The 58,908-nt window shown below is 35.5% G+C and overlaps 9 protein-coding genes across 9 annotated transcripts; 4 read left to right on the top strand and 5 right to left on the bottom strand.

Annotated features, from left to right (window-relative positions):
- Positions 1-19,734: 19,734 nt before the first annotated feature.
- On the bottom strand, positions 19,735-22,294 carry LOC116111336 (beta-glucosidase 44-like). The gene is made up of 10 exons (XM_031397532.1): positions 22,039-22,294; positions 21,856-21,914; positions 21,516-21,591; positions 21,351-21,422; positions 21,182-21,269; positions 20,835-21,087; positions 20,629-20,744; positions 20,327-20,544; positions 20,210-20,241; positions 19,735-20,109 (listed from the first exon to the last, which is right to left on the bottom strand). The coding sequence occupies exons 1-10, from the start codon at positions 22,292-22,294 to the stop codon at positions 19,735-19,737; spliced, it is 1,545 nt and encodes a 514-aa protein (XP_031253392.1).
- A 1,055-nt stretch (positions 22,295-23,349) lies between these two features.
- Positions 23,350-25,326, top strand: LOC116111360 (pentatricopeptide repeat-containing protein At2g20710, mitochondrial). The gene is made up of 2 exons (XM_031397560.1): positions 23,350-23,699; positions 23,911-25,326. Exons 1-2 carry the CDS (start codon positions 23,427-23,429, stop codon positions 25,144-25,146), a joined length of 1,509 nt encoding a protein of 502 aa, XP_031253420.1. The 5' UTR covers positions 23,350-23,426; the 3' UTR covers positions 25,147-25,326.
- Positions 25,327-26,340: 1,014 nt separating this feature from the next.
- On the bottom strand, positions 26,341-29,578 carry LOC116111349 (E3 ubiquitin-protein ligase RMA1H1). The gene is made up of 2 exons (XM_031397547.1): positions 29,413-29,578; positions 26,341-27,340 (listed from the first exon to the last, which is right to left on the bottom strand). Exon 2 carries the CDS (start codon positions 27,296-27,298, stop codon positions 26,516-26,518), a length of 783 nt encoding a protein of 260 aa, XP_031253407.1. The 5' UTR covers positions 27,299-27,340; positions 29,413-29,578; the 3' UTR covers positions 26,341-26,515.
- An 8,171-nt stretch (positions 29,579-37,749) lies between these two features.
- Positions 37,750-40,170, bottom strand: LOC116111353 (thioredoxin 1-like). The gene is made up of 2 exons (XM_031397552.1): positions 39,739-40,170; positions 37,750-38,430 (listed from the first exon to the last, which is right to left on the bottom strand). The coding sequence occupies exons 1-2, from the start codon at positions 39,992-39,994 to the stop codon at positions 38,117-38,119; spliced, it is 570 nt and encodes a 189-aa protein (XP_031253412.1). The 5' UTR covers positions 39,995-40,170; the 3' UTR covers positions 37,750-38,116.
- A 249-nt stretch (positions 40,171-40,419) lies between these two features.
- LOC116111327 lies at positions 40,420-44,253 on the top strand. Its single transcript, XM_031397524.1, has 8 exons — positions 40,420-40,891; positions 41,645-41,785; positions 41,958-42,050; positions 42,130-42,256; positions 42,699-42,749; positions 43,289-43,401; positions 43,537-43,619; positions 43,737-44,253. Exons 1-8 carry the CDS (start codon positions 40,559-40,561, stop codon positions 43,954-43,956), a joined length of 1,161 nt encoding a protein of 386 aa, XP_031253384.1. The 5' UTR covers positions 40,420-40,558; the 3' UTR covers positions 43,957-44,253.
- A 587-nt stretch (positions 44,254-44,840) lies between these two features.
- LOC116111335 (GPI-anchored protein LLG1-like) lies at positions 44,841-46,009 on the top strand. Its single transcript, XM_031397531.1, has 3 exons — positions 44,841-44,919; positions 45,027-45,083; positions 45,657-46,009. Exons 1-3 carry the CDS (start codon positions 44,841-44,843, stop codon positions 46,007-46,009), a joined length of 489 nt encoding a protein of 162 aa, XP_031253391.1.
- Positions 46,010-47,789: 1,780 nt separating this feature from the next.
- Positions 47,790-48,884, bottom strand: LOC116111357. The gene is made up of 2 exons (XM_031397556.1): positions 48,653-48,884; positions 47,790-48,029 (listed from the first exon to the last, which is right to left on the bottom strand). The coding sequence occupies exons 1-2, from the start codon at positions 48,761-48,763 to the stop codon at positions 47,907-47,909; spliced, it is 234 nt and encodes a 77-aa protein (XP_031253416.1). The 5' UTR covers positions 48,764-48,884; the 3' UTR covers positions 47,790-47,906.
- A 3,974-nt stretch (positions 48,885-52,858) lies between these two features.
- On the bottom strand, positions 52,859-55,021 carry LOC116111356 (riboflavin synthase). The gene is made up of 2 exons (XM_031397555.1): positions 54,069-55,021; positions 52,859-53,738 (listed from the first exon to the last, which is right to left on the bottom strand). The coding sequence occupies exon 1, from the start codon at positions 54,912-54,914 to the stop codon at positions 54,072-54,074; it is 843 nt and encodes a 280-aa protein (XP_031253415.1). The 5' UTR covers positions 54,915-55,021; the 3' UTR covers positions 52,859-53,738; positions 54,069-54,071.
- A 2,764-nt stretch (positions 55,022-57,785) lies between these two features.
- Positions 57,786-58,671, top strand: LOC116111374 (CASP-like protein 1C1). The gene is made up of 3 exons (XM_031397574.1): positions 57,786-58,001; positions 58,103-58,205; positions 58,334-58,671. Exons 1-3 carry the CDS (start codon positions 57,847-57,849, stop codon positions 58,565-58,567), a joined length of 492 nt encoding a protein of 163 aa, XP_031253434.1. The 5' UTR covers positions 57,786-57,846; the 3' UTR covers positions 58,568-58,671.
- Positions 58,672-58,908: the final 237 nt, after the last annotated feature.

The following is a 58,908-nucleotide window of genomic DNA, read 5'->3' as shown; positions in this document are numbered from 1 at the left end:
TTTTTTTCCTTCTACATTGCTACATTTTGTTGGAGAACAGTTTTGAAGATAATGTATTTTGTATGACATACTATACTTATAGCAGAACGTTCTCAATTTTCTAGATTTGAACTGGAAGTAAAAGTTAAACTGTATCTGTATTCTGTTGTTAGGTTTGCCGGATCTATAGGTAATGGGCTTTCATTTTCTTGTTATGCTTGGAACATATTTTATGAAGACAATAGAGATGTACTTGTACGTCGAGCAAACTTTATTTTTTTAATTACCTTCCCCTTCTTTTAATTATTTCAGATGTTCAGATATAAGATTAAAGTGAGTGATGCACATAGAGCTTGGATGAAAAATCCTGAGTGTGTTGCCAAACTGTCAACAGGATTTCATTTCCCTCCTCAATCTGAAGAACGTTTCAGGTTCTAATTTCTAGTTACAGCTTATTTCTTATAATGTTATAATATTCTTTGTTATTGAACCAAAGGGGTCTATTACTAAAAGTTTGCTGAAGTTGATTTTGTTTTCAATTGTTGGTTTAGGAAAAGGTGTTGCCTCTAAATTGCATTTCTCATAGTGCCAATGAACAGTAGTCATGCACAAGTTTACCGAGAGAGAGCTTGAATGACCATAGGTTTAGTAATAGCATGCAGAATGCTTGAAACAAACATTATCATGTAACCTGTTGTACAGGTAATTGTCAGTTTCTCATGAAATTCTTTAATAGCACTTCAGACAAGGGTGGGTGCGTTCAGGAGTTTAACTTTGTGGATAGCTGTTATATGTTGTCTAACAGAGGTCCAACATCAGTGTACATTGCTTGCATGTGTCTGCACTGTAAATGATTGGTAGATTGACTCTTAATTGTTGAATGCTGTACTTCATTTCTATTTTTTTTTCTTTCTTAACTTATTGATTAAACAGTTTAGCCCCGTCACATATTGCAATGATCACTGGTTGAAAAGTGGGATAATATTACCTTGGAAAGTGTTTCATGGTTTTGGAGATGATTTACACAAGTTTATTTCTAAATATATTTCGTACGTAGTTGAAGCTCACCAGCACTAGCTACCAAGTGATGGGATAGTAACATAATGTGAAAAACTAACACAACTAGGATATGTGCGTCTCCCTTCATTGTATGTTAATGTTTGTCAAACTGGGTCCAGGCAGTGATACTAATCGGCGGCTGAACCTGTCAAACAGTGTTTGTGGCTGGCATGACTATCAGATAATCAAAATAGCTAACATAACACAAGTTTCCAGTATACTTTAAATAGAAAGGAATTTACATTGCCAATTAGGATACAAACTCAATGGTGGATCTGCCGCGACACCTGGCCACTGAACCTTTTATCCAATCCAATACCATATTTTATTGCTTGATAAGAAGGAACCGATGCCCCTGCTCGAGTCTAGCTTTTAAACTATGAATCAAAAGGCTCGAGAGTGAGACAGAAAACTAACCTCAGAGCTAAGCAAAACTCAAGTCAATGGAATCTCTCCTAATCAGATGTGACACCTCAAGAGTAAACTGTTATAGAAATACTGCAGTTTTAACCATTGTCAAAGAAATAAGCAGCCGGCCCATTGAGTTTGTGTATAATTAATTATATATAGGTATTGATACTTACCTTGCCGGCAAATTCATCCAACAAGAAGTTACCTGTGCAAAATCCCAGTTGACAAGCCGGCCCACCTTTCATGCACACTATATAAACCGTTTAAACAATCAGATTCATTCAGGTAATTCGAAAATGGGGTACATTATTCAATGTAAGAACTTGACGCACTTGCTTGTGTTATTAGCACTGATTATTTGTTTGGTGGGAGTTTCAGTGTGTGAGGGTCGGCGATTGTCAGCAGAGGTTTCGAAAATCAGAGGTGAGTATTCAATGGAAACAAGGTTTATGAGCCTTGGAACGAAGCTGCCTAAAGGTCAGCCTGTGCCTCCATCTGGACCCAGCCCTGATATTAACTGATTCAAAATTGGAGTTGCTGTTATAGTATGTGGAATAGTAAGCCATGCAAATGCAATTTGTGCCTATGGTTTGAACAGTGGTAGCAATTAAGAAGTTGAGAAAGCTATTGGTGATGTTATTAAGTTATCGATTATGGAGTGATGATGGTAATAGTTCTTCTTATATATTCATTCATGTATGTATGTATATGTATTTCTTGAGTCTTGACAATTTAATTAAGAGTGGAGTGAATTTAATTATATTTTTTATTTTTATAAAATTCGTATTCTACTTGGAAATTACATTAAAGGTATTTTATACATAAAATTTTGAATCTTATGTGAAACAAGAATTAAAATTCGTATTCGTATCCAACGTTTTCTTTATTTGTTATTCAGTTGGTAATTATGCATAATGTTACTTTAGACATTTCTCCTCATTATAAAATCAAGTGCTCGTTAATTAAAAGCTAGAAGTATCTATATATAAAGATTTTTAGGATTCTCAACTTCATCATTATTAATCCATCAAGATTTATCAGCTAAGCTCACATGGACACATGGCGAAGAACCCTTGTAAGAAAGATATCAAATAATTTGATATTAAAACTTAGAACTTACTTCATTGATGCCATCACTTCATTCACCTTCAAAAGTCAAATAAATTAAATAACATTTTCATAATACAAATTCTAGAGATAATTTAATTTTTTCTTAACTGTTTGTTAAATAACTCATTAAAGAAAGAAAAAAAAACTTAAATTCTCTCATACTTATAACCATAATCAATTATTTTACTATCGATAACTGAATAATTCCACGGCTAAATTCAATTTTGAATATTAAAATTAAAAATTTTATAGAGTGCATAACTTAACTATTCCATTTCCATGTCCATATCCAACCACACTTTGTTCAATTTACTTTTGTTAAGTTTTCCATGACAAAAGAGTTTAAACTAATTAAACTACAAAACAAAGTAGTAATCTTAACCAAAGTCTCTTCATTGTCTCTTGAGAGACACAAATCAAACAAAATGAAGTCTAATTTTTCAATCAAATTCCTGCCTCAATTGCAACAAAGCAATCGAAACACCTATATGGGGTTTTACTTTTACCTTCTCTCTTTTCCACTAAAACCCCAAACCCTTCCTCTTCACGTGACTCGATCTACTAACGGGTTCAGATTATTCCAGACCCAAAAAGCTCAGTAGTAGTCTGGTACCAGTACTGGAACAATGGGTTAATGAAGGAACAAGTGTTGAAAAAATTCAGCATTTCAATTTCTAATTACTCTCTACACAAACATTGGAATGATTTTCAGGGTGGCGGAGAAGATTTTTGAGGAGTGGGAGTCCCAGTGCACCATGTATGATTTCAGGGTACTCAATAAGCTTCTCGTCGCTTACTGTCGAAAGGGTCTTCTTGAAAAGGCTGAATCTGCTCTGAAGAAGGCTTTCGGAAGGAAGAAAGCTGTATGCCATTCCATGGAATGTACTAGCTATAGGGTATACAGAACATAATCAAATGCCCAAGGCAGTTGAGATATTGAGGAAGGGCACACATTCGTCCATCATGGTGTGTTCCGGCGAAGCACCGGGTTGTTGGTAAGGAGCGTGAGCGGGCAAAGGACCTCATCCCACCGAAAGGAATATTCTGAGGCGGCCAAGGAAGGAAGAGGCAGGCCAACAACAGAAGAAAGAAAAGGATAGAATAGAGGTCTCGGGTGTCTACGGCGGAGCCGATCAGTCTCGTGATGAAGAGAAGTCATTTCCGATCTTCCACTAAGGACGTCCTTTCCCACGCTCGTTCGGAAAAACAACTCTTTTTATTTTATAAAAAAGAGCACTCGGGAATAAGCCTAATTAGACCGTTGAATGAGAATGCTTGAATGTGAACCCAGAGGAGTTTTCTAATGAAGTTAACCAAGTTGAGACGATGAATGAATGAATATTCTTCTCCCTCTGATCACGATCATGGCTTGCTCTTGGACTTCACACTTCTTTTCTCTTGGATGGTTTTTCTGCTGATGAAGAAACACAAAAGATACTCGAAACTAAGCCAAGTTAGCCTTCTGCAGCTATCTGCATGAGTGAGATTTACAGTTGGCTTCGTTGACATGTCTGGATCTCTCATGTTTTAGGATGGGGTCTGGTTCTCATCTCATGCTTCTCTGTGCGCCTGTGCATGGAAGACGTTACCTTGCCTGTATTTGTTTAGGAAAGCTACGAGGAGCGAGAACATTGATCACTAAGAGCATATCAAATTAATTCAAATAGAAGTTTGATCACAGCCATGACCATGAACACAAGATCCTTTGAAAAAATCTTGGGTGTAATCAGAGAGCTTTTATGTACTTGACATATTGACATGGCGCTGTCAGATTGATTTAATGCATACATCACCATTTTAACTATATTGATGTTATGATGTTCTACTCTGCCTGAAGAATTTTTATCTTTGTTTCGTACGGGGTTTTACGGCTTGACTTGCAGTGACTAATTAGGGTTTTTAGCTATGCTAATCAAATCAATCAATGAGCTAACACAATCTTATCAATCAACAAGCAATCGATTCAGAGATTGAGTAAAGCATGAAAGAGCAGAAGAAGAAATAGACATTAGGGATTTATAGTGGTTCGGCTAAGGTAGCCTACATCCACTCTTCAAGGCACACTATAGGGTATTTCATTAATCAAGAGAACCAAGATTATAGAGAGTAAACAACCAGAGAAAAAACAAGAAAGAACACACCCGATTAAGCCCTCTCACTACTCTGTCTGTCTCTTGTACATAATAGTCTGATTTTATACACATCAGGACTCTGTTGATTATCCTCCAGCTGTCCAGTATGATCTACAATTCGTTGGAGAAGGTAAGCACTAGAATCTTCTGTCATGAACGAAGAACTAGGGTTGAAATGGGACCAGAGACAAAGAGGGGTGAGCTGTGAGTTTGTTGCAACAGAATGGGTTGTGAGTGCTGACAGGCTTTTCGTAAGTATACGAAATCGTGCAAGTAATAAAGCTCGAGTAAACGAGAGTTGAATCCCAAGAGAACTACCTACCAAGTACCAAACTAGTATATCTTATTGCTATTTGATGAAACAGAATTTTAAGAATGAATTTAATGAAAAAGAATATAAATTAAAAACTAAATAAAAGCAGAATTTTATAAATACTTTGGTAGAAAAGTCCATATGACTAAACCTAGGGCACAAATTTCACATCAATTTAATCCTATGCATTGACAATTATTGCTAACCTAATTAAGCTTATTCTAAAGGCCAAACTCTCTAATATTCCACTAACTTTCTCTCGAACAATTAGCGAATTAACCCTTAAGCAACAACCCAAAATATCTCTAATTAAGTTGAATTTAGAAGCTAAGAGATCATTAAGTTCTATGGAATTTACCAGAGCCTCACAGATCGCGGTAACCTATCTCTAGCGTTTGTTCAATCTATGGTTTTATTACCTTAGACTAATCAAGCTTCATCTCTCGATCTCAACCCAACCCATAAAATCATTCAACTCTCGAGCCCTTAAGAATTGAAAGCATTATGCACAACAATAAAACTTAGAATTAAAAGCTCAATAAGAATTAACAACAATTTAAGTCAACACATATTCATAAATTGGGCTACATCTTAGCCCTAGAAAAGAGATTTAGTTCATAAATACAGTAATAAAAACAACCATTATATTGAATAACATGAGTTCAAGAACGGAAAATAGAAACACTTCTCTAATTTGTGAACGAGAATCGCAAGAATTCCGATCTCCAAAGTAGTGGCCGTCCTTTCTCCTTCTTCAATCCCCCTTAAAACTAATTAAAAATCCTTATTTATAGTGCTAGGGTTTAGAGGTTACTTAGGAAAAGAATTAAAATCCTTAACCCACTCAAATTCGGATTAGGAGAATGCAATAACCCAAACAGGCCCGAGACCCATCGCTGTGGCGATCGTTCTTTCTATCCCCAAAGTCTGTGAACTTCAGAATTTGGTAAAGTCATCAACACAAACTTTGTAGCTCTTTGAACAAGATTTCCAAGGCCACCAGAATCGTTGAATTCTGATTACCACAGCTCAAGTTATGATTAAAACATCGAAGCATGCTCATCTTGAAGGATTTCCAAATTTTACGTTGTAGTTTCGACACGTTACAACTTTCTCGTTTCAATTCCGATTCTTGCACTGTTTGTTCCTACTTGTCACGAATTCCATCGACATCATTCTTTTTCCTTCAAATATTGGTTTGAACCTGAAAATACTCAAAATACGCCCGTGATCCCGTAAAAGGTATTTATGAAATAATAAATTCAAATTCCAACAATTAAACACCTTTTTCCCAAATAATCCAATTAAATCACTAATAAAATGTGCACTTTCAAGCTCTTATCAAGTGCCAAATAGGGCACTTAAGTTTGATAGCCAAAATGACGCCGCATTAGCTTAGGTTTGAATCTGATTTCTTTGACTGATGTTGACTCCACCGTGGCAATTTCAGGCCACATCATCATCACAATTCTCCACCTTGGCTTATAAATTGACACCCTAAATGGCCTTGGCAAAACTGAATTATGCTTGAACATGTAATAGGCTTATACAGAACCTATGTTTATCTGCAGTTACTGGTTTAGTGAACATGTCTGTAGGATTGTGTGTACCTCTTATCTTCTCAACCTTGACTTCTCTTTTTTCAATCATTTCTCTAATGAAATGCAGCCTAACATCTATGTGTTTTGTCCTCTCGTGGAAGACTTGGTTCTTGGACAAATGTATTGCACTTTGACTGTCACTTTTGATCCCCACAATTTTCTGTTCTAGCTCCAGTTCATTCACAAAACCCTTGAGCCATACAGCTTCCTTTGATGCTTCTGTCAAGGCTACATACTCAGATTCTGTTGATGAGAGTGTAACCATATGCTGAAGCTTTGATTTCCAGCTAATCACATTTCCTCACAAAGTAAAAACAAAACCTAAAGTGGACTTTCTCTTATCAAAGACCCCTGCATAATCAGTATCAACATACCCTCTAATGCAGTATTTTTCTTCTTTGTTCTTATTGAAAACTATGCCTACTGATTTTGATCTTTGTAAGTATCTTAGAATCCATTTGAGTGTAGACCAATATAGTCTTCCCGGATTGCTCCTGAATCTGCTTACTAAACTCACAAAATATGCCAGATCTGGCCTGATGCAAACCATTAAATACATTAGGCTGCCCATGGCATTTGCATATGGAATGGTGGACATTTCCTTTTGCTCTTCTTCTATTTTCGAGCACTGATCATGAGATAGCTTTATGTGCTGCCCTAGGGGAGTTTGGACAGCCTTAGCATTCTGCATATTGAATTTCTGCAGAATTTTCTCTGCATATTCTGTTGGAGTAGGTGCCCTAGAGCCAATCAATTATTGTAGAATTGACTCTTTGTAATAATATTTATTAATCAATAAACGGCATTTTATTCTATATCGCGTAAATCATTATTATTACAATATGTATTGATATATGTCCTTAGAATGGTAGAACCGTGACGAGAGTATCAAGTGTTTCAAATCTTGATAGTGAGAACCCTATGAGCACATATGGTGGCCATTCTAGAAATGTCCGTAGCCCCAGTATTATTCTGAAGTAAGGGCACAGATAATACAGTAAGGCTATCATAGTGTTGAACGACCCTGTCGAAAGGCAGTGACTGATCTCACTTGTCAAGGTTGTTTGGTGACAACCTGGTGCAACACATGGGTGTTTGTTGTAGGCGATTACACCACAGCAAGTTCACTGGACTGACCCACCAGAGGATTCCATATGGATGGTAACCCCAGTGTCTATGGAACAAATCCTCTAACGAATGGTGGTGCATGTGATCCTTAGACTTGAGATCACCGGAGCGCCTTGTGCACCGATTGGTGTAGTTTGACACTAGCCTAACGCAGTTCTTTTCAGAGCTGTCAATACGGTGGTGATTGGCTGCATCAAGGAGTGTATCAAGACTATGGTGGATTGACAGAGGATTTATCACTCCCGGGTACGGGAGAAAGTTATCTCACGGCGCAATTCAGTATATGGCAATGACACTAAAACTGTGGCCACAGTGGGATTGAGTTGTTGCTCTATCCAGTTTATAATACGGGTCATTGGTCCAGAAACTGAATAAATAATATCGAGAGTAACCGAAGGTTGACACTATTTCTATGCCTTCGTCTCGTCGAGATAACGTATGATGAAAGGATCGAATTGCACGGTAACCATATCGTTGACAGGTAGCTACTTTGCTGAATCCGAATCTATCGGGTGGCCATGATGCCTTGCTAGGGGCCAATCTTGGTCTGTGTATTAGTGAGACGATTAATTGGTGTTAATCGCGATACTATACACTGCCGATATGATGAGGAGCCTATGGGTCACACACATAGAAGACAATTTAAGATCCAAGAAGAAAGAAGGGCGTTTTCGTCTTTTAAGGCGAAAGGGTATTTTGGTAATTTCACAGTGCAATTAAATTTGCTGAGGTCGTAGCCTTTATTTAATTTGTTAGAAAAATTAAATAAGTGAAATTACGTTTAAATGTGTGTTCGCACATATTTAAATATATTATCATTATTGTTAAATGTTAATATATATTTAAATATATATTAATTGATTTTAATTGAGATAATGATGGAAAATAAAATAAATCAAATTGGGAGTGTTTGGCAATATGGGGCGTTTGGGTTGGAGCCCAAGCCTATTCCGTATGGGATTAGGGCAAATTGTTTTTAATATAAAAGGAAAAGTGTGTGTTAATTAAATAGGACGAATTGATTTTTCTTTGAAAAATAACACACACAGCAGCCCTCTCTTTTCACTCCCACGGCAGAAAAAATCTTAGCCCAAAAATCAACTTTAATTGATTTGTTTTTCTTCTTAATCTTGAAGCCAAAAAGGATCTAGTAAATCCCTCTTTGGTTCTTTTGAGATTGTCTTCGTGTGGACTACGTGGGTTCGATCCTACACTTGGATCGGTAGCAAAACATTCAAAGACAATCATGGTGGAGGATCCAAACGTGCGTTTGTTTCTCTTAACTTATGTTGAATATTTCTACAGATTTTATTTAATATAAATTGTAAAATCATACCCTTGATCTTGGCTCATGTAAACGATCTCTACATTAATTTTGTTTTGTTTCCGCTGCGTATACGGGACCGTTTACTAACATATTCTTCTTGAACCAGCTTCAAGCTTCCCTGCATTCTGTCTCTAATAATGGTAATACCAAGAATCTTTTGAGCCTGACCCAGCTCCTTCATTTCAAACTTGGTGTTGAGGATTTTCTTCAATCGAGTAAGCTCAGTTTTGTCGTGGCAAGCAACCAACATGTCATGCACATAAAGCAACAAGTAAGTATGAGTCAAATCATAATTTCTTTTAAAATAAAAACAGCCATCAAACTAACATCTATTAAACCCAATTTCAATTATAAAAGAGTCAAATTTTTTGTACCACTGTCGTGGTGATTGTTTTAAGCCATAAAGTGATTTTCTTAGAAGACAAACTTTACCTGCTGGTCCTGAATATCCCTTTGGCTGTTCCATCAAAATATTCTCTTCCAAGTCACCATGTAAAAAGATTGTTTTTACATCCAGTTGCTCCAGTTCCAAATTGAACTGTACAACCAAAGAAATCAGAATTCTGATTGATGCATGCTTTACAACCGGTGAGAATATTTCATTATAGTCTATGCCTTCCACTTGAGTGAATCCTTTTGCAACTAGTCTAGCCTTGTACCTAGGTGAATCTTTTGAGGTTAGACCTGGTTTCCTTTTGAAGATCCACTTGCACTTAACCACCCTACAGTTTTCTGGTTTATCAACTAGGGTCTAGGTATTGCTTTTCATTAAGGAACTGAATTCTTCCTCGATTGCCCTTTTCCACTCAGTTTTATCAGGTCCTAATATAGCTTCCTGAAATGTTTTAGGCTCATCATTCAGCTCTTCTTCTACCTGAAATGCATAAGCTACCAGGTCTGTATATCCTAGTCTGTTAGGAGGTTTAATGACTCTCCTGGTTCTATCCCTAGCTAGCTGATAGTTTATCAAGTTTGGTTCCTGTTCTCCTTGCTCATCCAACTCATCTGTATTAGGATTTTCAGGATTCTTCTCTGTCTCATCAGCTCCACCTTGATGATTAGTAACTACATCCTAAATTTCCAGTTCTAGAAGATCTGATCCTAAGTCATTATCAACTGATTTTCCAAGTTCACATTCTAGTCCAGGGAGGACCTCTTCCCTAAAAACCACATCCCTACTGATTATACACTTCTTGGTTTCTAGATTCTAGAACTTATAACCTTTTACTCCCTCTGGATATCCAAGAAACAGGCACTTTATAGCTCTAGGTTTCAGCTTATCATCCTTTACATGAACATAAGATAGGCACTCGAAAACTCTTAGGTTGTCCAGTTTTATAGGGTGTCCAATCCATTTTTCTAAGGGCACCTTGAAACCTATGGCAGATGAGGGGGTTCTATTAATCAAATACACCACAGTATGTGCAGCTTCTGCCCAGAATTTTACAGGTAGCTTAGAGTTTGACAGGATGCTCCTAACTTTGTCTAGGATTGTCTTATTCATTCTTTCATAGAGGCCATTCTACTGTGGGGTATTTCTAACAGTTTTGTGCCTAACAATTCCATGGTTTTTACAGAAACTATTGAATTCATCATTCACAAACTCAAGATCATTATCCGTCATAAGCCTTTTAAGTTTCTTCCCAGATTGAGTTTCAACCATTATTTTCCATTCCTTAAACCTAAGAAATGCCTCATCCTTAGTCTTCAGAAAATATATCCAGACATGCCTAGAATAATCATCTACAAAGCTAATGAAATACCTACAGCCCCTTAGTGAGTAGTGTGGTCCCCATACATCTGAGTGAACATACTCAAGTGGTGAGCTTGAGTAATGTTTAACAGATTCAAATTTCACCCTGCACATTTTGCCAAAAATACAGTGTTCACAAAAGGTTAAGTTTCCAGTTTTATCCCCTCTTAACTGTTTACTCAACTCATCTAACCCCCTTTCACTAACATGTGCCAACCTTTGATGTCACAATAAGGTTTTGTCCTATGTTACTAGAGACTCTACAGCAGCTATGCCATAATCTACTCTACCTTTAACTAGGGGTGTATACGAGCCGAGCCGAGGCCGATAAAATCTCGTACTCGAGCTCGCTCGTGATGAATAGTACCGAGCTCGGACTCAACCGAGCTTCAGAACTCGAGCTCGAGCTCAACCGAGCTTCAGAACTCGAGCTCGAGAGTGGGAATGAGTACTCGAGCTCAAGCTCGAGCTCGATCGAGCTCCACAAATCGAGCTCGGCCTTATCGAGCTCAAACGCTCGAGACAGACTGCTGCTGTAATTTTAAATCTTGAGACAGCTGCAATTGTAATTTGAAATCTTCCTGCAGTTCCACTTCCAACTTCCACTTCCACCTATCTACATACAATTCTACATACAATTGTACATACAATACAATATCCCACCTATAAATCTGTCTAAAACCTAATTCAAGCAAATTTGTCAACATTGTACTTAGATAAATGCAAATTTCGCCCATAATTTAACACAATCTTCAATTTCCAACACCAACAATCTTCCAAAACTAAAAATGAAATGACAAGTTTAAAGTAGTTGGATGAATATGCATTCAAATTTACAATTTACAATTGTACGAACACATGAAGCTATCTATATACAAATCAAAAGTACATAATTTGCAAAATCCGAGTAGACCAGGAGAAAAAAACCCAACCACCCAAAGCAAAAGAAAGGCACAAAAGCCACCCAAAGCTAGCCTCCCATGCTCCCACCTGCAAAGTGTAATACAGGAAGCAATATTTTTGCATGTTTGCAATTCACCATCACCAAATCAAAATCAACCAGCAATCACCATTCCCCACAAAATCACACAACAATACTAAATAATCTCAATACTATATTGAATACCAGGTTCTGTGCATAGAAATTAAAAAAACTACAAAAGAGCTATATATTTACAAACCTGTCAATTATATTCGAGGGTCAAACAATCTACTCAATCCCTTCAACTGAAGAGATAGGAAGGGTAATCTCCATTGGTTCCTCATCCGACTAACCATATATAAGAAAAAATTAGAAAGTTTAATGTTACATTAAGAAAATAATATCCAAAATAAACAAGACATAAAATAGTAATAATTTATTTGTTAATTGACTTACTTCATCCATCTTCATAGTCCTAGTTCGCGACACCAACCCCTCCACATAGTATGCTTGCACTGTGTCCGGAGACAGTCAGATCGATAATTGTCAATAACTCTACTTCCCGCACTAAAAGTAGCCTCTGAAGCCACCGTGCTAATAGGAACGGCAAGTATATCACGAGCCACCTTACATAACACTGGATATTTCAAACTATTTGCTTGCCACCACTTAAGGCATCGACGCCTCATAATCCCATGACACTATAACATGACTCTCCGAAATAGGAATCTAACCTGATTTTCCCGGGCTTAGTTTCAATCACATCCACATAATTCATTAAATCCAACCACCAGAGGAGTCATCATCTACATTCGTCCCACTCCCACTCCCACTCCCACTCCCCCTACCCTGTCTAGTTGCGGCATATGTTGACCAGCAGATGATTGACTAGCGGTCACATATTCACTGTACAACTCATACAAGTATCCCGAACTGTTGTAAATAACCCGTGCGTCACGATCACCATAAATCTTAGGGAAAGCATAGTCCAACACTCTCATTTTGCACCTAGGGTCCAAAACAGCAGCTATAGCTATCAACAAATTGCACTCCCCCAATATTATCAAATTTCCCTTTCATCTTCGTCACCATGGTCCTCAAAAATTCATTTTCATCCTCAGCATGTTTATCCAAAAAAACCTTCACCTTACAAAGCTCGGCAAGAAATTATTTGATGTTGGATATTCTAACCCTAAAATGATGTTGTGGTAACATTGAAAACCTTCAAAATTTCACAAACTTTCTGTATCTTAACCCAATCTTCCTCAAGGGGACAAGAGTGAAATGCTGGTCCTTTCAGAGTATCTTGGAAACACGCTTTGGAATTTTAGTGCAGTAGCCAACATCTCATAAGTTGAGTTCCACCTCGTTTTACAATCCAATATCAACTTTCTGTGAGGCAACTGCAATTGCTGCACAATTTCTGAAAAGATTTGTAGTCTACTCTCCGATTGATTGATGTAGTAGACACTATCACGGACATCTTTGATAATATGCCTAATCTGACTGAGACCATCTTGCACCATTATGTTTAATATGTGGCGCAACACACCTAACATGAAACAACTTTCCCCCGCAAAGAAGCTTCTTGGTTATAGAAAAGTTTTCCTTTAGAACCTTGATTGCCAAGTCTTACTAGATGCATTATCAACTGTATCGTGAAGACTTTGTTCTCAATTCCCCATTCCCGCAAACATTTAATACGCTATCTGCAATCTGGACACCACCGCGAGGAGGCTTTAAACGAACAAACTGCACACGTTTGTTCAACCTCCAATTAGTATCTACCAATGCCCCGTCAAAACCATGTACTCAAGTTTCTGATTACTTGAATTCCACAATCAGTAGTCAAACTAATTCTATCAATTTCTTCAAAACCCTCAACTTCTTCTTTTCCATTCATACACCTTCATACATCATTTTTACTTGTGAGCGTGATATTTTTTCCAACCAGGACTCGCATATCTTAGCAAATTATTAAAACCCGTTTGCTCGACAACTTTGAATGGGTGCTCATGCATAAGCACCCATTGCGCTACTAGTTCCCTCATCCGAGCCATCTCAAACTTCCCACCTATAGAGGGCAGCCCCCTACCTACTGCCATTGCACCGCACCGGAAAGTTCAACTGTTGTTGTTGATTACTGAAAACCCTTCGCCTTAGACACCCCTTCAAATGTCTAGAAAATTGAGTTTGCTTCCAGTTGTTCATAATAGACAATTTGCTTACAAGGATGCATTCTGCCTTCTTCGTATTATCGGTTGAAGAACCTCTCTAAATTCTGCCCATACAGGAGATGTCTTCACTCTTTTCTTCCTTTGGAATGGGTTATCAACATCATCATTTTCTTCTTCTACAACTGGACTATTACCACAAGTTGCAGTTGCACTTGCACTTGCACTTGCACTTGCACTTACAGTTGGATCCCAATTACTTCCTGGTGTTTAACTGGTAACTTGATTCAATCAATGTGGGTCGGCTACTAGATGAGCCTTCCATACTTGATACCTATAAGGAAGAAAGAATAAAACTATCTAATTTTGAAGATTAAAGTAAGAATATGCATATTTGGATAAGTAAACAAATGTGTAATAAGAACTAAAACTATTCTGCATTGCACATGTCCATGTTGATTCAAACACTGTTTTTAGAGTTAAAATTTCTTTAAAAGAAAAAACTACTTTTTTTCTGGTTTGCTGATTTTATATTAGGTTTAAGGATTGTATAAAAAGATGGCATTTCGACCAAATACATTTACATAAATTTTCTTTATATGTTTTTTCAGAAACAAGGAATTCTGTGTAAATTTTTTATCCATCTCAAGTTTTTAAATTACTTCACGTGGTATCAACAAAATCTTAATTACATCGTTTTGGATCTTGATTATTTGTATGTTTCCTTACACTATGTAGTAATTACATTTTGTTATTTTTATATATTGGCAGTGGGTGGTCTTATGGGCTATTTGAAAAACGGCAGCCAGAAGTCACTCTTGGCAGAGAGTGTCGGCCTGGCTGCTATATTATGTTTATACAAGCTTCCCACAAACTTAGTTCTTGCTTCACTATACTAGTCTTAAGGTGTATTTGTTTGACAATTCTGAGGACTATACCAGTTCTTGCTTCAACTATACTATTCTTAATTTAGCACCTATTATTTTACGGCAGTGTCAACATTAATGAATTCCATTTTCATATTTTCTAACTTTTTCCAAATAATCTGGCTCCACTTTTGATGTTATACTGATACATTACGTACTTATTAGAAAAAATTGTTGATTAGTAGTTGCCTTATTAGAAATTAGAAAAATTGTATATGGTAACCTTACCCTAGTTCACTTGTATCAAAAGCTTGCACTTCAACATAGCTCCTATAGGACAATCACTAAAAAGCCATCATTAAGATAAATATCAGAGTACTAACTACATTCAGAGGCTGCATCTTTTCAGAAACTACATTTTTTGAGCCCCAAGTTCAATAACAAACAACCTAATGAGTCTTTGTTAAACGTAATCCAGAAACATTGTATGGACTATCATCGCCATTCATCGGGCTCCAAATTACCTTCTATCCAGAAATTTAACACAATGTCAAACCCTAAAGTAGAGTACAATTTTGAATCATGATTTAGAAATTCGTACCCTGATTATACCAGCTAATCCAATAACATTTGCATCTAAATGTTTGTTGTAGACATAAAGATGAAACAAGAGAAGATAACTCACAACTAACAGAGCAAATTTCTTACCTGGAAGGCTGGATTGCTGGAACAAAACACTGGTCTGCACTCTACAGAGAACAAGATGACGCTGACTCGATGACAGCGAATGACACCGCGAACTTGTCCCACGACGGCGTGACTCGTGAGTCGTGAGTGACTGATTACCGCGAATGGCAGTGGAGATTTAGGACTTAGGGTTGATGAAAAATCGTGACTGTGTTTTACTTTTTCAGTTTTTGTTTCAGCTTGATTGAAATTGCAATGGGTTTTACTTCTCGTTTTTGTCTATATGGGACTATTTGCAATTTTAACAACTTAAAAATTAAAAAAGTTTTAAAATCTTGCAAATTCCCCTGACTCGTTTAAGCTCGTGAATAGTGACGACCGAGCTCGGCCCGGATCGAACTCGGCTCGTCACTATCACGAGCTGCTTGAGCTGAGCTCAACTCGCCTGATTTCGAGCCGAGCTAGAGCTCGACTGGAGCCGAGCTTGATAGCTCGCGAGCAGCTCGGCTCGCCTCATCCCACCTTTAACACATAGAGACCATTTTTCTTTTCACCTTTCATCATTACTAATGACCCTTTATTACACTAAGACTCCACTTGAGTCTTTGTAACTTAGTCCTATTGAGTCTAGGGTGTCTAGGATATTAATTCCTCTTGAGGTCAGTAATGTATCTTACATCGGTGAGAGTTTTGGTTAGGCCATGGAAGGCTCAACTTAACAGTACCTATGCCCTTAAGCCACATAGCATTATTTCCCATCACAACCTTTCCACCATCTACAATTGAAAAGAGCTAAACCACTCCCTATTTGTGTCATGTGCAGGTACATCCTGTGTCTAAGATCCATTCCTCACTGTTTCTACCTTCAATGACTAATACCTCTGAACTTTCATAACCTTCAGACACAACACCAGCACTGCCTTCTTCTTCCTCCTTTCCATACTTCTTCTTATTTTTCCCTCAAGACAGTCTCTCTAGATGTCATTCTGTGATAGAAGAAGCACTTCCATTTCCTAGTTTTGGACTTAGATCTATTCCTATTTGGTCCCCTTTTTTTCAGTTTCTCTTCTCTGATCTACCCCTTACCATGAGACCTTCCCTATCACTGCCTAATGTCATTATGTTCTCTCTATCCTTAGCTGATTGCTTCTATAACCTCTTCTAATTTTGGTGTCGCCTACCATATTTTATGTTTCTACAAAATTGGAGTAAGGTTTAGGTAGGGAATTTAGAAGAATTACAGCCTGATCTTCTTTACCAACCCTACTGTATGCTTTCCAAATCCGTATAAGTTTCAAAAAATCATCCTTATGTCTTTTAAAGATTTCTACTCATCCATTTTAAACCCAACAGTCTTGTTTTAAATACAACGTTGGAACAGCTTTAGATTGTACAGAGAGTCTAACCTGTTCCAGATCTCAGTAGCAATTTTCTCCTTCTTCACTTCTCGCAGGACTTTGTCACCTAGTCTAAATCAAGGAGCTCTTAGCTTTGTTGAGTACATCTTGCTTCTCAGCTTCAGTCAAGGTTTCAAGCAGCTCAGATTCCCCTTTCAAAGCTAAAGCCAGTCCTTCTTTAATCAGCACAGCTCATTTTGATCTTCCAGAGTCCAAAATCATTGTCCCTGTAACTTTTCGAGTTCAAATTTAGTGGACATGTTTTTGGAATAAGATTTGCAACGACAGAAAATAAATTTCAAAAAACCCTAATTCAGATTCGAACTAGGCTCTTTACCAATTTGTAGTGAATTAGGGTTTTCAGCTGTGCTAATCAAATCAATCAATGAGCTAACACAATCTTATCAATCACAAGCAATCGATTCAGAGATTAAGTAAAGCATGAGAGCAGAAGAAGAAATAGACACAGGGCATTTATAGTGGTTCGGCTAAGGTACCTACATCCACTCTTCAAGGCACACTAAGGGTATTTCATTAATCAAGAGAACCAAGATTACAGAGAGTAAACAACCAGAAAAAAACAAGTAAGAACACACCCAGCCCTCTCACTACTATGTCTGTCTCTTGCACATAATGGTCTGATTTTATACACATCAGGATCCTGTGATTATCCTCCAGCTGTCCAGTATGATCTGCAATTCGTTGGAAAAGGTGAGCACAAGAATCTTCTGTCATGAACGAAGAACTAGGCGAAATGGGACCAGAGACAAAGAGGGGTAGCTGTGATTTTTGTTGCAACAGAATGGGTTCGAGTGCCAATAGGGCACTTAAGTTTGATAGCCAAAACGACGCAGCATTAGCTTAGGTTTGAATCTGATTTCTTTGACTGATGTTGACTCCACCGTGGCAATTTCAAGCCACATCATCATCACAACCAGCAATTTGCCATAATTGACTCAAATTTTACCAAAATATCATTTCATTTTTCAAGTAAATGATGCCTTGACAATTAATTTGAATATAATATCAAAATATACCCAAATATATTACTTCAACATCACTTCAAATTTACAAGAACTTAGAATTCACCTGATATATTGTCAAATTTAAAAAATAACAAAAGCTCTCCCAGATTTTTATTCTCCAATCAAACATATTAATTATTTATACTCATCAATTTAACCAACATTATAATATACATACATCTTAATCTTCAAATAATTTATCTCAGGTAATCTATTTTTCAATAATAAAAATTTTCAAAATGTCCACCATCAAGAAGAAAAAAAATAGTTTAGTTTGGATTTCAAAACCTTTGGGCCAATGGGTTCTGAATTTTATTACATTGTGGTTAGCTCAAATAGCAATTGCCAGCCTTCTTTATTTTGTTTTCTTCTATTTCGAATAACAAAACCTATCAGAAGAGAAAATGCTTCACTTGGCTTTACATTTTGCTGCATTATCACTCTTCCTTCCCTGCTTTTCATCTCTTCAACAAGCCTGCAACTAACTAGTATGCATTCTCTCTGTCTCTCAACTTCAACTCATCCTCCCCTCCATTGAATTGTTCTTCTTCCATTGATGCTGCCTCGGAATGTCAAATGCGATGCAAATGGCCATGTAACTCATCTATGGCTCCCCCGGAGAGGTCTTACTGCCACCATCTCTCCTTCTATTGCCAACCTCACACATCTCACCCACCTTTCCAGAAACATCATTGATGAAGCGATGCCGGACGATGACCACATGATCCCCAGATGGAATTCAGAGGTTTTGGGTTTAAGTGGTTGCCGACTCTGTGGTCAATCCCAGCCTTAGCTAAAAAATTTACAGGTCTTGGGGCTTATCAGTAAATAAAATCAGTGGTTCAATTCCAGAATGCTTAGGCTATTCTACATAGACTTGTCTCACAACCGAAACTCAGCTGATTGAAGATGTTGAGATCAGCAGAGGTTAGTGAAAAAGTTGACAGAATGTATTTAGAGTTGCCTGTCTATATTCTTCCGAACAATACTACACCTATGCAGTATAACCAACTTTCTAACCTACACCAGCCTTATACCTGTTAAACAACAGCCTCAGTGGCAGTATCCCAACTGAGATTGGTCAATTAAAGATTCTTCACGTGCTTGATCTCAGCCATAACAAATTCTCAGGCAACATTCCTGACCAATTATCTCAACTCACTAACTTAAAGATATTGGATCTATCAGTAATCAGCTGTCTGGTGAAATTCCTGCTTCATTGAGGAATCTACATTTCTTGTCTTATTTCAGCGTTGCAGAAAGCAATCTTCAAGGACAGGTCAGTTTGATACTTTTCCAAACTCCAGCTTTGAAGGCAATCCTGGATTGTGTGTTTATATTTCAGGGCGCTTATGTCCTATTTGACCGACAACAATAGATCTTCCTGTAACAAAGGAATCCTCTAACCAGGAGCTTGGTTATGTACTCATTGCTGGATCGGTTTTCAGGTTAATTATTGGGTTCATAGGTGGAATATTGCACCCCCTTCGTCGATTGAAGTTAAAGTTTCTGCAGCAGTCAAGGTACAGAAGACACCATTGAAAGACGGAGCAATGAAAGATGTAGCAAGTTTCAAATAAAATAAGGCCTTTGAGTCTGATCAACAGTATTAGATTATAGCAAATTCTTTTCTTATACGTTTGAGAATTCTGAAAAAATAAATTGCAGAGGGAGAGATTTACTCAAGAAAGGAAATTAATATAGAACGATTTTTCATTAGAGAAAGGAGTTCATCAACAAAATTATTAATGCAGAAATTGAAACATTAACAAATCTACAACTTCCTAAAGATAACACTCTTCTAAACCAATAACTCAAAACTAAAAAATCTAAGCACAATCACACCCTTATTAATCCTTTTTTAGCCATTGCTGGAACCAATATGCAGACATCTTCGGATACCTCTTAAGAGTATCGTAGTCAACATAGACAATGCCAAATCGAGAAGTATATCCTGACACCCATTCAAAATTGTCAAGCAACGACCAGGCAAAGTAGCCGATAACATTAGCTCCATCAGCGATAGCCTTCTTCATAGATGATATATAGTCTTTGTAGTAATTTATCCTTATGTTGTCATGTAATACTTCTGGGAATGTCGTATTGCCTGGTTGGTCCATACCATTTTCCGAAAGAATCATGGTTGGGTTTCCATAATGCTCTTTTACATATGTCAAACACTTATACATACTCCAAGGTACAATATAAAGCCACCCAGAATATGCCTGCAAATGTTTTGAAATGAAGTTATTTTTAAAACTGATGCATCAAAAACAAGATTAATCCTTTTAAGCAACATGCCAAATATTTTCAATAATGATTTACCAATGGACCGACTGGCTTTCCGTGGCGTTCAACTGCAAAATTTGTACCAAAATTAGATGACAAAAACAAATGATTTCAGAAACAATAAGCAAGAGATGTATCTGGCAAGAGGCTTACAAGAGAAACCGACATTCCAATCATTCTGATAACTTGTGATGTTGGACTGAGGCCATGGAGGATCCATCATGTAGTAGCCAGTATACACATTAATACCAACATAATCAATGGAACCCTTCACCATTTGAACTTCTGCTTCTGTAAACTTTGGAAGCCTGTCTTTAACAAGTTCTTGCATTGTTCTCGGATACTCGCCATATGTAATCGGATGCAAAAACCTGCAAATTAAGAGTAAATTCTGTTGAATTTGTTTGTAAAACATTTCAGTTGAATTAGTATTTAAAGATGGAACATTAATTTACCATCCAATGTGGAAATCTCTTGCTCTTTGAGCTGCATAATTGTCAGCTTTTGATCTAGTCAGAGGTTCATACCAAACAAAATCCAAGAGAATTCCAATCCTTCCACCTTGTTCTTTCTGAGAAAATACAAATACACATTTATCTGTTAGAAACATACCATTTACATTTAAAAATGACTTGAAGATCAAGAAGGATAAAGATCTTACTTGGTAATTTTCGCGATATCTTTCAACTGCAGCCGCATGAGCTAAAATCATATTATGTGCAGCAATATAAGGTTCAGTTCCGGAGTCTCCAGCAGTACAATTTCCAACTTCTTTCGAACACCTTGAAGGAGGATTTAAGCCATTATCGAAACCGAGAGCTGCAATAACTCTTGGTTCATTAAATGTGAACCAGTTCTTAACTCTGTCCCCAAATGTTTTGAAGCAAAAGTCTGCATAATCCGCATAGTCCTTCCTGAAAATTTTGGTTTGGTTCAATTACTTCCTATAAGATTTTATAATTATGAACACAGATCATCCAAATGTTCATATAAAAAAAAGATACTTACACAACATCACAACGCAGCAAACCATTATACTTTTCCTGAAGAGCTAATGGCATATCATAATGATAAAGATTTGCGTATGGAGTAATCCCTATACAAGAAACTCAACATTAGATTTCATAGAACAAATTATTTACATTTATTTGCAAGAGTTAATTGGCAATTTCTTTACCTCTCTCAAGCATGTAGTCAATCAATCTATTGTAGTAATCAATTCCCAGCTGATTCACTTCCCCAGTTCCCTCTGAAAGAATATAGAAATTTCAAAAATCAATCAAGTTATTAAGAATTCAAAATTTTAAACAAATCTCAATGTTAAAAAATATACTAAACTTACTTGGGAAGATCCTGGACCAGGAAATTGAAAACCGGTATGCATCAAAATTAAGCTTTACCATGAGGTCAATATCTTCCTGTAACACATTATAGTATCTCATCAATTCAAAATTTTATCATTCATCTTTATATTGACAGAATACATCAACATATTATTAGAAAATGTGGACAAAAATTTTACAATTTTCAATACTGACCAACTGTAACAATTATAATATCTGATTAATTCAAAATTGAATTTTTCATCTTTATATTGACAGAATAGATCTTAATATTATTGAAAAAAGTAAATAGTAATTTACAGTTTTCAATGCCTGACAGTAACTTCATCGAAAGCATACCTTGTAATGGTGATACTGATCAACGCTAACTTCACCAGTGGCATTGCCTTTAATATGTCCTTTTTATACCAAACAAACCAACAAATAAGTAAAATGAAGAACTGAAGAATATCAACTTCCATAAAATTAACTTTCCTAAAAACAAGAATTAAAAGAGTTATATTTTGTTTTTTATATATTTACCTGGAACTTGAACGTAAGGATCCCAAATGCTGGGTCCTCTTCCGTCCTTAGAGGCCATGCCTTCAACTTGATATGCAGAAGTTGCAGTTCCAAACTGAAACACCTGTGGAAAAGCCTTCCTGCTCAATCCTCCCGTGTCAAATCCATCGCTGCAATCTAAATTTGCATCGTCAGTGCAGTCAACTTTTAATGCATTTGAAACGTAAACAATGGCCAAGAAAGCAAGAACCAAACTAAACAAAGAAGAAGACTTCATGCTGTTTTGCATGAAGAGAGAAGGGAGCGTTTTGTATTTATAATGGAGAGTAAATGGCTTCAACTTAAAAGGGAAATATTTTGGATATACACAAAGCGATTCTTTTGAGATTGAAACGGAATTTGAATATCTTGATTAAGATTGCATTATCATAATATTAACTGATCTTTAAATATCTTGATTGTGTTTATGTTAATTAGATATATTCGTTAATTAGTTATTTGAAGATGAAGAATTTTACTTGGTAGATAAATTAGTGCAATATATTTTATTTAAGTTCATCTAAAATCTGGCTAAATTTTTTTTTTTTTTTAAAGAAAAAAAAAAATTAAAGCGTATATAATATTTTTTTATTAAAATACCCTTTTTCCTCTAATATTCTTTTTTCCCATTCTCCAATTACATTACCTCTCTTGTTGAAGTATTAATTTTGAAAATTTAAATTTAAAAAATAATTTTTGACCTTAATTCTCTCAAGTTTTTATTGATTTATTTATAAATTCACCTTTTAGGATATATCATGTTATTCTTAACTTCAAAATTTGTAATTGTATATTATAATATGAATTTATGAAATTATTTTGAGGGTTTTAAAGAGAAGCATTTGAGAAATATTTTTTGTAATGACATTTTAGAATCTAAAAATGGTAACATTTAGAATTAAGAAAAGATTATAAATTTTTTTTTTTTACGAGATGTTTCAAACTGCATATATCTCAATTAATTTTCCAGGATTTAAAAATTGACAATCACTCAAAATCTATGAAGAAATAGAACAAAAATTCTAATTAACAGTTGTTATTATAAGAGTAATACTACACTTATAAATAAATTTTATAAAGATATTCATACAAAATAATGTGATAAAAAATGAATAGAAGAATGAATTTAATGAGTTTGACTTTTTGTTTCACTCTTCCATTCATTTTTTATCACCTCTGTATGAAAATCTTTGTATAAATATAATATTATTGTTATTATAAAATCATTTCACTCCAACCAAATAATGCTATACATACATCGTATTTCCAAAATAATTTGGGTTCAATCATTCTTTTACAAACCCTAAACCTCTCAACTTTTAAACACAGTCGACGCCTTCCATTTCAATTTCATTCAATTCTCTCAGACTATGAAGCTTCTTCTAACTGGAAGGCATTCATATTTTCGTAATGGCATTTCAAGAGTTTTTGCTTTCTGGGGCCGTTCCTTCTCCACTACCACTTCATCTCCTGATCCCATCGACTCTCTCCAACTTAGGATCTCAAGGTCCGGAAACCCTACTTCTTCAATGGGAACAATCCTCGATCAATGGCTTGAGCAAGGAAGACATGTCAAGCAGTCTGAACTCCAAGGCTTCATCAAACAGCTTCGCAAATACCGCCGCTTCGGCCAGGCTCTCCAGGTTTTTTTTTTTTTCCCTCCCCTCAATTCACGTTTTCTCGTTTACTTTTTGCAGAGATTGATTCTAATTTACAACTAATTTTTCATCTTTTGACTTTGAGTGTCGGGTAGGCTGGTGATTTTGTCTATTTAATCGCCTTTGAGAGTAAAATTTTACTTTTTATAGTGTCTAAATAGTAATACCCCGAAGTTATGTTAAATTTTTGTGTTAGATATCAGAATGGATGAGTGAGCAAAGGAACCATAATCTATCAAATGGAGATATAGCCATTCGGCTGGATTTGATATCGAAAGTTCATGGCTTAGAACAAGCAGAGAAATATTTTAATAGTATTCCTCAAGATTTAAGAGTTTCCCAGCTTTATGGTGCCCTATTAAATTGCTATGCTTACAATAAATCCTTGGAGAAAGCAGAGGAAATCATGGATAAGATAAGGGAGTTAGGATTTGCAAAGACATCGCTTCCGTATAATGTAATGTTAAGCCTCTATGCTCAGCTGGGGAAACATGAGAAATTAGACATTGTAATGCAAGAGATGGAAGCAAAGGGCGTCAATTTTGACAAGTATACATTCAACATTAGGTTGAATGCTTATGGTGCCACTTCCGACTTAGAGGGAATGGAGAAACTTCTAATGAAGATGGAAGTTGCTCATGATTTCAAAATGAATTGGAATGCATATACTGTTGCAGCTAATTGGTACTTGAAAGCTGGCTTAATTGAAAAGTGTTGGACAATGCTGAAGAGGTCAGAGCCTCTAATTACTGGTAGAAGTAGAATGAGACAGTTTGCTTATGAAGTTCTGATTACTGTATATGCTTCTACTGGTAATAAACATGAAGTGTGTCGTATATGGAATTTGTATAAGAATATAGGAAAAGTCTACAACTCAGGCTATGTGTGCATTATAAGCTCTCTGATGAAATTGGAGGACATTGATGGTGCAGAGAAGATCTTGGAGGAGTGGGAATCTGCAGATACAGTTTTTGATGTTCGGGTACCAAATATTGTTATCAGTGGTTATTGCAGAAAGGGTCTTTTGGGAAAGGCTGAAGCATATGTAAACAGGCTTATAGAGAGTGGAAAGGTGCCTGAATCAACCTTATGGGATCGTCTGGCAACAGGATACCATGTTCATGGTCAGATGGCAAAGTCAGTGGAGACTATGAGGAGAGCAATCTTGGTAAGTCAACCAGGGTGGAAGCCCAACCAATTTACTTTGGCAGCATGTCATGAGTATTCAAGACAACAGGGAGATATGGAAGCAGCAGAGGAGTTTTTGAAATTACTCAAAAAAAGGGGTGAATCCGTAGGACATATTCATGATAAATTAGTTAGTACTACTAACAATGAAAGTCTTGGTGCCCAAGCCCTTGATGAGATGGAAACAGAGGAACAGATTGTTGATGGGGAAGCGTATGAAATCATTGAGTCAAAGGATGAATGAAGCAGCTGAATCATTTGTACAGTGACTTACTAAAAAAATATTGTATTATCTTTCAAGAGAATCAATTATCTGAATTTGAATTGGTCTCCCCTCTTGAATTTGTCCGCCATATTTATTTTCCACAATGCAAGGAAAACACTGCCTTATGCATATGATAATATTGTCCATTAATTATATTGATTTTCCATGCTGTGTGTGAGTAATTAATTTGGCATGAGAAATGGTGCTAATGCCATAGGAATATTGAACTTGTCTCATCGACATATTTCAAGTATGGTGAATTGCTTCATCCTTTTCACATTTCTGGCAGCCACATTGACACCATGTTTGGTTTCTAACAGATTAGATGTTTGATCGTCAAAATATTAACATATATACTGTAAATAATAGGAGGTGTGGTGAAATATGAGCGTTGAATGAATTGCAAACTTTAAGTCATGACCAACATTTATTATTATAAGTTTGTATACGAGTGACGCCGAAGCAGTAGGTAAATGGAAAAGATGACCCAGCGTCCGGGAAGAGATAATCTGATAAGATTTATGTATTAAAACCGTAATAAGTAGGGGTACGTATGTGGGACATGATAAGCATTTATCCCTAAGAAACGTTTTCAATCATTTTCTTCTTCTTCATAAGGGGTCCCCTCAATTTAATAGTAACAACGTCTATGTTTCGGACCACATGGTTAACGTGTTGAAATTACACAAGATAATCGTCAATCTGTGTCATTGATGTTAATATAACTTTCTTGCAGGGCAGCCATATCTGCTCAATAAAGGCAGCTGAAAGACTTGTCAAAACTCTTAATTAGGACTACAGGTCATTGCTGGTGCCCACAAATTGATAGAGAAGGGCAACCTGTTTTAAGTCTTAACGCAATGCCCAGGACCAAGATCCACCGCCAATGCATCTATTTAAAAAAAGTGAGTGGTGCATTTCTCTTCTAATAAATTGTTGATGGCTCCAGCTCCACTTGACAGCGTACGCAAGACATTTCTTCAAATATAAACTTTTGACTTTTTTGGTAATCCTAATCCCTACAATTCAGGAACAATGCCGTCCATAATTTGGTTCCGCTTGTTTATATGGTCAACCTAACTGCTTTTACTTTTAACATACCGCTGGCTGTGACTGAGGAACTTTTGAAACTTAATCTCATTTTAACAAGCAAACCAATTCCAAGCAACACAATTAACAGATACATTAATAAGCTGTTTCATAAATCAAAAAAGAGGGCTCATAATTACATATCTCACAGAAGCACGAGGAATATCTCTACCAACTAATACGCTGGCTGAAGCGCCCATATTCACGTACTCGTAATTTTTACATGTATATAATGGACAACAAAGAAGAGATAATTATATCAGAACAGAAGAAGACACAAAATTGTGCAACACAAAAGAAAAAAACATATTCTGTTTAGTGACCTATCAACCTGCATTATGTGCCTTCTCATCCTAGGACTAGTGCTTCCTGCAAGATGATATGAGTTTGGATATGTATACATATTGGTTATCGAGTTCCCAAACATCCTTGCATAAACCATTTCACCAAACATTCCAATCACTGGATCGATCATGCTTGTTGCCATGCCACCTGAGCTCTGTGTAGGCGAAGCTAGATAACCTCCTGGTTGTGGGTAGTGTAGCTGTGATTGATGTTGTTGATTGTGATAGTGAAGGTGTGGCATTAAGCGTGGATTCATGGTGGTACCAGGCGATCTTGGAGAGTCAATCCCACAAGCAGGACCAAGTGGCCTCCGTGGAATGACTATACCAAGATGAGGGGACTTGCCCGTGGGGGGCCTCACAGTCTGTCCCCGGCCGTAAAGTGGAACAAGGGTGTCAGGAGAAACTTCAGATTTGCATACAGGACATTGCTGCTGTTTCTGGTCTTCATCCTCAGTAGATACATTCTGGAAATGAAGCCATTTGTAAATGCAGGGCCAACAGTATAAGTGACCACAGAGTGTTACAACAGGTTCTTGCACAGAATCCAGACAGATGTTGCAGTCAAAACCACCAAAACCATCATCAGAGTCCGCCGCTGCATCTGAGGTAGATTTACACTTCTCCAGGGAAGATTTATCCTCTCTATTGAAATCATTTTGAGCCACAGCCTCTTCGAAGTAATATTCTATTGCCATCCTATCTGTGTTTCACAAGGTGTTTTCCTCCACCACTTAAATCTGAAAACATAAACATAACAGAACAATCGATTCAGATATTAATAACTTTGCAACCAAAACAACCTTACCAAATATCTTTAGCAAGGAGGAACAATAATCAATGAACCAACCAGCATTTTAAGAAGCTACAAAGATGGCTTGGTGTGCTTAATAGAAAGGGACCAAACACAAAAAGACAGATCCCCTTCCACCACTACCTAAACTAGATAAAATAATGAATACATGGGTCCCAGTATTTCATCTCCATTCAAATTATAATGAATTATTACATTATCACAACTTGCCTAAAAACCAATATATGTTAAATTGAAGAAGTTAAGATTAATCTTTTATATTTGATTCTTCTAGAAAGTTTCACATCGCCCCAATGCAACAATCCTGTAACTTTATAGAGAAATCAGTACAAGGTATTTAAAAAAATTCAGAAATGATATAATTTTGTCCTTTGAGAAAAGTATCAGTGTCGATCTGACCAAGTTAGGAAAAAATCCCATTTCCTCCATCTTAAGTGTAAAAGAAATAATAATAATAATTTTAAAAGAATAGTATAACTGACTTTTCTAACCATTAGAGAAACCAGAATACCGATCAAAGTAGAATGGTACATCAAAACATTTTACTTGAATCTCTGGTAAATTCTTGAACGCTTATTCAAAATCCTAAGAAATAGACTAATCTAGGAAGTTGAATTATATACAGGACATAGATAAAACTGATTTATCTTCTCTTCTAATTACAGAACAAGATATGGCAGGTCCCAGAAGCACAAAATTAGGCCTTGCATAAATTCATCAAACCAGATTTCACAAAACCTAAACCCACGAATTTATTGTCCTCAGCCCCCTATTTAACCACTTGCCCCACTGAAATTCCAATGTTGGGAACCTACCATAAAATATTAATTTTTTTAGGGACATGGTGACTGAAAAGTAAGGCCAAACTATAGGTGCTCATGAAATTTCTTTATTTGGGTTTGAATTTTCCGGTGGGTAGATGACGGAAACTAAATGGTTCATAAACAAAAATTATGAAAGGAAAAAATTTTGATTGGAATTATATAGTAGATTGGAGGAAAACAAAACCAGAAAACGAAAGACAAATAGTAAGACAACTCTTATTGTGTGTGGAAAGATCCAGAAGTGGGGAAAGGAACGAGATTCCAGTAGAGGCTAATTCTTGAAGCATGGCACCAGATGAATTAATAGAAATTTAGATAACATGGATGGCCCTTCATCGCAAGTCATCCATCGAACTAGTTTGAACAAAGCTTATAATACTTCAACGTAAAGTTAAGGATACAGATAACATAAACAACTAAAAAGTTTCTACTTTCCTGGAAAAAGGATTATCTTAAAAAGAGGAATTTACAGAAATTCATGAACGTGAGAACCACTCAGTTTGTCTCATCTGACCAGATTGGATTTATTATATCATGGAAATCATGTTGTAGTTGCGTAAGCCTTTAAACTGTAACTGATATAATGATCTAGAAGGTCACAAAACAAAGAGGAAAAGAAAAACAGCTGGCTACAGAAACAACAAACGATAAATGCATAGTTGCGTAAGCTCCGAAAACTAAGCTCCACGTTTACACTTTCCCACAGAGTTCTGTTTTCCAGATGTAAAAAGACTCTTGAAATCATCGAAAGATTGAAGAAACAAAAAGAAGCCGGCTGTAAAAGAATCTGAATTTCCTGAGATTGAAATCTGAAGTCAATCGAACCGCATAAAAAGTATTTTGGTAAAATTAAGTTTCGGCCATGAACCTCATAACTCTTCTCTGACCACCAAAGCATCAAAAACAGAGTCTTCAGAGAAAAGAACAATAAAAAAAAAAAAAAAAACACTTTGAACTTGTAACGACTTCCTGGACACATAAATGAATACACATCACAATTAAAAAAATAAAAGAAAATAAAAAAGAGACATGAGACTTGAACCACATGAGTTTTCACAATTCATTCATAGCATCGTTCGGCATTACCAACCTCTGGAAACAAGCAAGCAGACAAACATGCTATAATTAGCAAACATTGTGAAAGAGATGAAACAAAAGATGAGAAAAAACGTACCAAGAAAGGAGAAACAAGTGAAAGGCGGGTAGAAGAGCTCCGCCGCTAAAAGGAGTTGATGTTTTGGGTTAAATTGAGAGGCAAATTCAATTCAAAGCGAAAAAGAGAGAGAAGAGCTACAGAGCAAACACCATGTGAGGCCAATTATATCAATAATGATAATAATCTATTTAGAGTATCTCATCTAAATACTCGCACGCTTCTCTCTCTGACGTGGCAGCTACGGTGTGCGCATTGCGCGCCGGTTCTGGAGCTTCCTCTTTTCTACTTTTTGTTTTTGGAAGGAAAGCTTTTGGTTAAAATTAGGTGGATGTTTTCATTTTCATGATAATATATAATAAGAAAGTGGATATACTTATCATGAACACACATTTAGACATTATAATCACATTTTTATTATGATTATACACGGTTTTACTATGAATCTGTGATTCATACATGGTTTATTTGGAAGTTCGTATTGTAAATTGGGTGTCATGAAATTATATACGACTTTACATTTTTCTAATGTGATAGGAAGGTGTCATTGCTGAATTGTAAATTATGTGGAATTAAATTAATTAACCATTTTTTCATAATAAGTGTAAGATTTTGGTTTTATATTTATATTGTTTTAAGAGATAAAAGGGTTAGTGGAATAAATTTGGATACTTTTATCGCATTAATTAATTGGGTAGGGCTATATATGCACCCAAATTTATTTTTTTTAAAAGGGTAAAATGTGGGATTTTAAATTGTGTTGAAAGGTGGTGTTCAGAGCAAACTTGAGTGCTTATTGTTAAAGTCCCACGCCGATTAGGCATGCTTAATCCTATTGGTTTATAATATGAGATAATCATCTCATTCAATAAGGCCTTATTGGATAAGAAGTCAAATCTACCTCAAATTCTTTCATGGTATCAGAGGCAAGGTTCAGTTGAGCTAAACGCTTAACCAGCGGGTGAGGCCTCAAATTATATCTGAGTGTTTGACCAGTAGATGAGGAGTTAGAACTGACAACTATCTCCAATGATAAGCATGGCCCAATATATGGGCTTGACCGTGAGATAGAGTGTTGGAGTCCCACACCAACTAGGCACGCTCAAGTCTATTGATTTATAAGATTATATAATCCTCTTATTTAATAATACCTTATTAGGTGAGGTGTCAGGTCCACCTCAAATTTTATCGCTTATAACTTATGGTTCCAATAAGAAAAAAGTCTTTGATGATATTGTTAGACAATGTAATATTGATTTTATCATATAAATTATGTTAAATAACTGTACTATGATAGTGCTAAAAACAAATATATATTTCATATGATTTTAATACTATAATACATAGGTCGTTTTAAACTCATAATCAAATGATTCAAATATTTTATAGTTAAAATTAATTAATTAATTTAAATCAAGCATATTAACTTGGTATCGAAGAATCAATAAAGATAAGTTGATAAATTTTTCTCACTAATTTTCTCTTACAAACAAGATATTACAAACTATTATGTCAATTTTCTCTTACAAACAAGACATTATGAACTATTATGTCGCATTTATAAGAGAAAGTTAATAAGAACCATTTATGAACGTAGTATTACCCATTGGAGGATACTTGTATCCTTGAGAAATTGCAACAAATCTTCTTAATCAATTATCTTCTTACTTCAATCTCTTCGTCTTTTCTTAATTAAGAATCAAATATATGATTGTTTAAAGTAATCCTTTAATTGAATTTTTTTTTTTTTTTCCTCGGTTGGTCATATATTACTGTATTATTCGGTAGTTAACAAGTAAACATATATAATCTGGTAAAAAAATTGATATGACTTTGGTTTATTAAAAAAAACAAAAAAAAAATCAGTGGATCTTACGTAGGAAGCACGCCTGTTCTTGATATCAACTAAATTATACAAGAAATTCTGATCTCTAACTTAACCTTAATGGAAATGATATGAAAGGTCGCGTCATTTTATATATTTATATTTATAATGAAATGTCAATTATATCTGCATGGGTTTCAACGCCACACTAATTGCAATTTTCTATTGTTTCCGACTAATTGAACTTAATTGGCTAGTAAGAATGGTCAAAGTCAAAGCTATTGCTAAGAATTTTCCACATAAGCAAATAAATTCTGGTTAAATTTTTAAGGAATGTTCTTATTATTGCCACATTCTATACGCTAAATATTTCAACCACACAATTGCATGATCCAATAGTTTAATACGAATTTCCTTTTTTTTTTTTTTTTTTGGTCAATAAACAGTATAGGCATAAATTAGGTCTAATTAATTCATTATTTGATATTTTGATTGCAAATAAATCAAATAAGACCATAGATTGCCATGAACTTATGTGTTTGATTAAAGATAGATTATTTTTTTGTATATACTATATAACAAGTAAACCTAGATCTGGCAAACGAGCGGGCCGGATAATTATGAGTAACAGGTAAAACAGGCATGAGTTTATGGGTAGAAATATGTATGATCCGTACCAGTTCGTACGGGTACAGATGACACATGCAAAAATAAAGTTTTTTCATTTAGTTTACTGGGGTTTACCATTACCAACGGCATCTTGAGCACCAGAGTCTTCTTTTTCATTCCTTTTTTATTTCTATCACAAAAGTAGAGGAGACACGCAAAAGCATAAAGGATTTTGAAGAAAAAAATGTCAAACAAGTCTCCCATTTTTCCCATGTCCGAGCCTCAACACTTCAATGACTATGGCTTTGACCCTCAAATCGATTATTTTCAGGTCTCATTTACTTGTGTTATGCCTAAAAAAAAAATCACTCTGATGACAGCTCAATAAGTGCTTAAAAGACAAAATGTATTAGCTGTCAAGCTCATACCGTCTCAAATATATTTTGTACCAATCCTATCTTATTTTAAAATAAGAATGAATGAGAACTCTCCATGTGTCAAGCAACTTGCAAAATCACTCATTACATTGACCTCAATGGTGTATAAATTGACACCTCTCTTCTTAAAAGAGGGGGGTAGGCAAATAAGAGTTAAGCAAACATTTGAGTTTCATTATTTCTTTCTGTAAACAAAATATTTCTCCATCTTTGTACGCCTTACAGAAAATATCAAAGAAATGGTCAGAAAATAATAAAATAACAGTGGATGTAAGACTTGCTTTAAGCATCCGAACCACTATAAAAACTTCTCTTGTCAATCATTTATTTATGTTTCTGCAAACATATATAATCTTAACACTATATTTAAATCTCATGAATCCATCACGTATAATTTCTAAGACTCTCTTAACACTTTGTACGTGCGAGTCATTGGTGTCAAAATGAAGCATCAACAACTTGTTTTCTTGGTCTTTTTGTCTTTTTCTTATTTGTTGCACAAACTTTGTAGTGGAGTGTTATTGACTCATTTGTTGAAAACAAGGTGTTAGAAGAAGCGAGGAAGTAGAAGAAAGAGTCATCAAGATTCATAGACTCATTGCACTTCAAGCTTCAGAAACCCATTTCAGAAGATGAGTCCAAGGTCAAGAAGACCCTCCACAACAAGGCCAAGAAGAAATGTTGGTGGAGAAATGCTACGTGACAGCGTGAGGCTGCTGCAGACTGCAGCCTGCAGTTCACCAAATGTGAGAAAGTGAGAATTGAGTGAGTTAAGGTTTTTACTTTTTAAATTTTCTATTTTCCAGCTTTTTTTTTTTTTTTTTTAAATAAGTGCGGGTACCTACGGGCACCCGTGAGTATTGCCCGGTCCACCCTTTTTTTCACGGGTGGGCCGAGTATGGATAATATTAAAATGGGTAATTAATGGTGTTATCCGTACCCGTCCGTTTGGATTGGGTACCCATTTACCTGCGGGTTCGAGCAACATTTTGTCAAATCTAAATAAAACCTCTCTATAATCATAATAACGAGATAAATACTAATTTTACTACTATAAGAAGATTATAATTTAATAGAAGTATAATTACAAAAATTATTATTTTGATTTAGTTATTGTCGATGCAAGTGGTATAAATGTAAAATGTGCACTACATTAATAATTAATTTATGAAGCATGTCAAATCTAAGGTGTAGATACTGATAAAAAAGATAAACATAATTTCAAAAAACTAATGGTTGAGAATATGTGAAGTCATCTTAAATATATTGTACTATAGCACAACCCATGCAATCTTCAATTTAAGTGATACATTTTCCTTATTCCTCTAGTAAATCAACCATGCCACCCAAAGTTAATGTACAAACTCAACATATTTTTTTTTATAATATAAGATAATTATTAATATGTAGAGGCAAGTTCCTTAAGACGAGATCTAATGAAATTACAATTTATTAGAATGTAGAGTTTATTTTTATTTATAACTAACTCAAGTGATTACATAAAGATTATTTTTATATAGAGTATCACCATATATAAGTCTTACTGTATAATATATCTCGCAAGCATGATGTATTTTAATGATTGTGAGATTTATAATGAATTTTAAGATTTGTGGAAGCCTGCAACATGTATCCAGAAATTTCTGTTAGGCATGACAAAATAGAAACTAATTATACATTAATATTTTTGCTTATTAATATTTCTGCTAGGGTAGACTAAAATCCAAAAATTATATATATTAATATTTAAAAAAAAATTGAGGGTGGGCCAACTAGAGTAGCATAGGCCAGTATAACTTATATGTATAAAGTATAGTTTAAGTATTAATATTAATAAATAAAAAGACGGTGGCATATCAACTTTTTTCATTAAAATTATAATATATATCAAAGGTAGGAAGAATATAGTTGAACTCGTAATGGAAACAAAATAACAAAGTTGTTTTAAATTTCCTAAATAAATAATATGCAGAATTTAATATAATTTGGGTGAATATAAATGAAACGTGAAGCAATCTGATAAGGTAAAAAAAGGATTAAATTAATCCACTATAGTGATCTCTCCTCAGCGCCAATAAAAGGCCAAGAAGTAAATGACATAAAAATATTATAAGATTCTATGCACACAAAAATAAAAAATAAAGAAAAAAGTATAGTAAAAGGATCTGATATAAGATTCATTGACAATACTCAATAAGTAATTTTGTTTAATATTGTTGATATGTGATTTTGACACCAACTAAACGCACGTATGAAATGTTGAGTTGAACACAGGCGAATGAGGGGCATGAGAATAGACAAAAGATGGAGAACGATGTTTAAAGTGGTTCAGATACTTAAACGAGCGACTCTTACGTCCACTGATATTGTATTAATATATTGAGATCAGGTCGCATTCAGCGAGCTGATTTACAAGTGATTACAAAAAGAAAATAAGTGTGCTATTGCAAAGAGAAATTTGCTAATCCCACAAACGGGAGAAGTGCCCTCTATTTATAGTGTGATGGATTGAGGTAATGATTACTAAATCAGGAAGTGGGTCAGATTTCCGTCCAAATCCTTCCTTGCGTCCCGTTATTCACTTATTCGAGTGATTTACTCGATTCTCGCAGGGATTGGACACGTGAATTACCTCAAACCTTTCACCAACCTGACGTGCACCTACTGTACTGGCAGGAGCACGCCTCTTGCGTCAGCGCGTGACGTGGCTGCACCTGAACGACATCTAAACTAACCTAAGATCTGGCCACTTGCACTGACAAGATTTTGCGTCATCCTTACTTTTCCAGCCATAACAAATATTAACTTTGAAATATTAAATTAAGGTAAGTTGTAGTATTTTATTGTGCGATTGAGAAAAGAATATATATATAGAACCCATAAATTCGCAGTGGCCAATCATGGTTGGCATAAAATAGGGATGTTGAAATTGTGTAAGGGTTGACAAGTACCCTGATGGACAAAGTCAATGCCCACTTAATTTGATGGCTTCAACTAAAGCTAAAACTTACAATCTCATCCTCATACATTGCAATTTCTTTAATCTTTATTGTTTAAGGGTTTGAGCTGTGGGTGAAGAATGGATGAAATTTAAAGTGCTTGGTAGATTTAATTTAGAGACAATCTCTTTTACTTTTTTGAACTGATATATTTTATGTTCTTGAAGTGCTCACTGGCCGTGTCACTGTTGAAGAATAAAAACAAGTGATAGCAAGAGCAGCAGTTTGGCGGACCGCCCCAACCAACAGCAATGTAGAGCACAGTGACTGACGGACCACGTGGTTCTGATTAACCAATCGCCTTCCCTTTTGTTTTAATAATCATTAATCACTGCCACCCACACCACACTCCATTACAGGTGGCTAGGCTTCATCGCTTTGGTCAATGAATGTTGTCATTCTCCATTATCGGAATCCAGAACAACACTACCATAAGTGCTAGTTATGTCAAGTCTCTTTTAATCTTTTCAATACATCCCAAACACTCAACCCCACTTAGATAGGCATAGTGTAACAAATCCCAAATTGAAAGCGTATTGGAGAGGTTTTGGGCTTATAAATGGGAGGAGTCTCTCCACCTAACAGGTTAGCCTTTTGAGTGTGAAACTCCTAACCCGTGACAAGTGGTATCAGAGCAGACCCAATCTGTCTTTCGATGTCCCACCAAACGTCCACGCAGGGGCGTCCACGTGTGATTGTGGGTCCACACGAGAGTGAGGTGGATGGGCAGGCAGGGGGCCTCACCTGTGACGAGGACGTCACAGGATTGGGTGGGGGAGAATGTAACAAATCCCACATTGAAAGCGTATTGGGGAGGTCTTGGGCTTATAAATGGGAGGAGTCCCTCTACCTAACAAGTTAGCATTTTGGGTGTGAAACTCCTAGCCCGTGACAATAGGCACACCTCATTCGTAATTTCTTTTTCTCACTTTAATTAATTTGTTCGTGTTTAAATTAAAGGGAAATTGGTGGAGATAAGTATGTGATGCTAGAATCTTATCTCTAAATTGATCTAGGGAATCATGCACGTCTTTTCTTTTTATTTTATATTATCATTCTCATCATTGTGTTTTTGAAATTGCTTACACATGTCAATATTTTACACAATTTACAGGTTAATAATAATTAGTCAAGTAAATTGTTTTTTATAATGCGGCATTCCATGCTGTACCCAAGTCAAGAGCCTGTCTTTCTCAACAGGTCCAATAGAAAACAACAACTACTTGTAAATTTCCGTTCCTGGAATAAACGTGGCAGCTGCGATCATAACAAGAAATTGACCCCTTATCTTCATAAAAAAAAGTATTGAAGAGGTATTTGTATATCATAAAATTAGAATCAGAGTCCAATAGCAATAATAGAAAAGCAAAATTAAATATCAGTGCCTAAATTGGCTAACTAGATAATAAATTCTTGGGGCTACAGTCTACAATAAAATCAACTACCAAAACCATCACCTATAGTAAAAAAGCAAAGAAATCTAATATGGGTGTTTGAGTTCGAGTCCGTTCAAATACTAATAGGAGTGATTATTGAAGGGATTTGTCCGATTGTTTGCTTTAAAGTCTTGGGAGATTAGTTGAGGTATATATAAACTGGTATGGACATCTCTGGTCACAAAAAAAAAAAAAAAAAATCAACTACCAATCTTAATAAACCACATACAAGGGAGTTGGCTACCCATCTTTTTCATTGATTGGCAATATTATGGACTCCAAATCCAAATGCCATTCTGACCACTGTTCTTGTATATTTCTATCCATAGATAGCTTTTTTGTTCATTGATGTGGTAGTACTGTCAAATGTAGAAAGGATAAGCAAATGGGTTACTGTTATTGTCTATTATTTTTCTAAAAAACGTTTCAAGTGGTTTTCTATCACTAAAATATCAATATGCACTATTCTCCTTCGTTATCCAGACACCTAGACGCCAGCTCAATATCTTCTGCTTGTAATTTCCTATTCGCTAATCTTGATAAGATTTTTTCAGAAAAAAGGCTTACTGCGCAGTTATGTAGGCTTATACAATTATAAAGTTGGAGTCTTCAGCTTTTCAGTTTGATTTAAGGATCTTGTTTCAGTGCTGTTGCTCACAAGTCTTTCAAAAACACCTGTCTCTATTACCTTCATCTCTGGTCTTTTGGGAACAGAGATGAAGAAGCAGATAGGATTGAAATAATTGACGAGTTTTTCTTTCCACTAATTGGAATAAGCAGATAGGATTTCTTTCCACTAATTTGAGTAATAGTCATGAATGGTCATGCATTCCAAAGATATAATCACTATTTCCAGGTTGAATCCATCTAAATCGTGACTCAAAGTTAGCTCCAAAACAACATGGTCCAATATCTTGACAGATAAGATCAATTTTGAAAGATATTGTATATGTCTCAGATTTCACCTCAGGGCCTGCATTTGAATCTTTTCCGCTCAAACCAGAAGGTTGATCAGGCAATTTCTTAGTAAGGTTTAGCTAGAAAATTTCCCAGTATTCAAATGAGAACAAGTCAATTGAAGAGTTCTTGACTACAGGAAATCAGATTAACAAAACAAAGGCAGCACAGAACGAGACTCCAATTTTCAATCCACACTTGGACAAAACTGCTGTCGCTCTGGGAATAATTTTAGACAACCAGAGGGAAGCATAATTTGAGCCAAGATATAGCATGTTATTGAAGAGAAGAAAATCTGTGATATATAAATAAATAAACAAAAGAAGGGCATACATCAACAAAAGAAAACACGGGTGAAATGAAGCTTCTGAAATTATACAGAAAGGATAACTTCTCATCCTCAAAACACTGACGAGGATACAAAACAGCAAAACTATAGCAGTGTCGTTCCATTTTTCTTCCCTACAAGAATTTCTCAATGCTTGCAGTTAGAGTGGATTTGGGCACGGCACCAATAACAGCATCTTTCTTCTCACCATTGACGAAGATTATGATGGTTGGGATGCTTCGGATTCCATATTGGGTAGCAATGGAAGGACTTTCATCAGTGTTCAACTTGAAGCACTTGAGCTTTCCAGCATACTGCTGTGCTAGTTCACCAATAACAGGATGGATCATACGGCAAGGCCCACACCACGGGGCCCAAAATTCAACTAGCACAGGTCCATCAGCCTTCAAAACTAGTGACTGCCATGTTGTATCATTCACAGTTGGAACTGCAATTTTTGGAAGCCAAGGAAAGATGTCAATTGAACCGTGATATAAAGAAATGACAGGGGTTCTACCTCACAGAAGCATTACTTGCTAGTGCAAACGTGAAATAATAACACAATTTCTCAACCAGAAGTCCTCAGCATTCAGCAAATGGAGAACATTGCAATTTACAAAATACACAATTCAAAATTCCAATTCGTTGACAAGCTACAAGGCCTAAATGTATGTTTTCAAAGAGAGAAGACAAACAAGCACAAGTTATGAAAAGAGATATCACAAATTTGGGACAAAAAGTAATGTTCAGCTGATTAATGCTCCACTGTTAGGCAAACAAACAAAATTTGATTACTCTTGAAGATAATTGGCCTGAGTTCTCTAAAATCATCAAAAATTAACACCAACATAAATTAACCAAAGAGAACACTATGTACACAAAAAAAACTAATGAGGATGGATAAAACTTGAGTACATTACTGGCATAAGTTGTTTACACTAATATATAGATTATTATTACTGCTATTATATTCGCATATTTTTATCAATGATATGCACATTGTGGGTGACAGGGTAGAAATTTTCAAGATAATAGATTTTACATGTTGCGGGTAAACAAACTTGGCTGACAAGCTGATCTTTGCGGGCCTAAGTCCAGCTTGAGCACAGAAAATTGCCGACCAAGATGTACCAAGACTTGACTATTCTTTTATGCACCACTAGACTTAGATACAACCTACCTATTATCTAAATATATAAGGAGACTCATGAAGTATAATGCTCGATTAATGAATCAGCTCTGCTAGTTATGGACTTATGGTTAGGGGAATGAGAAATTGTATAACCGTTCAGGTGGACAAAATAAGTACTGCATTTTCAACAACCTCATGAAATTTCAGTATGCAAAAATCCACAGTTAAATTTTGTGTCCTCTATATACACATCGAACTTGAATTTTAAGTTGATTGGAAAGAGGAATTCTGTCATCGAAACAGGACCAAAAATGATCGGTATAAGAGATCTTAGTTACGGATCGAATACTTACATATATCCAACTAGTTCGAAACTTGAAAGCATTGGGATATTTGTCTGGTGTTTTACAGGAGCAATCAATAAAACCATAAAACATTTGAGTGAATGCAACACCTAACTTTTAGTTCAGGCAACAATAATTCATCATGGGATGTCAACTTTTATCAATCTTTTCCAAGTTTCTAGTAAATAACCAAAGTCGTAACCTATACTAAACCCGCGAATAAAACGAAGAGTGAAAACTAAAACAAGAAACAAATTTAAGAGAGAGACAAAGAACTAACTGTCAAGTGCAGTGTCTTGAGCTTCACAAACTATGCTTGTCTTATGTGAAGAAACCCTAGGAACCTTCGAACTCAACGAAGCTGACGGTGATTTCAAAGGCGCTTGGATCTTCAACCCTATGAAACCCGGCAAAGATTGAATTTTTCGGCCGCTGGACAATGAAATTCTGGGCGATGAAAAAGTCATAGAAGGCGGAAGCGAACTGGGTGGACGAGAAGAAGCAGAGAGAACCATAGATTCAAGAACAGCAGCCATTGTTGAAGTGAATGTAAGAAGTGGGGGCGGGGTTGTGTTGTGAGATTTGAGATTTATGTTGTTTAAATGAAAGTTAGATGGTAAAGTCTGGTGAGAGCGAAGAAATATAAACGGCGGCTAAAGAAATGAAGAAATGACGATAGATATTCACAATCTTGAAGAGTAGCTGCCTTCTAATTAATTATTAATACAACAACTAAATTAATTTAGTTCTAGCTTCTACAGTAAAGAAAATTACAAAGGTTTATTGGTAAGAATAATGTTACCTATTTAAAATAATATCGCAATTTTTTTTATTCAATAAATATATCATTTTATTATTATAATATTAATTGATCATTTATATGTAAGTACTGTATGTGTAACATCATTGTGTAAATCAAAGAATGATTTAGGTGGTAAATGGGTTTTTAGGAGCCCAGTAACAAAACACAAAGGTAAACCAGACCCAACCAGCTTTGGTTGGACCTCAAGAACCAATGTAGCTACAAGCTCACGATCATAGATTTGCAGTTGCAGACCAAAAACGAAACATAAACAGCAAACAAAAACCCATCAAAAATCATGCTCGCATCTTCAACTATTACTATTAGTAGGGCTTTCACTCTCACCTTCAAATTCTCCCTTTCAATTCCATCTCTTTTACATTCCTCCACCAAAACCCACATGGACTCTCCACCTAGAAGCCTTCTGGTGGGCTCTGCTTCTCGTTCACCGCCGCGAGAAGTACTTGTCCAAGACACCGGTGATGGTTTCATCACATTGCAGGAATGGCAGGGCTGGGGGACTGTGTCTCCGGTTCCAGTTATGGTTAGCCAAATTGTTCACGATTTGAAGTCTTTGGAGAAAAATATCGATGCCCAGATGAGCTTTGCTGGCAATGGTGGCAAGCTCCAGGTATTTCATCCCATTAAGCTGTCTTATTCTTCTTTGTTCATCAGTTTGGTTGCTGAAATGGATAATTTGAAGAAAGCAATTTGCATCTGTTTCTTTGCATCAAAATTTTATTTCTTTCACTGTGTAGACTATAGAGCGCATAATAATTGAAGTATTTGTCATCAGGTATAGCTGGAATTACTTTCCACTTATTGGGAACTGAAACGATATAAATCATCGAGTAGTTTTTGTTTCACGCCACCACTTTTCTTGTCAGGCAATTGGTGTATAAAGGGAATGGCCGTGATATGATAAATTGTATTTTCCTCCTTGCAAATTGGCTGAAAGAGTTTTCTTACGTAAAAATATAAATTGGTATATTTAAAACATTTTTAAAGGCCTTCTTTTGAAGAACATGTTGAGTAATATCCTCCTAATCACTAGTGAAGATCTCCACAAGGACTTATATCGATGTAATCACAGTTAGATTCTCTGTTCTTACATACTCATTAAAAGTTTTTAATTTTCGCACATAATTTAATTTCCAGCTTGGTCTTAGCTACCTTTTCTCATATTGGGCATTTTTCTCTCATGTTTTTTTAAGCCATTCTTTCTTATTATTAATTGTCATGTGTGATCAACTAGTTCTACTTTGGCTGCTTGTGATTCATCTGGCTGGAAAATTTCTTGTTACTTTCATTTTTCTTGCCCCGAATTTTGTCTCTACTGCTACATATTTATATATTTATATTTATCTTCTTTTGTAAACGTCAGGGAGATTTTAAGGTTCAAGAGGATAAGAAACACAGAGCAACATATGAGGCTTTAGGTGATTCTGAAAAGAAGCTTCAGTTTTTTGCATCTCGACAAATAGCATGCCGTCTACTTGGAAGTAGGGGTTACCTTTGCCAGAAGGTATATGACTGTTTTTCTGAGCTTTTTCACTTTCAAAGGTTATCATGTGCGGTTTCTGTTTCATTGTATCGTAGGCACTTTTGTCATAGTAATGGTTGGTATGATTATCATGCCTTTTAATATATTTACAATCTTTATTGTCCTGCTTATTTTTCACTTTATCAACTAGCAGTGCTGGCTTGCTATGGAAGATTGTATGTGTTCAAAAGTCAAGCCTTGCAGTCTATGGCATGGTATGCGGTTTTGGGTGTACATGCATCCGAAGGTTAGTGTTTTTTGTCTGCCATTTTGCTTGTATGTTTGCCTGAGCCATGAAACAATCAGTGTATGACATGCTTTTACAGGACTTTCTACGCCAGAACAATACTGGAAAGTTGTTATGGCAATTATTTGGAGTTCAAGCAGCAACTTTGTGCCTCTTTGGCATTGCTGAAGACGAGGAAATCATGTGGAATGCATTTAAGTGTGCAGGTTTATCTATATCTCTCTTTTAACAGTTGAAAGTTTCCAAAGACTGGTGGAACAGAAAATGTGTAATTAGGAACCGTTTATAGAGATTCATATCTCATTGAAGAGCATGTGAAACTACTTGCTTATGTTCAGTTCTCCTAAGGAACCTATTATGTACCCTTTTTCTCTTGGAAATGGATAAATTGAAATGTGGAGTACTAATTTGATCAAGAGAGACATCAAGTAGCTTTTCCTTTTTAATACAAATCATTTACAGCTGCAATTAGGAATTTATTTTTGCATTTGAACTTAACTATTAACATTCATTTTTGAGTTAAGTTGGTGTACTTTAGCTATTATTCAATCTTGGCATTCAGAATTGGAACTTTTTGTAATTCTCAATGCTTCAGTGCGTTTACTCGCAAAACCAATACCCTTTGATTCTGTTTTTCATCAATTTCAGGAAAAAACAAGGTTTGGTGTCTTTATCCCAACAAGAATGCAGTGACAGAGTGTCAGGTCCTCCGGAAACCAGTACCTAGAGGTCACCTATATCTATCCACACCTGTGATGGTATAATTGTCTTAACACGTAAATACATTCTAATATCTCTTCTTTTAGTTATTCTTGAAATTTTGAAATTAGATGCGCATATTAGCAGAAACACCTTTCTAGTTTTTTTATTTTTTTTTATTTTTTTTTTATTTTTTTTTTATTTTTTATTTTTTCTGCACATGATAAATCGGGATTTGTTTCTTGTCCATATCCCATCAAATAGATGCATAGTACGATGTTTATCGACTCTTTTTATTATCGACTTTTGTATAATGTTTAACTTCATATATGCTGTGTATGATAATATAGAGTTGGTTCCATAAACATTGGTTTGACTTTTTCCTGTGAAGTCATTTACCATTGTCTTGCCAACACTCTTACTGGAACCATGTTTGTACTAGCTCCAATTATGGATCTTATACCTTCCCACTTCGGTTTGAACTCAATTTACATTGTGCTTGGTGCTTAATTAATGTCTTATTCTGTTTCCATAATTAGGTTGTAATTCTCATTTTGGTTTGACTGTACAGACTGCTGGAGATAAAACTTTGAATTTTGTTTTGATTGATGGTACATGGAGCAACTCGGCAGCAATGTTCAATCGTTTAAAGGTCATCTATATTTAGTAGTTATACACTAAAGTTAATATGGATATGTATTCAGCAGTTTCTTAAAAAAATGATATCATGTCAAATTTGTCGGTAGTTGTTTCATAAATTGATTGCAATAAGCATGTTTATGGGCAGGAGCAAGCCAAGTCAGTTTGGGGGGAGGAAAAATTTCCATGCATATCTCTAACCATGGGTGCATCTGCAATGCATAAACTTCGGTAAGATGTGAAGCATGTTTCTCAAGTCTTCTGCTGTGGCTCTTATTGATAGCTTTGTTTGCAATCCTATCCTCAATTCCACATTCTTAACGATTATCTATGGCATTCTGAGTGCAGGCCTCAACCCTCCTGGGATCGTACCTGTACTGCAGCAGCAGCCATAGGCCTTCTCTCTGAGCTGCAACTCCTGCCTGAGTTCAGTTTGCATGGGTTCGATGAAAAAGCTGATGCAGTGGAGGATGCATTGGTGGTTTTGTTAGAAGCGCTGACAAGTAGAAGGCTTCGAATGGGCAGGTCAGTCACTCGTAAAGTAAGACATAACAGGGACATCTGTTAGCCAGCAAAGCTAATACTACTCGGCAACACGAGTTATCAGTTATACTTAACTCCCCAAGTCGGATAAAAATATGGAGTTTTAACCCCACAGTTTTTGGAATTACACTAATCCCTTCTGTAACACATGTTAGACTAACAATTTTTTCAAAGTGTTAATCTCACCAGTTGATGACTCACGAATGGATGTCATCCTTTTTGTTGGATCAATTTTTTATTGATGAAAGGTCAATGGTTGAGTCATTCTTCGGTTTAAGTTGTGGGTGGGTGGCATTCACAAATCCATTTGTCATTCTAATCCTTTCTTATTCTCTCATTTAAAATCTTTTTTTTCTATGCATATTCTAACATACAAAAAAAAAAAAAAGTGTTAATCACAAAACAAATTCATATTTAACCAAATTATGATATACCCAAATTTTAGGTTAACGTAATCTAAGTGTGGATAGAACTTCCTATTTAATTATAAAGGTTGAAATGATGATCCTGAAACAGCTGACAAGAAGCCAATATCACCAAAGTGAACCAACATTCTAATAGAAAAATAAAATTTTAAAAAAGCTAATAAAAAGTATATGTACCCGAATATGGAAAATTCATAAAGGGTTTAATATGAGAAAGAAATTGTAACATGAGTAATGTTGAACTATTGTTACGACCAACTATTTGAAGCATGAAATGGACGGTTGTGTGTTGTCTGTTGCCAAGATTCCTGCAACATTTTCCTCTCCGCGACACACTCACTTCTAAAATAAGTAAACAAAGCTATGGAAATAGAGGGAAACCCCAGAACAAGCTCATAATATTTTGAAATAAGAAAAAGAGAGGGGGAGGGTGAAAGTGGAGATCATTCTATGTGAGTATTGATCTCCAAAGAGGATAAAAAAAATGAGGTTTAATCTTTGCGTAGACTTCCTTCTCTTGTTTCTTTTTGCTCAATGTTTTGCTTCTTCTTCTTTCATTTCAGGTAAGTACTCTGTTTCGTTTTCATTTGGAATTGGAACCCATTTTCCTGTGCTTTGGTGTTCTGTTTTTTAGTAACAATGGTTGATAAATTGTTAATGTTTAACGCAGATAATGTCTTTCTGTCTCAGAGAAATACTGGTCGTGCCCTTCTTCAAGCCCAAACAAGTATGCTCTTTTCTCTGATTTTTTTTTTATTAACAGAATGTAAAATTTGCTCAAAAATGCATTACTCAGTTTAAATTTTTCGGTAAAAAAAAAATAATGGAACATAAATGATAACTTTTGTTGTATACTCTTGAATTAAAACGGCTATCATTCAGATTTCTGTCATGAAAAAACTCATTTTTTGGCTTAGGAAAAATTAAAATTGTCTTCACCGCATAATTTATTATCACTGGTGTTACCCAAATGTTACTTTCTTGTTCCAAAATCTATTGTTATTTTCATAATTGAAGGTTTCTGTCGTTTGCTAACAATATTTGAGTCTGATTGTGTTCCTTGGATCATAAAGAAGAGGGTAAAGACCTTGTACTACTTATGCCAATTTTATGTGAAGAGGAGGTGTACTATAACCTTTATCATAGGAACAGGTTTAAAATTATAGTGGGCAGAAAAATCCTGAAACGAAGTGATACAAAATAACATTAACATATCCAACAATAACAAAATCTTGTTAAATGATTGATTTTGTTTTGATAGAATGGTATGATGATATGTTCTTCTCTTCATGATCCGCAGCATGTCCTGTAAATTTTGAGGAAAAGAACTACACCATCCTTACAAGCCAGTGCAAAGGACCAGATTATCCTGCTGAGACATGTTGTACAGCTCTTAAGGAGTTTTGTTGCCCTTTCGTGGATAAAATTAATGACATGAAAACTGATTGTGCTGCAACCATGTTCAGCTACATAAACCTCCGTGGAAAATTCCCACCTGGCCTTTTCTCCAGCAAATGTCGTGAAGGGAAATACGGTCTCACCTGCCAATCCGTACCACCTCCGGCACCATCACAAAGTCATGCAGCAGCTACTCAGTACACATTTTGGATGCTCGCAACTGCCTTTCTGGCATTGTTTTTCTTTATGCATTGAATGTCGAAAGGTGAAAAACCACTATACATAAGTAAATTCCTTTTCATTTATTAATTTTTCTCTTTACCTCAAATATGACTTCCTCAGGAACACATTTTCAAATGATGTGTTCACCAAATTGTACCAATGCTACCGAATAATATGATATCATAATGTTTTTTTTTTTTTTGTGCAGAGTTACATCAATGCCTGTAGCTGTAATAAAATTATAAAACAATTTTTCCTCACATAACCCTTCTATAAATTTAGTCAGCTTTGGCATGCGTTTTGGTTCACGTGGCTGACTATATGTGAGATCATATCCTTTTATAATTCTTGGATGTTTGTTTTGTTAAATCAACTTAAACTGTTAGTCATTGTATGGCGCATTGGATAAATATCTCTGAAGATATTAGAGTGGATGACAATTTTTCTGCATTGTCAAACTGCATGCAACTTTGAAATCCAACTCTTCTTTGAAAACTTTATCCTTTGCGTTGGCTGCGAGCGAGAGGATAGGTGACAAAATGCATTATTTTATATATTTATCGGCTTGCGTTTCAGGCTTGAAGGGTGAAAAAGAATTGGAGAAAAAAACAGTTATGGGCTTTTTTTTAGAATGAGGTTTGCATATAATGGCTGAAGCTTTCTGCTGATGTATCAATGTCTTTCTTAAATATCTTGATATATTAAGGTTTGAAACCATATACATGCACCGACATAATCTCTCAGAAATAACAGGGCACCTAATTGTTGATCGATTACATCAATTATTCAAGATTTATATGCTAAATTATTTCTCTAGGTTATCATAGGAAGGACCACTAATGACACTGACAATTACATAAAATTAACCTTCACATAAAATAAGAAAAAATAATTAACTTGTCAATAGTAGGTCAGAGTGCCTAATTAATTAAGTAGATTAACAGTTGAAATCATAGGTGTCGTATTATCAAGCAATACAGCTTGTCATCAATCACAGCTCACAAGACGGTGGCGTGTCAGCAATTTCCTGTAAAATAGTGTTTTTTTATCGTGCAAAAGAGGCACGCTTTTGTGGGAAAGTGAATAAGAAATGTTAGCAAGAGAACTGAGATGATAATATCAACATCACTATCAACGAGAAAGATGGCAACGATAAAGGCCAAGTCAAGTCGGACTATCGACAATTATAACTCTTTACATCTTTTTCTTTTCTGATACCATCACAACTTGTGGTAGCGTTGGGAATCTTTAACTGCTATTGGGAAGAAAGAATGCTCGCTGAATCAGCTGACGATACATATCTATATCCACTCACTTGTCAGCAAATGCCGAAAGGCTTTTTCTTCAACATCTTTACTGTGATTTGTTTAATGTTTGTTCAGCAGTATGCATTGTACTGTTGACAACCCAATCAAGGACAAACAATATTTTGACGTTGAGGCAATTCCAGGATATGTACCAGTAAATATTGTCGGATTCGATTTGAAAACTACTTTACCTGAAATTTCAAGCTAAACAGAATATTTATGAAGCAAGATGAGTCCTTCACTCAACGGGGCAATATGAACATTTCATTAATTGGCACACATGATTTGCACCCCAAATTTAACATCTCATTTACAAGCAATCAAAATTTGTACTAGTTTGATCTACAAATTCAAATGTCTTGATTAGACTTGGATCATGATCTTCTCATTAAGATCAAACTAAAAATTAGTTATACACATCATACCTCTAAACTCAGGAAAAAAAAAAAAAAAAAAATTATAGAGAAGTAGAAGGTAGACCTGAATAAGTAAAAGGGAACTGCCCAACAGGGGCAATATAGGGTAAAACTACTATTACAGAACCTGTAGAGTTACAGTTCTTTCTCTTTCTTTGTTCTCATTAAAAAACTGGAAGAACAAATATAAAAAAAAAAAAATCTTGTTTATCTGTGAGCAGTGACCAGAGTTTCAATGAACCTCAAGCCATCAAACCTTGGAGCAAATTTTTCAGTTGATGATGACCTTTGCATCGATGAATTATCATGATCTTTCTTCAATGAAACATCCTGAGAATCAAATAAATCAAGCTTAAGACCCATATTAAGCCACATCTAATGCAAAATAAGAAGTTAAGTTAATACCGAAAGGACTGATTTAAAATTTCAAGAACTAGCATGCAAGATGACACTTGCCGCAAGATTTGACACCTCAGTTGATTTTCCAGGAAACAAATTTGGTAAAAAAAAAAATTGCTTGGCTGCGAAGGGAAAATAGGAAAAGAAAACAGAGGATGGAGTGTTAATAAAACGGCCCCTTTTCCCAGAAAAATCATAATTTTACAAGAAAACCCTCAATTTCCAGACACAAATTTCAAGGCAATCAAATAGTGAAAATGAAATAATACACTTGGCACAAAATTAGAACGTAATCGATTTCCCAATTGGATGCAACTATGGAAGAGACTACAAGACAAAAATAACAGCTCGATTCTAGACTATTATACAACAGCCTCTTTCCGCGAAATTTCAACACAGTTTACTAGACAATTTTCACATCCTCTTTCACTATTTTCCAGGCAACCAAACAGTTTTTTGTTTGGAAGAAGAAGAAGAAAACAGGGAAAAGAATGAAGGAAAGAAAATTCCCTTATGGGAAAAATTCAAAACCGAAGAAAGGATTGAAGATTTACCTCATGAGAAACTTGTAAATTGGAATTGCAAACGAAGTTTGTGGAAGAAGCAGACATAGCTGAAGCAGAAACTGCGGCAACTGAGGCAGCAAAGAGACCAGATTTCTTCATTGTGGGGATGAGAAATTAATTTCTGGGAATCTGGGCAAGCGTTTTCTTGGAGAAAAAGATAGAGAGAAAGTATGGGAAAATGAGGTATTTGACGGCAAATTTATAAGAGTGGCTTGGGTTGGTTAGTGGTAATTTCGAACACTTAACGCGGCAACTATAACGCATTTAGTCTTTCACTATTGAAATTACATTTTTAACATTATATAATTTTATTTTCCAAATTCATCAAATACACTCTTAACTTTGCCTTTCTCGTTTTTTGAATTAATTCTTCCTTTTGAATTGAGTCTTTCCTATAAATTTTGAAGAACATTTTCGTTGGCTCTTTTTGTTTATAATATTATTGAAAGGAGTTCAAAATCCAATGGCCTTTTGGGTTGTTTGATTCTTTAAAAAGAAATTTATACAAGAAGGGAAAGAAAAATGTATGGAGTTGTTTATTGTGTGTTTTTAAAGAAAAAAAATCAACATATTGGATTTCACGATCAATGTTTTTTTTTTTTTTTTTTTTTTTTTTTTTTTTAAATAATGCTTCCAAACATAAGAATGGTAGTTCTCGCCTGAAAAAATTAAGGTTATTACAGTAACTTGGCTAATTTTATTCTAGAAGCATAAAGGGTAATTTCGTAATATGATAATTAGAAAGTTAGTTGTCGCGGCACATCGATGTTGATTTATTCGAGATGATTGCTGATAGGCTGATTTTTTGTAGTTGTACTCAATAATTGGTGGGCACGTGTATGGTTAAGATGGATTCACGTATGCGTCACTGAATCCACAAGTTCATTGAAAGGGCCTAGATATTCGGAATGGAGTGGGTTATGTAAACAATTTCAATACTTGATATCTATATCATATCAACAACATCCTAAAAATAATTTCATTCTTTAATTTATTTTTAAACCTTTTTATTAATCGTCAGGCATGAAGTAGACGATTTTGATTGATGGAAATGCGAAACAATGAGTGTTTCAAGTAAGATATAAAAATGGATGGGGGAAGATCACTGCAGCAAATTCTGTCACTAACAAAGAAGACGGCAACCGTTTTAAGTGAAACATTATTATATTTATGTCCCATATCATATCAAATGGAAGAAAGGGGCACAATCGTCTTCTTTTCTGTGTACTTTGTTGCCAACTACTTGTTTCTTTATTCTTGCGGTCATCATTAACCGACAAAAACTCCGACACGTGTCACGCCAACCACCAATTTTTTTAGTTGGTGGTTTGGTGGTTGGTCACGGCACAACTCAAAAGAAAGGTCGGAAATTACTGAAAACACACCAATATTTTGAAAGGTGAAGACGTGAAGAACTTGTCATTGTTATTTTCTTACATATAAATGGTGATCTGACAGGTGGACCAAACACAAACTGTCTCAAGGCTCAGCATGTTCTGATTTTTTTAATTAACCTGATGGAGTTAAGCTTCAGTTTTTGTATGAAATACTGACAAATAAAGGCATAAATTTTAAAAAGAATCACAAAGGTTGAATATTTCTTTAAGTGTATTGTCACTAAACTTAAAGTCAAAAGAAAAAGAGATGTACCAATACCATGCACGGTCTGACTTTGCCAATCATAATAAAACCAAACTTGGAAAAGGTTTCATATTTTTAGTCAAACCATAAATTAAATTAGAATTAGACTAATTAATTACTTATGAATGAGTCACAAGATTATTAAGAAAAGAAATTACAGCCGACAAATGCACATGATAATGTAAAATTTGGAGGTGGGCATATGACCACGGCTAAAAGGGATCTCCACAACTTGGAACAGATTCAATGGCAATTTTGCTGACAAGGTTTTAGACCACATGATGTGTGGGTAATTTAACGGATAGCAATTGCCATTAACATGTGATCTGTACTTGAAATAAAATACAATCACCACAAGAAATCAGCAAATAAGTTTACAGAGAACAGAGCTGAAAGGGCCCAAAGAATGGGTGGAGAAGAATATGTTGACTCCAGTCTGTAGCGTCAATAAATTAATGCGAGTGTTTTTCATTTGTGGGTCATTAGCGTCCTTTTAAAGCGAATAAAGTGATTTGGTTGCATTTGGGTGCAATTTCTCCAAATGAAAAGTGATTTGGTTATAGAATGAATTCTTTAGAGTTCTAAGATTATGCGATCAATCCAGCACTAGTAGTTTGACCCCTAAGTTTGGATTTTGATCTCATGTGAGAATCTCTATTTAGGCTTGTCAATTCAAGAACCGAACTAGTTTCATCTTGCTTACAAACCCAGCAGAGTAAGGTGCCGTCACTAAAGGATTATCCGGAACAATCAAGGATTCAATCAAATGAACGACTTTCTTACAGCTACAAAAGAATATGCTAGCACCTGAACCGGTGAAAGTGCTCAAATAAAGGAAGAATATATTTTAAAAAATGTGTATATTGGGATAAGAGATAATGGGCTAAGTGCTGTTTGAGTTGGAACATTAAGGAAAATTTTCACATATAATATGCCTAGGGCCTGGCCTAGTAAAGGTTATTATCAAACATTTCTGATCAAAGTGAGACGGGCAAGTCACTCACATTTACTGAGAAAGTTTATCCACATTTCTTTTTCAGAAAAGAGTTTCCGAGTCAGCTTCATATGAAAAAGGATTTAGATGTTGAATCTGATGTAATGAAAACACTACACCTCTTATGGGCACCACGAGATAGCATCCACATCAAAAATCAAGAGTCAAATGAAGGATTAAATTTAAAAGAACTAATAAAAAGAAATATTTTTATCAATCTCCAAAACCAGTTACTACACATGTAACAACTCCAAAGTCAGTATCTATATATATAGCTACTTTGCGTAACCAGTTTCTACGTAGTACTTTTCAGTAGAAGAAAAACAAATTTAAGAAACAAGCCATGCTTCCTATTATGAATGCTTTACATCACTGAAGGCTCTGGATATGACAATTTGAACTGTTGTTCAAAAAATTGTAAGAAAGAATTTAGTAAGAGAGCAAATCCAACGAATTTTCTGAAACATTAGCAATTATGATTTCTTTTTTGAGAAAAAAAAAAAAAAAAAAAGAAAGAAACTGAAACTTCATGCACTTAATAGATTTACTCCTAAACCACAACAGCTAATTTCACACAAACACATTCTGTCAGAATTCAGATGACATTCAATTAGCCTAAATCCTAAGCACTATAAATCTAGAATATGGTCATTATGCTGACTCCAGAAAATTGCAACGACATATTCCTATATGTCTTATCATATTCACAGGGCACAGTGTTCAGAGTCAGATATCCAACAACCAATCTCCAAACATAAGGTCACTCAGAATTTCAAATTCATTCGTGTTGTGCCCTATTGCTACAACGAATGATCTGTTACTTAAGTAGTTGTAGAACATAACTGATGACAAGCCATGTTTGTTCGAGTCAGAAATTCTAATACAACATTCATTCCTTAACTGAACAAGATAATGTAATTGGTAAAACAACGGCAATTGTGACTGCTTACCTTCATAATGATTATAGCTATCACAACACACAATATAGCAATGAAAAGAAAATGACAAATTTATATGTGAAAGAACAAGCAGTAACGACATAAGTCAGATTGCTTTCAAAGAGAAGTTTACTACTCACTATTAAAAGAAAAACCTCATGATATAACTGAACTTTTACCATATCTCCAGCTAAGATATTGAATACACATATTTCTAGTTTTAAAAAAGAAATTAAAATTTAGGCATTCTTTTCATGCATCTCATCTCGTAGAGAGAAATTGCAATCTTCATAGCCTCATCCTAAAGCCATTCCACTAATTAAGAGCAAAGCAGAGAACCACTGCACTGACATACTTTAGAAATTTGGAACTAATCTTTGAGGAGCACAATATATCAGAATTTATATATAAAAGACAAGATTTTCAATCTATAGAAGCAGATTCAATGAATGCATTAAGGAAATAAAATGTTGGGAAAACATAAAACTATGATGAAATTTCTTGTTACCATCAATCAAATGCATAATCATTCTGTTTAACTATTAGATCTTTTTCCCGCGTTATGGGTTAAAGCTCACTAAAGTGTACTCCTACTGAACTTGTCAAAGTCTTGTACCAAAGTCAACTCAACAAAGATTTGATACCAATTACAAATGACTTAGGATCAATTACATGAATCTTGTTTCATCATATATCACAAAAAAATGTACTTCATAATGTACACACATAGGGGTGTAATTTGAGGTCGAGCTTCCCAATACTCGGCTCGAGCAACTTGTGAGCTTACTCGAACTCAACATAATATATAATATCTTAATTAAAATAATATTACATATATAAATTAATAATTAATAATTAAAAAATTTAAACTCCAAATCCCTAATTCACATTTCACAGTTCAAACTCGATTTTTTTTTTTACTTTCCCTCCTCTTTTCTTATCATTTTTTTTCCTTCTCTTTCCTTTTCACTATCTACTGTCGCCTTCCCAATCTCTTCTTCCGCAGCAGCTGGAGGCTGCAACAACTGCAAGTTGGGCAGGCGGTGTCACAGCCTCCAGCCCCTTTTCTCGTACACATTTTTTCTGTTGGATGTTGTGGGTTTGTCATGTTTGGGTTTATGCTTTGTGGACTTTCAACCGCCGGAAGATTTGAGGATTTTCACAAATGGGTTTGTGAAAAAAATTTGCTAGATGTTGTGTTTTGTGCATTTAGGTAATGATTTTGTTGGTTGTAGTGGGTTTGTGAAATTTTTTTGCTAGATGTTGTATTTTGTGGGTTTGTGAAATGATTTTGTTGGCTGTTGTGCTTTGTGGGTTGAACCGAGTCGAGCTCAAGCTCGACTAGGTCATAATCAAGTCACACTTGAGCTCAATTAGGTCGTAATCGAACCGAGCTCAAGCCCACTATATAACAATTGAAGCTCTATCAAGCTCAAGCTCCGACTGTTCCAGCCAAGCTGAGCTTGAGCTTCTCAATACTCGGTTCGGCTCAATTACACCCCTGTGTAACACACATAACCAGTCATAAGATACCAATCACATCTTTTTTATTAAAATTTTGACAAGTATCACACAAGTGACTTCACTGTACCACTAAATCTTCCAAGTGTCACCAGAGTTCCACCTAGGAACTTAAACACAATCATAATTCTTTTCAAAAAAAAATACTAGATCAGCCTAGTTAACAACCAATGAGCACTTGCAAATAGCAATAACAGCATTCAATGACCATTTTCTTATTCAAGTCACTTATCAATAACCAAAACTAAACAAATAACTATTTTTGAAAAGGCCAACAACGAATACAGAAACAGAAATCACAATTAAGTACCTTTTAATCGTCATGACCCTTGATAGAGTCTACAAACCCACTACTGAGCAGCCTCTCAACATACTTACCCAATATATCCACCTCCAAGTTCACCTTTTGCCCAACTTTCTTCAAAGGAATAACCACTTTCTGCTGAGTATACTCCACGAGCATAAAATTAAAACAATCTTCCTCACCAAACACGTCCACAACCGTCAAACTAGTACCGTCCACAGCTATAAACCCTTTGGGCACAACATACTTCAACAAACTCTTAGCTGTTTTCACCTTAATCCACAAAGAATCTCCCTCTGGCTTCATTTCCACAATCTCTCCCGTTCCATCCACGTGTCCCTGCACAAAATGCCCGCCCATTCGGGTCGTGGGCTGTAGAGCCCGCTCCAAATTCACCAACGAGCCAGGTTGTAATTCAATCAAAGAAGTCTTTCTCAAAGTCTCCGGGGACAATCCAACAGTGAAATCTTCCAATTGGGTATCGAATTCCGTCACCGTTAGACACGTGCCGTTAACGGCAATGCTGTCACCGATATGAACGTCTTGTAGAACGGTTTTCGCGCGTATTTTCATGTCGAACCCTCCGTCATCGGAAACGCCGACGTGCTTGACCTCACCCATTTCTTCAACGATGCCGGTGAAAAGGAAGCGAATAGTTGAGGTTCTGGGCTTGGCATTGGGATGGGACTTAGTAATGGAGGTGAAGAGAGAAAGAGAATTGGGTTTAAAAATGGGGGGGAATTTGAGGAAAGGTTTCGATGGGGTTGTTAAGAGGTTGAAGATTTTTATTTTAGGATTAGATGAGGGTTTTGGGATTTTAGAGAGTGAATTGAGAGAGAAGGTGATTGCCATTTTTTTTATTTTTTTGTTTCAAATTTCAGACAAAAACCCTAAACTAATGGAGGCAACGTGAAGACTGGGTTTAAATACTAATAAGTACCATGGGAGCGACATCGGAGTTAACGACTTTTTCCACCCAACAAAATGATTTAATGACACTTTCCGCTTCATACTAAATACTCTTAAAATATCACTTTTTCACATAAAACCCAAATTTGTTAATAATTTTTATTATAACGAAAGATAGAATGATCAAAAACTAATTAAAAGGAATGGCAGAATGATCATATTTTCGTTTTGATCAGATAACTTCTTAAACCCTAATCGTCAATATAGACCAGTTCAAACGGTTCAGCATAGGGGTATTTAAAAAAATACAAAAATCGAACCAAGCTGATAACCAAACCGAAAACCGGTTAACCGAAAAAACAGTTCGGTTACGGTTCAAGAAATTCAAAAAACCAAATTTTTGGTTCAGTTAGCGATTCGAAAAAAAATCAAAACCGGTTAACCAAAACAGGTTTTTTGAACCGATTTATATATATATATTAAATAAAATAATAATAATTTAAACTAAATCCCTAAAAAAATTGTTAGTAGTGGTTAATGGATATGTATGAATGTTTAATTTTTATTTGGATATGTATTGTTTATGTTTACAATTTAATTTAAGAAAAAATAAAAAATAAAAAGTTTTATCCAATAAAAAAGGGGAAAACCGATTCAAAACCGGTTAACCTTTTTTTTTTAAAGCGGTTAACCCAAAAACCGACTAACGGAAAACTGGTTTTTCCCCAAACCAGTTCGATTTAGAAAAGTGATTAACCGGTTCAGTTAACTGCTTTTGAACACCCCTAGTTCGACATGCTTTCTATGTTGTTGATCAGCGTAAACTCTACCCTCAACTTCCCCATCTTCAATCACAAAAACCCCTCACTTTCCCACCACAACGAGCACAACAATCGTCAGCCACCGTTGGTTTTTTGTTAGCATGATCGTTGAGCTTCCAGGCCAGATTTCGGCAGATTTGGTTGCCGAGAATTCCACCTGTAGTATCAATGACGCCTCCTCTCTAAAAGCCCCATCATCCTAAATCTTGGTTGTTTACCGTTCATCGGGCGTCAATGAATTTAACAAAAGAACTGAACCACGGTTTTCGATGATTGGAGAGCTATCACAGTCCAGATTGTTAAAGCTATTGAAGAGGAATGATCGGTGATTGGTTTGGTGGTATAAGGTTAGATTTTGGTGGTCAAAGTCAATCGGAATTGTGCGTAAAATTTTGATTTGCGGTGGCTAGCAATTAGGGATTGAAATTTGGTGGGGATATTTTTGTCTTTGTAATCAGTATTACTGTATAGGAAATCATTAACAAAGTTTTTTTTTTGGTGAAAAAGTGGTATTTTAAAAGTTTAAGGGTGGGAAGGTCATTCAGCCATTTTTTGGGTGGGAAAAGTTGTACGTTTATTGTTTTAAGCATCATTGTAATTTGTAACCCTTAATCTGAGGCGCTGGTTGTAAACCTGGCACCTACGCTTAAGGTTAACGATCTAATACATCTTTGCACTTCAATATTGAATTGCATTTCAAAATTCCAAAATTAAGAATTGAATCTTATCAAAATAAATTTAGTTTAGAATGAAATCATAATCTCAGGGGTCTAAGGTCATACTCATCAACTTAATCTTAATTTCATATGAATATATGTTTTCATTGATTTTATCTTTGACATTGGTGAATGGAAAGTCTCATATTTAATAGAGTAAACAACTTTTTCCACCCAAGGTTTGCCTAAATGAAACTTCTCCACCCAAAAAGTTTCAAAATACCATTTTTCCATCCAAAATAATATTTTGTTACTACCCAAAGCCAATTTTAATAGCGAAAATTCTCTTCGTCACCACCATTTGAACCTACGGTATTCTTTCTACGAAACCTCTCTCACTTTGGCACCTGATTTCTCATTGATTGTCGATCACCGTAAAGCTAGAATTTCCTGTTCTTAGTTGATTTCTAGCTGATTCATACGAAAAATATTCAACCGATCACCCCCATTCAATTCGCTGGTCTCCACTCTATAAAACCCCTCTTACCATGACTACTGGTAACTTATCGAACGCTGGCTGAGAAAGTGAAGTGTGTTTTGGATATTAACAGAATATAAACTTTTGAAACTTTTGGGGTGAGAAAGTATCATTAAGACAAACCTTGGGTGGGAAAAAGTCGTTTACTCTATTTAATATTTGACGATTCTCAGATATTGCTATGCTCCATAATGTACGTAATGTATATTATGAATCACAAGAATAAGATTACCATAAAATTAGCCACCCTGATCCTTATATCATGGACACCTGCAACTCCTTTCATGGGATTTATTAAATGTTTCCATCTGTTTTTGCTGTTAGCTATTAATTAATAAATCCTCTAATGCCAAAGCGCAAAATTTCCTGAAACATTTTCAAGTATTTTGAAAAACACTTTCCGAAGCCCTTTTTGTTCCCCTCAAAAAGCACTTTCTATTAAGCACTCAACATTGCTCAACCTATTTTTTCACAAGTGCTTCACACCAGATGCCATTTCCCATGTCTATATATATACTTTCCTCAAGGTTAACACCAGCTACTTCAAAGTGTTAAACTCAATTGAATCCAATTTAAATTTTCTCTGAAGCCCAATTCGGGTCGGGTTACCAAATCAAGAATGACTTGTGGAAGACAACCAATGAAAGTTTGCAACTTTGTCCAAGTCTTTATAGCTACCAAAATTGAAAACTTGTACAGGACGGTAGTGGTGGCAGTTGAGAAATTCAACTACCTTTGCCACAGTCCAGTACAAATACCAGTGACCTTCCTTCATCTGTCTTCCTAACTTTCTAAGCAACAATTGCTGTAACAATTCTAAAACCACAGAACTTTAATTCAATTTTTTACCCCATCAAAACATGGGCAAAACTAAGAGGATATTCACTCTTCTGCTCAGGTTGATGGCCTTCGCTGCAACAGTTTCAGCTACAATTGTAATGGTTTCCAGCCATGAGACAGCTAGCTTCTTTGCAGTATCATTTGAAGTTAAGTACAGTGACACACCGGCCTTCAAGTGAGTTTATTTGTTAATATTAATTTCTCTTTCTCGTAAAATTTTCTGATTACCCTCTAGCTAGTGATCCATTTAGGACTTAATCTGAAAGCTTCTTGTAGGTACTTCGTGATTGCAAATGCAATTGTCAGCATCTATGGCTTTTTGGTTCTCTTTCTTCCTTCCGAGAGTTTGCTCTGGCGTTTAGTTGTTGCCTTGGATATGGTATGGTACCAAGGCCTTTAAGCTTAAGATGTCTGAGTTTAGAGTTAATATCACATATATTCTTCTTAATTTCAAAATACCAAATTTTACTGCAAGTATTAATTCCTGATGATGGGATTCATTGTTAGGTTTTCACGTTGTTACTGGGTTCAAGCATTTCGGCTGCCTTGGCTATTGCTCAAGTGGGGAAGAAGGGGAACTCTTCGGCAGGTTGGCTACCGGTTTGCAGCCAAGTTCCCAAGTACTGTCATCAAGTAACGGGAGCTTTAGTTGCTGGCTTCATTGGACTCATTATGTATTTGCTGCTGCTTCTCTACTCCATCCATACCATCTTAAATCCTCTTCTTCTTCAAAAGACTTAGATAGGTTTCTTTGTCTTTTCTATTACTGTTTTGGAGTTTTAGTTTCATCTTTTGTTTTACTTAAAATTTATGTGCCTTTTGCGGAATCCTTATTAGAACTTACTATATTAAAGAATTTTAGCAGTAAACTCTAAAACAATTTTAGCAGTTCGTTTTCGAAGACTGTTTAATTAACCTTGAATTTTGTTGGGCTGTATTAAAGAATTTTAGCAGTAAACTCTATTTTTGGTGCTAATTGAAGATGTATGAATGAAAAGGAAGGAGTTTCAACTCCAAACCAAAGCATAAACCATTCTCTTGGTTGAACTTTTGAAGCCTAAATTTTTAGTGCTAAGTGGTTG

Source organism: Pistacia vera, unplaced genomic scaffold (genome assembly GCF_008641045.1).
Source record: "Pistacia vera cultivar Batoury unplaced genomic scaffold, PisVer_v2 Contig631, whole genome shotgun sequence".
In the NCBI taxonomy this organism is placed as follows: domain Eukaryota; kingdom Viridiplantae; phylum Streptophyta; class Magnoliopsida; order Sapindales; family Anacardiaceae; genus Pistacia; species Pistacia vera.
This window is presented reverse-complemented; position numbering and strand designations above follow the sequence as displayed.

Bases quoted from the DNA above. Each gene is read 5' to 3' on its own strand.
- LOC116111336 (XM_031397532.1), bottom strand. From the start codon at position 22,294: ATGAAGTCTTCTTCTTTGTTTAGTTTGGTTCTTGCTTTCTTGGCCATT. The intron at 21,423-21,515 runs GTAAGTTTAGTA...ATATTCTTTCAG, and splicing joins CTGGTCCAGGATCTTCCCAA to AGGGAACTGGGGAAGTGAAT. The intron at 20,110-20,209 runs GTAAATCATTAT...AAACATTTGCAG, and splicing joins GAAAGCCAGTCGGTCCATTG to GCATATTCTGGGTGGCTTTA.
- LOC116111360 (XM_031397560.1), top strand. From the start codon at position 23,427: ATGAAGCTTCTTCTAACTGGAAGGCATTCATATTTTCGTAATGGCATT. The intron at 23,700-23,910 runs GTTTTTTTTTTT...TTTTTGTGTTAG, and splicing joins GCTTCGGCCAGGCTCTCCAG to ATATCAGAATGGATGAGTGA.
- LOC116111349 (XM_031397547.1), bottom strand. From the start codon at position 27,298: ATGGCAATAGAATATTACTTCGAAGAGGCTGTGGCTCAAAATGATTTC.
- LOC116111353 (XM_031397552.1), bottom strand. From the start codon at position 39,994: ATGGCTGCTGTTCTTGAATCTATGGTTCTCTCTGCTTCTTCTCGTCCA. The intron at 38,431-39,738 runs GTTAGTTCTTTG...CAAAAATTGCAG, and splicing joins TCAAGACACTGCACTTGACA to TTCCAACTGTGAATGATACA.
- LOC116111327 (XM_031397524.1), top strand. From the start codon at position 40,559: ATGCTCGCATCTTCAACTATTACTATTAGTAGGGCTTTCACTCTCACC. The intron at 41,786-41,957 runs GTATATGACTGT...ATCAACTAGCAG, and splicing joins GGGGTTACCTTTGCCAGAAG to TGCTGGCTTGCTATGGAAGA. The intron at 42,257-42,698 runs GTTTATCTATAT...CATCAATTTCAG, and splicing joins GAATGCATTTAAGTGTGCAG to GAAAAAACAAGGTTTGGTGT.
- LOC116111335 (XM_031397531.1), top strand. From the start codon at position 44,841: ATGAGGTTTAATCTTTGCGTAGACTTCCTTCTCTTGTTTCTTTTTGCT. The intron at 44,920-45,026 runs GTAAGTACTCTG...TGTTTAACGCAG, and splicing joins TTCTTCTTCTTTCATTTCAG to ATAATGTCTTTCTGTCTCAG. The intron at 45,084-45,656 runs GTATGCTCTTTT...CATGATCCGCAG, and splicing joins CCTTCTTCAAGCCCAAACAA to CATGTCCTGTAAATTTTGAG.
- LOC116111357 (XM_031397556.1), bottom strand. From the start codon at position 48,763: ATGAAGAAATCTGGTCTCTTTGCTGCCTCAGTTGCCGCAGTTTCTGCT. The intron at 48,030-48,652 runs GTAAATCTTCAA...TTTGATTCTCAG, and splicing joins ATTTACAAGTTTCTCATGAG to GATGTTTCATTGAAGAAAGA.
- LOC116111356 (XM_031397555.1), bottom strand. From the start codon at position 54,914: ATGGCAATCACCTTCTCTCTCAATTCACTCTCTAAAATCCCAAAACCC.
- LOC116111374 (XM_031397574.1), top strand. From the start codon at position 57,847: ATGGGCAAAACTAAGAGGATATTCACTCTTCTGCTCAGGTTGATGGCC. The intron at 58,002-58,102 runs GTGAGTTTATTT...AGCTTCTTGTAG, and splicing joins AGTGACACACCGGCCTTCAA to GTACTTCGTGATTGCAAATG. The intron at 58,206-58,333 runs GTATGGTACCAA...ATTCATTGTTAG, and splicing joins TAGTTGTTGCCTTGGATATG to GTTTTCACGTTGTTACTGGG.